Genomic DNA, 59,461 nt, shown 5'->3' with positions numbered 1-59,461 from the left:
ATACAGGCAGGAAGTTTACTTGTTGGCAACTGCAAGCAAGTGTGTGAGGAGAGGAAAATAGAAAGTTCATTTCATTTAACATTTAATTAGTATTTTTATTTCATTGGAGTGGGGTAAGAAAATCCTACATGATCCCCATTTCTGATCGTTCCGCCTTTATATGGAGCCAAAAATCCAAGGCTTTCACAGCATAGCTTGCAAACCACTTTAGGAATATTCAAAATTGCTAAAAATTCAAAATGACAGGTGGTATAGAAGCGGAAGTGATAATGACTGTTGACTGTGTGTTGCATACATTCCTCTTTACAGATTTAGTATAATCACTAATTAGCTATAATAGTTTATAATTGCATCAACAGAATGTAATGGATCTCTGTTATATAATTAATCCTACCCTTAAGGTAAGTTGTTTATATGATGTGTGCTGTTTTTCCACAAATGTTTTTCCTTCACTGACTTGTGTTCTTGTTCAGTATCTGGCCACCCAGTGCAACGGGCAAGGATATAAAGAGAGTGAGTGATCTATCTGATCTCTTGTTGCATAACGTGAGTTGTGTTTGCAAAGGTTATGTCCCCATATCATATCCAACAACAACAAGAAGACCAATATGTAAAAAATGAGTATCGTTTCATAGATAAAGTACTAGGCTTAGACATAGAAGACCAGTGTCTTTTAATTCAAGGCCCACTGAGCAGCCTTGTCTACAGAACTGTCTTTCAGGTATATCATCTGTAAAAAAAGAAAAGAAAAAAGGAATAATTACTTATTTTACAAAATTGTTGCAAGGCTGATGATTCCAAGGCATTTACTGCCCTTGAATTAGTGTTAAAACTTTTTTTTGTTCTGTTTAAATAGGCTTTTAAAAGCTTGACTTTACCAACTAGTCTTCATTGCTCTGCTTTTGATATTTTATTGCTGCTTTAAAAAACCCAAAAACCTGTCTCTGCCTCCTGATCTGCCATTGTACTTTGCATGCAGAACGTCCCAGGTTCAATCCCTAGCATTTTCAAGCAGGGCTAGAAGAGGACTCTGCCTGAAATACTGGCGATCCACTGCCAGTCATTCCTGAATACAATGGTCTCACTCATTATAAGGCAGCTTCCTATGCTCCTATAGTTTTGCGATTTCTAGTTTTACTGTGTGTTATGTTGTTTGCAGGGAGTTGCCTGGAACTTGTATGAGGAAAGCCAGTGTATCACTATTATGAATAAAATAAAATACAGTGGTACCTCGGGTTACATACGCTTCAGGTTACAGACTCCGCTAATCCAGAAATATTACCTTGGGTTAAGAACTTTGCTTCAGGATGAGAACAGAAATCGTGGTCCGGCGGCACTGCAGCAGCAGGAGGCCCCATTAGCTAAAGTGGTGCTTCAGGTTAAGAACAGTTTCAGGTGAAGAATGAACGAATTAAGTACTTAACCCGAGGTACCACTGTAATTACGTAAATAATAACTAGTGAAGACCCATGACACACTGCAGAAGGAACGAAGATAAGGCAGGAAGAGGAATCTAACAGCGAAAGAAAACACACTAGCTGATGACACTGTTGTCCAAGCGGAAAGTCACTATGGGCACCAGCATGTATATGACAGGTCAATCAAGAGGTGCCTAACTAACACTATTACGGTAAGTAAGAATGATCCATGTTGCATCTTCATCTATCAATAACATTTTGCAGGTAGTGGTGGGGTTGGCTTCAGTATGTTAAAATTTGGATTTCAGTATGTGACACAGGCTGCAATCCTTACACGGGAGCAAACTCCATTGAACACAGCGGGGTGTGTTGTTTAGTCGTTTAGTCGTGTCCAACTCTTCGTGACCCCATGGACCAGAGCACGCCAGGCTCTCCTGTCTTCCACTGCCTCCTGCAGTTTGGTCAGACTCATGTTTATAGCTTCGAGAACACTGTCCAACCATCTCGTCCTCTGTCGTCCCCTTCTCCTTGTGCCCTCCATCTTTCCCAGCATCAGGGTCTTTTCCAGGGAGTCTTCTCTTCTCATGAGGTGGCCAAAGTATTGGAGCCTCAGCTTCACGATCTGTCCTTCCAGTGAGCACTCAGGGCTGATTTCCTTAAGAATGGATACAGTGGGGTGTAGCTCAAAGTAAACATGTATAGGATTGAGCTTTAACACTAGCTTCCCACTATCCCCATAAAACCCTCCACATAAAGCTATATAATATTTAATAAACTTAAATATTAGGGACACAGAAAGCTCATAATGGAACAGAAACATTCTGTCTGGCTTTGAAAATTCAGAAGTTGCCAAAGGTAAATCATAAGAGATCTGACAAAGGAAGCTGTGGTAGGATAAGGAATTTCCAAAATGAAAAACAAACAGACTCTCATTTTCTTTTATGCAAGGAAGGGAGACAGATTTGCAAAAATGACTGCATGCACCTTTCTAAGGGTGGGATTTTCTGCTTGTGAGAAGATCTGGATGTTAGCAGTAAGATTAATTATTTGGCTCTATCATAGAATCACAGCAGAACAAAGCTTTTCAACTTGCCCCATCTTTTAAAATGATGGTGGAGTGATTAGTCATTAGGAAATCTTCTGAGCTATATGAGCAGTGGCATGATGCTTACTTAAGTGTTCCCCAGCATTTGTGTGGGAGCTGATTAATATGGAGGCAGCTATCAAAAAGTTGTGGGTTGGGGCGTTCTTTCATCTTACATATACGTGTGTTTAGAGGAAGGCTAGAAGACAATTTCTTATAAGAATAAATGTGAGAGTTATTCCAGAGTTCAAAGCTTTTGCTGAAAGTATGCAAGTTTAATTCTGGTGAGATGTTCATCTTGTCTTCAGCTGATGCATCAGCTCTCTATTTCCACACTATTTATTGTGAGAAACAGAATGTCATTATGACAAACACCTATCAATAGAAATTTTACAGGAAAGCCATTAACATGTTACCCAGTTTGTTTGTTTATTCCTAGCCAGTTACTTTTCACAATACCTGCATTTTAATTTATCTCATTTACATTGCTATTAATGAGTCCTACAGCCATCCTGTGCATTTTCCACTTGTATATCCTATTAACAAACAAGACAAGCTGCTTATGTTGCTATATAGCAATCTAGGCATTTTGCCTCTTTGTTAATAGCATGCAAAAGTCGAGAACATTGCACCCAACACCACTGGCGTACAGCCTCTGGAGGCTAACTAAATAAAGTTAGCTACCCCTGCATCCCACATTTTTTCCCTCACAGACATTTCCTGAACGATGGGGAAAGCCTCTAACCCTTGGCTAAAGTACTCATTAGAATAGACTTCTTCTTTATGGCCAGACTGTGATCCTCAGCATTTGATCAAGGCAATTACCTGATATGGCCAGTGATGTGTTTTGGAGGGTGTTATACATGTTCCAATAATATTTCCCTTAAACTACTGTTACCTTTTTTTGACAGTCTCTCTTTTAGGAATGTCAACAGCAGCAATAGTATAGCTTGCCAAGTCCAAGTGGGGACTAAGAGCTCTCTGGGTCATAAAAGTGGAATCTGAAGGTGACCCTCAAAGAGAAATAACTAGTTCTTTAAACACTATGGTGCCCCCATGTGTGTGCCTCATGCATGCATGGAAACATAAGAGAAGCCACGCTGGAGAAGACTTAGCAGTCTATTCTAAACCAATGACTTGTTCTTCATAATGGCCCACCAAATGCCTCTGGAAAGCTCATTAGGACATGAAGGGAATACTCCTGTTCTGTTTGCTGTTGCTGAAACTAGTGGTTGCATTGTGACTGGCAATCACTGATAGAACAGTTTTCCTCTGTGAATCCACAGTTCAGAATCTCCAGAATTGGTTGGACTACAATTGCCATCACCCCTAGCCATCTTAGTCAGTGGTCAAGGATGATGGGAAAATATTTGGGGGTCCAATAACACTGGCCTAATCCTGCTTTAAGATAATGGCCTTCACCACATCTTGTGGCAGTGGATTCCATAAATTAATTATGCACAATGTAAAGTTCTTTACCTATCTTATAAAGGTAAAGGACCCCTGACAGTTAAGTCCAGTTGCGAACAACTCTGGGGTTGCGGCGCTCATCTCGCTTTACTGGCCGAGGGAGCCGGTGTACAGCTTCCAGGTCATGTGGCCGGCATGACTAAGCCGCTTCTGTGTGAAACCAGAGCAGTGCACGGAAACGCCGTTTACCTTCCCGCTGGAGCGGTACCTATTTATCTACTTGCACTTTGACGTGCTTTCGAACTGCTAGGTTGGCAGGAGCTGGGACTGAGCAACAGGAGCTCACCCCCTTGCGGGGATTTGAACTGCCGACCTTCTGATCGGCAAGCCCTAGGCTCTGTGGTTTAGACCACAGCACCACCCACATCCCTTTTGCCTGTCTTATATCTCTCGCCAGTTTATTTCACTGTATGATCCCAAGTTACTGGGAATTATATGGGGGACCTTCTATTGATCTCCACAACTTGCTTAGTATTGTCACTCTCTATCACTTCTCCCCTTTGTCATACAAAAAGAAAATCACCCCTCCAAACATTCTAGAACCATTTCCCATGGTGATTTTGGCTTGACAATAGATCTATGCTGGTTTCCAAGACCTCCAGCAGATGAGGTTTATATCTCACTACCTCCCGTTTGGCTGAAAGTACCTGTCTCCATGAGAAACATTATAAGGCTGACCTTCTCCAGCCTATTTACATCATAAGAGGTGCTTTTGTTGCTAACCCCACGGATGTCAAGAGCGTCACTCTTGTGCATAACAGCTTCTGTTACTTGGTAACATTTCCAAATATCATAGGGGAGAGTCAAAATGACATAAGACTGAAATTCAACAGCATTTAAACAAACAAAAAAAGCTACATAAGGGAATTCAAAATACGGAACAGGCTGTTGTATTGCACTTGTCATCAAACCTCCCACTTCCTTTTCATAACCACTCTACACACCTGTGCATATAGAAATAACTGTGAGAAAGGGCATATTTCTTTTTCTTCAGGTGTTGTTGCACTCAACATTTCATTTTATTTGTAAAAGCTGTGCAGAAAACATGTTCTTGATTTCTTTTTTTTAAAAAAGTGGCATGGGTATTGTACAAACACTCCCAGGAAGGAAGATGCTTATAATGTTCACATCATGGGGCTTTCAATGGCAGAAGCAACTGTGTGCATTTAATGCAGCAATTAGTAACTCACAAATATAATATAATACAGTATACTCCTCTCGCAAACTGCTCTTCCACTTCTCTTTTCTGGAAAGATTACAAACTGAAACATGAACGGGTTTTTTCACCCACAACTACCACCTTGCCCAGCTGAGCATTTCACATACTTACTGGCGGCATTTGACTTCCAACAGCCCAAGCCAGCATAGCCACAGGTCAGGGAGGAGGGGAGCTGTGGTTCAGTATAACTGGGAGAGCACCACATTGGCTACCCCTGCAACCAGTGGCGGAGCTTCATGTGCCTGCGGGGGTGGAGCACCCAGCATGGGCGGGGGGTGGGCAGCTGCGATGGCACCCTGGGGATCACGCTGCCAGGGGCGGGGCGCTCTCCCCGCACTCCTCTTCCTCCCCCAGTGCCTGCAACATGCTGACACCCTCAGGCTCAGAGTTATTTGCATTCCTGTGTAGAGGAAGTACATGCAGATCTATTGACGTGCAATTGCTGCAAAGTGACACAGTTATATATAATTGAAGCCACCTTGACTGATGTCTGCAAGTTCACACTTACTTGGAGTAAATAGGGTAGGAATCAGAAATATGATTCCTCCCTCTGTGTGTATAGTCAGAAAGCTTCACAACTTGTCCTAACAACCAGACTCTGCAGTCATGGTATTCAATCCCCGCCATGATTGCCATTATTATTGTGAAGTTGGCAATAGAGATGCAGGGCTCATTGTCACAAGCTGAAACCGCACTCCCTGCCACTGAGTTGTGTTTGCATTTTCCTGTCTGCAGGCCTAGGGGAATGCAGGATATGTGGACATGCAAATTAAAATCACACTTAAGAGTGTTCTGACTATCACAGGGCACCCTGGGGAGACCCTGCCTCCCATGTATGCATGTAAATAAACAGCCCAACTCTCAATAAAAGCTCAAACAGGATTCATCTGAATTACAAGGCTACTTGAACAGAAACGGCAAAAAATATTTATTTATTTTTAGAGTAGAAGTACAAGCACTCGGGGAGTAAGTGAACTGTTTCAGGTTTCGTTTTTGGACTACTTCTCTTGCTCTAATCAAACAGAATTATATAAAGAGCCTAGTAGACTGCAAAGTTCCCGGGATACATCAGAGAGCCTCCTAAAATAGAACAGTACTAACAGGATTAGATTGCCACTTCTCAGTAGTATTTGCTCTTCTAGACCCAGGGGAAACGAATCAGTTGATCTTAACAAGTAGATTTGTCTATCTCTACATAAAATTAATATATGTCATCCCCTCAGAGTTTGCTTCACCTTCTCTAGAGCCCTCAAAGTGAGGCTCTTGCAGCTAAATTTGGTGAGGAACTTTTAGAACTACGCTGAGGAGACCTGTTCTGAGGTAGTGAACCAGGTTAAGGAATCTTGGCACTTCTTTCCACTGCATCCTTTGTAAGAAAAGGCATTATGGAACCTTCCTTCCAAATCACTTCCTCGTTGTGATCTCAGTTAATAGATCCATGTCACTTCTCTCATGTGCAACACACTGAAGCACACCAGTTCCTTGCAACATCATTTGGACTAAGGCCTAGTGTAATCGGGAATCAGAATTTAAAGAGTTTGATTGATTACATTACATGGATTAACACTACAATGGATTGGCAAATACATAAGGAATATTTAAAGGTGAATTTATATTGCCAATATGAAATTTAGCTAATGGCTGTTAGCCATTGCCAAACCCATCTTCCTTGAATATGTTTAATTTAATAAATTTCTGCAGGCCAATGCACATAATTAACCTGCAACTGTTCTTTGAGCACCCTTTGTACAATCACACATGGATAGCACACATCTGCCAACTGGAGTTTTCAAGTTGTGCATGTTTGCAAGTTCTTTATTGTCTATTTATAGATTTTAAAAATTGCAGTCACATTTTAATCATACGTACTCCACTATAATAAAGTGTCATTTGCTATTGAACAGTAGCTTATGTTAGAAGCATCTTCTTCAAGGAACTGAAGGGTTAAGACTGGTAGCCCTTCCCATTTTGTCAGTCCTAGAGACAACATGTTGCTCTCGAAGTGTTTGGGACTACAACTCCCATAAGCCCCAGGCAGCATGGCTAATAGTCAAGGATGGAGGAGTTGTAGCTCCCAACATCTGAAGGACACCACAGTGGCTATCCCAGAAGAAATTTCTGACTGCCCAAGCATAATAGTGCAGCTGCATAGAGTACATAAGGGGAACATATGCATCAGATGTGATCATAACAAGAGCTGTGCCAGAGGTCTATCTAATACAGTATTCAGTCTTCACAGTGGCAAACCAGATGCCTAATGAAAAAGGCCACAAGCAGGACATTGAGCAAACAGTACTCTCCCACTCGTATCTCCAGGAACTGATGCATAGAAGCATACTGTACTGTAATTCAGCCATCATGATTTACAGCTGCTCATAGTCGAATCCTCCATGAATTTGCCTTTTAAAACCATCCAAGTTGGCCATCACTACATCTTGTGGCAGCAGACTGAAGTTCAACTATGCAAAGTGTGAAGAAGTTCTTTTGTCTGCCCTGAATTTTCCCACGCTCGGCTTCATTGGATGACCCCAAGTTCTAATATTATGAGAAAAGGAGGAAAACTTACTTTCCTCCACAGTATGCATGATGTCATACACGTCTATCATGTTGCTTCCCCTTTGCTTGCCTACAGTCCTTAGATGATTTCCATCTTTTGACCCTCTGCTTCTTGTATGTTCTTCTACACAAATCTTAAAATAATGGAAGAGCAGATGCAAGCCAATATTATGTCATGATACAGATGCGGAAAATTTGAACGCCCTTCTTTGAGGGCTACTTTGTAAAAACAGAACAAAACACCCTTAGATCTTAAAAAAAAATACTTGATGGTGGTAAAACAAGGCAATTACCTGATCCAGTTTGCAGTGATGGTGTTATTTACATGATGTTCATTGGCCTTAGTCATGGTATTTAAAGAGAAGCAGACACTGGCCTTGAAATGAGTTATGTCTCTTGCTTGGAACAAAATCCTTGACCATTACATAAAACATCCTCCTTTTTTGATGCACTTCAATGAGCTCAGTGTTCTTTGTTGCAATAATGCATAATCAATACCGCCCACTTTAAAAGTCAGAAATTCCAGAGAACGGCAGTTAAAATAAATTAATTTTGACTGGAAATGTTAATTTAAACTCTTTAATCACGGGAAACAGTTCTATGCATGCAGAATCCATGGTCCTACAATGTAGAATCCTGCCATCCAGTCTTCTGAATCCAGTGCATCTTCTCTGGTGTTGATCAATAGCAAAGGTGGCTATTAAGCACATTGAACAGGGATAGTGCTGTGGATCTGTAATTTAGGTTCTTAAAGTTTTTGAGAGATTTGAAATGAACAAACATTTGGATCCGGAAACTATAATTGCTGCACCTATGATTTATATGAAAAAAGGGGTAGGATACCATTTCCCAGCTGTATGGCCACATTGCCTTATGGGCAAAACTCTGGGGGCTACAAGCCAGTGGTGGGTGGGGACATATGCAAAACAGTGGGTGGGCCCAGAAGCAAAACTGGGCGGAGCAACGGATGTGACTCTTATCAGTGCACAGTAGGCTACATTCCAGCCATGCAAAGGACAGTGGTATCTAGCTACCCACAACTCCATCCTCCTTTAGGGAAGGCAGTAAGTGCTATTTCAGTTCAAGGGCACATAACAGCCAGGAAAATCACTCAAGGTGGATGGATGCATTAGCTGGCACACTAAAGCCTAGAAGGTTCTAAAGTTCTATTTCCTTTTATAGTATTTCTCTCCCTCGAACACTTCATTTTGCCTTTACAGTTTGGAATTAGGCATTAACTAGGTACAATAAAATAGATTACCTACTGACTTAACCACATGAGGCAATTTACACATTCCTTTAAATCAGATGTCAGAAAACTCTCTGCAGAGGGCTGGAACCTAAGCTCTGGTCCACCTGACGCAGAACAAGTGAGAACAGACACACTTTCATTAACAAAGGCGTGACACACTTAAAATTGCTGTACAAATAGCACTTGTGGTATCCAGGCAGCAGAGGACAAAGGAAAACGCAGAAACAGTTTGATCTGCCTATGAAACTCACATACGTCTGCAGTTTTAGTCCAGGACTGGGGCTTGAATTCACTGGGTGGCCTTAAGCAAGTCTACCTAGGTAGCGAAAAATAAAAAAATAAATGGGGAATGGGGAGGGAATCAAGTATGGCTCTCTGAAGATCTTGGAGAAAGGGGTAAGGTAAAAATGCTATACATTTGTGGTTCTCAAATTTGTCTTTTTTGTGGATCATTTGAACATTGCTTGGGGGTGGGACCACTTGATGGACCACTCAAACTTCTTTTTTTAAAAAAAATCTATAGCAACTAATTCAAAATTTTAATAACCTTAGCATTTACTTTCTCACATGGTGGATGTGCTGATTTGGGGAGCCAAGTTCTGCAAAACTGATCATTCTTGCCAGGATAAATAAATAAATAAATCAGAGGGCCAAGTACAGATACGCTTAACTATTCCACAGCCTTTCCGTGGATGACAGTTCAAGAACCTCTGTTGTAAATCAAAGTTCAGATGGAGCACAGTGCTGTGACGAGCAAAAACATCTCTCCTTTGGCCTTGACAACCTTGGGATTTATAAAGTGCATTCAAGTGTTCAGAGAATTTCATGTACCTCGTTCTATTATCATTACAACAACCATGTGAGGTGGGTCAGTATTATAATCCCAGTAAATATACTGCAGGTCAGATGCTGAGACTGAAAAATAGAGCCTGGAGGTCATAATATTTCCCTTGAAATACTGTCCAAAGTACTTTGCATCCTACCTGCAGGTTTTGTATTGTAAGAAGCGACTTTCTTCCAAAGGCTGCCAGAATAAACCTTGCGAGCCAAGGCAGATCTACACCACATATTTAAAGTACACCCAAGAAACATTTCAAAAGAAAGAATTCTGCAATTTCCCCCTCACAGTGGTACAATTTCCAACACCTTTAACAAACCACAGTTCCTGGGATTCTTTGGGGGAAGTTATGCGCTTTAATTGTGCGCCAGATGAGCTGTAAATATATAGTGTGGATCTGTCCAGAGTGTGGTGTGGTGGTTACTGGCTGGACTAGTACCAGAGAAACCCAGGATCAAATTTTGCCACAAAGCTTCAATCAGACCCTGCCACTTAGCCCTTGGAGTGGGAAGTTGGTGCACTCCAGGGACTACAATTCCCATCTTTTCTGACCACTGGTCATGGTAGCCGGGGCTGATGGGAGTTGGAGTCCAACAACGTCTCAGGAAGAACAGAGATTTCCCATCCTTCTCTCACAGGGTAGTAATAATGATAAAATACCCCCCTGTGAAAAAATGTGATAATAATCAAAGACAGTTCCACCACTTCCAATGTTTCAAGTTGGGCTGTTAACCATTAATTCATCTATCCTTGGCTGAATAAAACCCTCTCTGTTCTTTAGCAACCATTTAACTATACCAAAAAGCCTGCAGGGCATTCTACACCTAAAATACTCCCATTCTTTTATGATGTCTTTGAATGCCGGACACAAACGTTTTACTGAACCGCAGAGCACACACGTTCCCAAGGGCATTGTGAGAGCACTCACCTGTTTGAATGGCGCCTTTCTCGTTGCTGCTGGAGATCTGGGCAGGGCAGGCAAGCCTGTTCCGTCAGTGAAAGCCCAAGGGAACAGATCCCACACAACATTCCATCCCCTGGTTTCATACCTTGCCATTTTACTGGCATGTTTGGTCCAGCAGGAATAATTACTGGGTTACCAGGCACCAAAATGAAACCCAGCCTAACAACCAGCTTTAGATCAGTAGTCTTGGAAGTAGACTTTGGGATGGTCCAAACCTCCATCTCTTATCTTTCTTCTGTTCCCACCCCCTCCGTTCCCCACTCTCCTGTTTCTCACCTTCTTTTTCTCCTTGCCTTTGAAAACAAACCAAGAGATAACTCAGAAATTATGTCACAGCAGAGCACCTCATCTCAGTTTCTTGATCAAGATACAGTAAGGATCTTGACCTTGCTTGGAAAATAAACGACTAAAATATTGTACAGGATCTGAGTGAATTTGAGGAATGAGAATGGGTTCAATCCTAACCATACCTACTAGAGAGTAAGTCCCATTGTATTGCATGGTGTGTAAGGACATAAGCTGCAAATCACAAATAGATGCCCCTTACATGTGAAATGCAAGTAAAAATAATGTGGAATCAAAAGGTGTTCTGTAGGAACACATATTTAATCAAAGGAAAATAGTGAGATGGAATATCCAAGGAAATTTAAAAAAAAGCAAAAACAACCTCCTGCTATTCCATTAACTGACTGCCTTTGCTCAGTTAATGGAATATTTTAATCAAATATGTGAAGGTAGAAAAAGATTTAAAATTCAGCCTCATCTTAATTTTGTAGAGAGTTTTTTATGGAAAAATCTCAGCTCTAATAACGTTGTATTGATTGTGCTGTATAAAACATATTCAGCATCTGTATTTAAAATGGAAAAACAGGATTTCAAGAGAACAATATATTCATCTCACATTAAAATATAGATGATTGCAAGATATTTGAATATTCTCTTTTTAACCTCTGAGCAAGACTGTTGTTCTGCTTGCTTTATTTTCCTTTCAAACTTCTGGTGCTTGGGAGAATATTTTCTAATATCATTGTTGCAAAGCTTGTAATCATATGCATAAAAGCAAAGTCAGGCACTTCCCAGTTAAATATTATAATACCAAATTAACTTGGTGAGCAGCAGGACAGTCTTAACTTTCAGGAGGTTTAAATACAGTTGTCAAGATTTTAGACCTAATTATATGGCTGTATCTGACATCAGGTTTTGGCAAAAGATACACAAATTCTTCTGCAAATTCATGGTGCATTAAAAATCCAGCATTTTTCTTCTGATGGCATATTTTAAATCTGCAATACAACTCTGTTGGAAAGTACCAAGCTCCACAATTTAATCAAGATTAAAAACCAACAACAAAAAAGAGCTTAATATTTTCTAAAAATGACTAAGGAGATAAAATAAAATAAGCTAACCGAACAAAGAACTGGGGCAGAGTTTAACAAAAGGCTTCCCTACGAAGTTTTAGAAACAGACTATCAGTAACAAGTAGTATGATGGATGGAAGGAATGAACTGATAATGTCAAATCCATCTCACAGATCTTTGAGAAAGAGGAATTAACGTTGCTGCACCAGACATTACAATAAACAACTTCCTGTATGAACCAGGTGGCCAAATTGCTATGATTTGGTGTGGGGCAATTGTAAGGGGGGAAACCCTGTCTTCTTTGAGCTGCACACTTCTTAAAAGTAGAATTCCCTCACACTCTTGCTCATCCTACTTTTAACTTCTCCGTCCTTCAGTTTATTTCTTGAATCTGGTTGGGGGACAACTAGGCAGGAAAGGAGGGGGACACATAGCTTTCAACAAAGACAGATTTGATGTTACACCATTCAGGCATCTTTTTAAAGTTCAGTTTTGGCTTATATATACAGTCAAATGCATGGAATACTTTACAGGAAAACTATTATGAAAGAAATCTGCGAATGTTCTCTGGTGAGATTTTTTTCCACATGTTTTTGCTGTTTGCATGTAAATAGCTTTTTAATGTCCTATGAGTTGTGTGTATGTGGTGAGTGACTTAGGAAGAGAGGCTTCTAAATGGGATCTTTGATCTCAAGCATTTATTTTATCTCTGTAACAAATAAAACTAAATGGAGTTGGTGGCTGAACCAAGTCCTCTTTTTCATCTGTACTGCAGCTGCTGCCTACATCTAGGATGATATCTGAGCCTCTCTCTCTTAGCTACCGCCCACATCTCCAGATGCTGTAATAAGCTGTGAATACCAGGCCTTTTAGCTCTTCTTGAAATTAAATCTTCACATGACTGAAACCTTCACAGCCATTTTCTTTTGTGCTATGCGTAATCTTTCTTTTCTGTAAAACTAAGTCCACCATGTAAGTGGCCATCATAAATAATGGGAACAGAAAACCTAGCCGTCCATCTGCTTCAGTTTATTATTTAGAAGGGCAAACAGTATCTTACTATGAGAGAATTCCTTAAATTAACAGTGCAAATATGGATTACACTATAGGACACTTCATTATGTTCAGAAGTATTGGGAGACATTGAAACCGGATGGGAAACTGTGGTTTCCTGCTACATGAGCAACGAGCCTCAGATTCTCTCACTCTCTACTCCTCTTTTGTGTTCAAGAGATTGGAGACAACCATATTTCATTATTATATTACATTTCTAACCCACCACTCCTCCTCCATGTTGTATCCTCATGCTGGGTAGTGATGGGCCCAAGTGAGCTTCATGGATGAGTGGGGATTTGAACCCTAGTCTCTGAGGTCCTGGTCCAACACCCTACACCCTATTGACAACACCATGCCCTCCCAATGTGGGAATCCCTATCAAGCTCTGGACATTGGTCAAGAATTATGGGAGTTGTAGTCCAACAACTGGAGGGTCACAATCCCAATTTTTGGTTTAAACAAACCACAGTTATTTGCACATTACAGGGAGCTAAGGCTTCTTTGAAGTGGCAGTGCTTAATCTTCTCTAACGCACAAAAGAGAAGGAAGCACAGAATCCCAAGGCTTGTTCTCAGAATGGGAACTATTTTCTTGTTATGGCTGAACCATCCCAATAAGTCACAGCATTCATTTGCTAGATACATCTACAACAAAGTGTTATGGAATTTTATTTGTTTTTAGTAATAATGAGAAAGTTAACTTGTAGGGGGGATGTTGCAGCCCGAGGCTGCACATCTAAGCATAAATACTTGGAAGTGAGTTACAACTGAAATCTATTGTTCTTAATTCATTCAAGTCATAATAAGCCTGGAATGCAGGGCTGTCAAATACTGTTTTATCTCTAGAGCAGGGAAGCCGGAAAGTCTCCAAATCTACCCAAGGAGATGACCCAATGGCTTGGTCGAAAAGCCTGCAATATGTTTTGAACAGCTTGCATTCTTGGTTGTCAGAGAATCATTAATTATTTCTTTAGTTTTATGGAACAGCAGCACAATCCTATTTGCATTGTTGGCAAATAAGCAGCTAAAACAGGTGGCACAACTCCTGGCCCAGCAGAAGTGAGTTGTCACCATATCACTATGACAGTTTGGTGGCCAGGGCCTTTTTAGTACCAAATGGACATGGCAAGACCACTAGAGGTAGTTTTAAATCCAAACGACCTCACCCCATAGGCTCACCAAGTTTCAAAGGCATGATCTGCCAGAAAACAAACCAAGCTTTGGAGAAGCAAGCCATGATGTGTATTTTTGTGGGGACAACTTCTGATTCACTCATGGTTTGCTATGTATGAACTGGTCAGAAACTAGAATTTTCCCATTCTTTTGGGAGTTTCCTGTAGTCACCTGGAAACATGTAACAGCTCTCTTATAAGTTATAAGACAGAAATTGCTCTTATTCTCCTGGGTACCTTCAAGTGGTTTCCATTACAATTCCAAGATACCCAGTTAACACTGTTTACAGAATGGAGACGAAGCACTGCAGCACTTATTCAAATACAATTCTGTTGCTATATACTCTATCATGCTAACCTAGGACAGCGTATCTGCATCGGAATGTGTCTTGGCATGGCTCAATTACAGTTGTGGGTAATAATCACCACCACCATAGCAGCCACATTTGCACTCAACTGCTCTAGAATGCAAAACTGAGTGGAATTAAAGAGCGTTAATGGTGGAACCTAGAGAGGCCAACTCACTCAAGTAACACTCTGTGACAGGGATGGGAAACCCTTTTCAGCCAGAGGGCTGCATTTCCTCAAGGACAACCTTCCAGAGGCCAGTAGTGGCTGTGACCACAAGCAAAAGGAGGTGTAGCCAGGGCCAGGTGCAGCAACAGACGTGAGATACATTTTAGCTATGCAAAGACCAGAGGTTTCTACGCACCCACAGCTTCCAGTCTAGGTAAGAAAGAGGTATTATCACTGTTCAGGTGCCAGGCAACAGCACTCAAGGAGGACACAGAGCAAGGCCAAAGAGGGCATGGCTTGGGGAGAGTCCCATGGACCAGACAGAGAAGTCTGGAAGTCTGGATTTGGCTTCCAGGCTTGAGGTTCCCCACCCTTGTTCTATGACATTAGGCCATCAGAGTGGCAGTGACATTGGTATAACTAATCTTTTATGCCTGTGCGTGTTTATGCATGTTGCCAAACCAATTCTACTCTCAGGGTAGCCAGTTTGTTTGCTGTAGGCTCCGTTTCTGTAGGATGAAGTGTAATTCCACCCAGCCTCACTGGTAGCAAGAGCTGGGTATTGGGTTGCAACCATATTGCGTTGGAAACAAACAGTAACAGAGGTGAGATAACCCAAGATACCCCTCCACAAAAGAAAAGGTTATTATGTCATCACATACACTTAAAAAAACCTCTTTATAGACTTTATAGACTTTACTTTTATAGAATGTTTTAGATTTAAGCAGAAAATGGGTCAAAACAACTGCATGCATATAAAATCATTCCAGAGAACAAATGATGGCTCTGCTTTGCACATGACCTTGGGGAGAGCCATAGTTCAGTGGAAGTTTAGTGCCAGAAGCTCCCAGTTCCTGGAATCTCTTGATCCAGGATCTCAGGAAGTTGGGCTTCCAATCCCTTGGAATACATGACCTTGCTACAATCTGTATTGTGCCTACCCACTTCTGAAGTTTAGTGATTATTTTGAAAAGTTCCACCTTGAACCAAAAAGTCAGATACACTTGATGAAAGAGTTGAACCATCTTTTAATTCACAATAAAAGCACTGCATGGAAGAGTACAAAGAATTTGAACACACACGTGTTTTACACAGGGATTTTCAGGTCTCAGGTGAAACGAAACTCTCTCCATGTCAAGATCATGATATATTCTCCACCTTGAGTACTGGGTCCTAAGAACAAAGACGTGTTGAGCATCCCCATAATTTTTAATCAAGTGCAGGCCTGTCAAGGAGTTTACCAGCTCTTCCAAGACTTAGAGCCTTTTGAAGACTCATTTATAGCCTGGCGAATATAATTATTTCCATTTTTGCCAACTTGTGATTGAACATTTCTCTCCCTTGCCATCCCATACTTCCTCCCCTAAACCCTTCTACTCACAGTGACAGATCCCTAGGGACAAATCTAGTTTTAGCCCTCAGATGCATGCAGATAGAGAAACACATAAAAGAATGATCAGACATGAGATAATGCCAAAGAATGTTTTCTGAGATACACATTTTACCTTCATGGATGTTTCCCTGCTCTTTATTATGGTTCTTCAAAGCTTTCTTAGATGCTTTCTTTGCAGTTATTCATAGAGTATATCTGAATTATATGGTCCCTTTACCTTTGCTGTAGTCACTAAATTACAAAAGGTGACAGGCAGACCACATAAACACACAATACACTAAGAAAGCTCCTAAGAAAGCTCAACTGAAATCAGTAGAAGCCACACAAGAGAATGATGTAGCTTGAAACTGCATGCTCCATGTTCCATTTCTCATGTAAACATTCAGACTGATTTCCATCTCCTTCACTTATAAGGTTCCATTGGCTTCTATGTTGCCAACAGACTGACCATCAAAGACTCTGTAGTCTATCCTTATTTGCACATCAAGGTAAACCATAGTTAATATGTCTATCATGCCTGTTTCGTTCCTCTCTGTTAACATGCAGAAACGCAAACTGAGATCCTTGGTTCAGTGCTGTGCCCAAATCAGGCACAATGGTTTGTTTTGGTGAAACAAACCATTATCACTAAGCTATGAACAATCCTTTCTGCAGATTGTGGTTTGTCTGGAAAATCATAATTGACCATTTCATAGGTTTATCTTGAGCTATAAATAGCTTATTTCTTGTGTTAAGATTCTGTTTTAAAATCCTTTCCAAAAATCTATAAGAAGATTCTTTTTCAAGGGAAATAAAGTGATTTGTAATGTTTATGTCAGAGCAAATTATTTATGCCAAAATATAATAAGAGACAGCCGTACCTTGGTTTTTGAACAGAATACATTTCAGAAGTCTGTTCGACTTCCTAAATGTGAAACAACAGCGGAAGCCACATTGAACGTTCGGCTTCCAAAAAAACGTTCAAAAACCAGAACACTCACTTTCAGGTTTTGATCGTTTGGGAGCCGAAACGTACGAGTACCAAGGCGTTCAACAACCAAGGTATGACTGTACTCACCAAACTGTCATTTAGCTGAGATTTACCAATCTCACAGGCTCCTCTAAACAAATGTAAATGTAGAAATAATTTACATTGCAGAGGAATTGTCAGTTGCAGAACAACTGCCCCAAAGCCCCTCCCACTTGTCACTGCTACAGAACACCTCCAATATGTTACAACACTCCAGTACCCAATTGTTAATAATTGGGACTCATTAGCCCAATAAAGATCTGCTGCAGGAACAGTTTAATAGTATAGATTTATTTCATTTTATTAACACCTGCCCCAACAAAGAAATACACTCCAGTGTAGCTCACAACAAGCAACACAATAAAAAAGACAATCAAAATATTAACACAAATACCTTCATTGTAACACTTTTGTGTGTTTTATTGGAGCCCCAATAAAAATATATACTGTGAAACTTACTTCGATGTAAATTATTTCAGGAATCGTAAAATAATCATACAATAAAAAAGAAATGCCAAATATAAAAGTATGTCCTGCAGCCTGCCTTTTATTTAATGCAAAGTATTTTGAAATATTAGCTTATGTTTCATACTGTACGTTACATCTAATTTTAAGTATATTTTAGATTATACTGCAAAGTAGTTTTTAACAGAGTAAAATGGGACAACAGTAGTGGCAATATTGCTTTTGGACTAGTGAAAATATAATGGCTAATGTCAAATAAAGAACAAAAACGAACAGTACAACATACAACCTAGATGATCAGGGATTGAGAGCCCCTTGCCATCAAATTTGCAAGAGACATAAATTCTAACAGCCTCATTTAAACTGTTTATTCCTTCCTCTAGAAATAATTATTCATATCCTCGAATATGATCACAATCTAGTTCTTCTGCTGATATGCATGCAACATCATACAGAATTTAGTGCAAATTAGATTTTCTAAGCTATCACTCAAGTTAATTAATAGAAAGTCATCTCTCATTTACCATTAAATAAATCTCTAATTCATTAAAAACAATGTCTGGTCCCTTCTGTGACATCTGATTAAACACGGCTACAGAACTGAACATGCAAGGACACTATTTTCCAGTTTCAAAAGGAATATCACATTTAATTAGCTTTTATTGCACACATTCAAATATACAGCACACCTAGATCTGTCAAACTTTATAACATAGTTTTCTCAAGAAAAAAAACACATAGACATTAAGGAAACATTTAACATTTGTTACTGTAACACAAAAGCAAAGCAGTGGATCCAGAATAAGTTCCCCTAACGTCAATGGAACCTAAGGCATGACTAGCATCCCAGTGAATTTGATGGGAGTTAAGTGTATCTAATGTAATCTCGAAGATTCATCCCACAGAGGAACTTTCCCCAGCCTGATAACCTCCAGACAGCAAGGCTGAAAGTCAGGGCTGATACGAATTGTAGTCAAAACCACCTGGGTGGTACTAGGTTGGGGAAGGCAGTCACAGAATATTAATTTTAAAAATGTGTCTCATGTTTTTAAATAACCATGTTGCACATTCCTTTTGAAATACTTGCTTTTGGCACAGAACAAATGCATCCTCTTCCACTCAATCCCTGGTAAAAAGAAAATAAATGAACCCTGCACACAATAATTATTCATATACACTACAATAGTGAGCACAGGGAAGTTCAGCTAAACTTTAGTAGCAATAAGACCTGTGAATTGAATATGTGGGTCAGAGGATACCTCATATAGTTAAACATGTAACTATTTGATCTTTTCCAACACTGCAACCCATCAATTTTACATTTGACCCATATAAATTATAGGATCAGTGGTAAACTTGTGTGTGTGTGTGTGTGTGTGTGTGCGCGCGCGCGCGCGCATAAACACATATCCAGATTTCACTCTCTAGTGGGTACAGAGGTTTGCAATGGAAAAGCTGATCAAGATATAAACCAGAAACATATGTGCCGGTGAAAACAAACAGCAAATGAAAAACTGCTGAGTCCCAAGGAAATATAGTATGAAAACCCCAAAAACTACACCAGCAGCCCATTCTGAGCTGTGGATGCAGACAATTCTGTATTTCATAAAAGGGGTAAAATAGAATCTGGCACAGTTCAACGTTTCTACAAAGTTGTGCCTAATGTTCGAGAACTTAAAGGCTGTTCTCCCAAAATGAGCCAGTTTATTCACCATCATGTACTTCTTACCTGTTTATTAAATCAAAGTGCTCTTGTAATATGCAGTGTCTCCCTTTGAAAAGGCAAGCCCTGAACTAATGTCAACACCTGGATAGCTTATCTGGAATTAAAAGGAACTCTGCTCGAGGAGTTCAAGCTGTAGATTATAACGGAATTGCCAGGTTTCGCACAGGTACTTTCAAACTTTGTAAGGGACATCACAGAGGATGGAAAATGTCAATGCTTAACCAGACAATGACTCAGATTGTGTCACAAAGTAGTTGAGCTACGTAGCACACAACACCTCGGTATTTTACATCAAGTGATCAAGGTACATTTGATTCAACAACTACGATTCGCACAGCACAGAATTTTCAAGCGTAAAATCGTACCAAAACCTTGTTAGGTTGTCATTGACATCATAGGAGAGCAACGGTCTGGGGAAGTCATTGCATGCGTCTTGCGCTGCCAGAACATGTGGTGCAAGCGTGAAAGGTACATCACTGAGAAGTTCCAACATAGAAGGCTGGCTTTCCATGTTCTGGTTTTTCTCTGTCCCCACCTCAGGCAACTTTGGTTGATTCTCTGAATTTGTCTAAGGAAACAGAAGAGAGAAAAAGAGAGAAAATGGATATTATGAACGCTGCACTTGCTCACAGTGGCCTTCTTGCGCGCCGTCGTTGTGAACTGGCTTGAATAAAATTGAAACAGTCAATTCATGCCATGATGTGGCCCCAAGCAAAGCTGAAGCCGTAATTGCAGGTGACAAACGAAGTGCCTCCTGTGAATTTTGTGCTCTGGGAAGACAGGGAACATTTGTGTGCGAGGATGGTAACACAGTGTCTACGTCGGCACTGCTGTTAAATGAGCATCTCTCTTTAAAAACGCAGCTGCACAAAGCCATTACTTTAACCAGATAGTGATCTAAAGAGACAAGCGTTATTCTAGAGGTTCCAGTATTCATTTACATGACTCAATCCTGTATCAGCAACTCTTAAATCAGATTACAGGGGCCTTTCCACACAAGCAGCTTACTAGACTATAAATGTGTGTGTTTGTTTCTCTTTGGTGTACGTTGCCTACACGCAAGATTGTCCTCCGGTCACATGGAATACTGCGTTTTTCAAGAGCAAAAAACAATAACATTTTGCAGCTGGATAATCTGATGCTTTCCCCAGACAGTGCATTTATTGCTATTGTGATTAATAAGCAGGGGGAAAGTGGCCTGAAGGAGGAAAGGTCACAAGGCCTCTGTTGTTAGTAGTTTCCCCTGAACAATAAGAGCAACTGTGCATGCTGGATCAGAGCACCGGTCTACTTTCCCCTGTAAGAGAAAACATGCTGTCAGGCATGATGTCCTTGTTTAACGGCATAAAAGAGAATTAAAATCCCTAGAGTCTTGTTTTGTTTGCTAAAACTACACTAGGGAACACCTGCTTGCAGTTTAATTGTTGCACAAATGTAGGACTTCAAATAATGACCCATATTAATATAGCATGTGAGGGAAAATATGTTTAAAGTTAACTGCACTCATTTGAAAAAAAAAAGCTGGAGAAAGGAAGGTAACTTCATATGTTGTCCTGTCCCATTTGTTCCTCTTTCTTACAAGTGGAATGAAATGGATTTGGAAGAAATGCCATGCTGACAACAATAGAAGTTATTCTTTTATACAGCAGCGCTGCAAGCAGTAATGAATGATTTACAAAAATGCTGTTCTGAATCTTTAGACAAAAGAGAGGTTAAGCTCTTGCTTTCAAATGGCTAAACACCCTAATTATGACAATTTGCAATGTATTGTTTCATTCCATCTTGCTTTTACAGGCACCCTGCTTCTCCTCTTCTGGTGTTGGGTTCCACACCTAGTTCATTTGGCTAAAGAAGGATTAACATTTCAGTCCTGTGGGCCATGTATGCAAGAACCACAGCTAACATTTCTGAAAGCCATGGCGTTTGAGAAACACAACACTTTTATAAAAGCAGGAAATGAACTTACCAGAAAATTCTATCGTTACCAAGTTAAGGCTCTGTGCTCCTACATCTCAAACAGAAGAAAATGTAAGCTAAACTTAAGTAGGGGAAAACATCTGCTTCTATGTGCATCTTCTCAATCCATTAGGTTTTCTGGGGGGCCTTGTTTGGTAGACCACCACTATCAGAAGTAAGGCTGGCCATGTCTGTGAAAAGGATAGCAGGACCGAATCTTTTCCCCTTAATCACTCAGTAGCATCATGAAAGCAGCAAAGACTGTGTTTCATAAACACTTATGGAGCAGTATTTAAATGTATCAATGTGCTGGGTTTTATGAATTTATAAACATTTTAATGTCATTTTACTGTGCTTAGTTGTATTTTGTAGTGAATGAGGCCCATCCTAGGACCATCCACTATGGAGAGACATAAAGAAACACTCTCGCCTACACATATGCAATCTAGCCTGAATATGATGTAAAATGCATTAACTATAAGATTCAGATGCGGGAGGTAGTGGAGGACAGAGGTGCCTGGCGTGCTCTGGTCCATGGGGTCACGAAGAGTCGGACACGACTAAACGACTAAACAACAACAAAAATAAGATTCAGAAGCCTGAAATTGCCATGACCTAGAATTGTATATAGGGACGCGGGTGGCGCTGTGGGTTAAAGCCTCAGCGCCTAGGACTTGCCGATCGAAAGGTCGGTGGTTCGAATCCCCGCGGCGGGGTGCGCTCCCGTCGTTCGGTCCCAGCGCCTGCCAACCTAGCAGTTCGAAAGCACCTTCGGGTGCAAGTAGATAAATAGGGACCGCTTACCAGCGGGAAGGTAAACGGCGTTCCGTGTGCTGCGCTGGCTCGCCAGATGCAGCTTGTCACGCTGGCCACGTGACCCGGAAGTGTCTGCAGACAGCGCTGGCTCCCGGCCTATAGAGTGAGATGAGCGCACAACCCTAGAGTCTGTCAAGACTGGCCCGTACGGGCAGGGGTACCTTTACCTTTACCTTTAGAATTGTATATACACCTCCACTACCAATTCTGCATTGTAAGGCACTCATTTTTTCCGTATCTCAATTTCCTTCTGTTTTGCTTTCGAATTTGGTCCTTTTCTGACATCTTTTTAAATCACCCCATTAAAGGAAAATTGCTTCTCTCCTTTTTAATAACAAATCCCTCTTCATTCTCTCAACTGCATTGCTGCAATACGAGGAAATGGTAAGGCAACAGCAACAACCCAGTTGCGTGAACTTCTTTTCCTCCTTGCAAGAGTTTGCTTTATAAAACCATCAAGAAGCAAAGCTCATTGGAAAGTAGGGGAGGGGGGAGGGTCTCAAAACCCACTGACTTGCTTCCTTGGTTTTCAAACATCAGATGGCTCTAATTAACTGTTTCCGCTTCAGTCTGTGCAAACCTTGCACATTCTAGGAAGAAGCATATTGCTTTTCCCCATCTCTTAATAAGCACATGAGCTGTCATGTGCAATCAAAAGTACATCACCAAATATATCTTCTTCCCATATTATGCTATGTTTTCCCTATGAGAGTAACCTGCAGAAACCATGTCATGAAATAAAACCATAAAGCAGAAAATGGCTCTTAAGAGATGGGCAATAAAAATTTCAGAAGGAGTTCTGTAGTTGAAAATTAACAGCTTCAAATGATAAATAAACAACAAACAAACAAACAAACAAACAAATAATAAAAGAGATATGGAGACTTTGTGAAGTTTATGCTACTTCTATTTGGTCTTTTAGTTTATCTCTCTTCAGATTACATTATTCTATTTAAATTTGAACAGTTATGAATGCTCAATCAAATATATTCTAAAAGAAATATTGTGTAGGAAGTTCCGTGTAAATAAAGGATTTTAGGTATACAATTCCATTAAAAAAATATTTTTAATGCATATTGTATGGTAAACATGTGTGGATTCTTATGTAGGGCAAAGAAGCTGTGTTAACTGCCCCAACGAGATTTAAAACCATGGGTTGTATCCAATCACGCTCCTCCAAATATAGAAGGCTCTTTGAACTAGCAGATTTTTCTGTGAATAGAAAGGGGGGTGATTTCCACAAGTTCTCCTTCTTTCCTGAAGCCCACACCACCCCAGCTGTCAGGAGCAGACTGTGGGGTGGTGGAAGCAAGAGGGGACTACAGAAGGAAGAGGGGAACAAACAAAAATCATTTCCCCTCTTTCCCCTCAGGGAAGTCTCTGCCAGATCAGGGAGTCTTCTGTGAATAAAGGGACACAACTGGATGCATGTATCATTTAGAGACTGCTACCTAGCACACTGTTTCATGTACTTAACTCTCAAAGAAGTTAACAAGTCTGAAAAAGTTGTGTGGATAACCTTAGGGGACTTCATGCTGGCATTGGGATGGGCCAAAGGCAAAAATGAGTGGAGCAATTAATGTCATTACACACACACACCTCCCTCTGCTATCCAGGTAAGCAAAAAGCATTATGACAGCTCAAGCACACATGCCAGCCAGGCAAAACCATTCAAAGAGGGTTGTCGATCAGGAAAAGTTCGGGAGTGGCCTAGGAAAAGTCCCAAGGGCCTGATATGAGTGTCCAGGAAGCCACATTTTGCTCCCAGCCTGAGGTTCCCCATCCCCATCCTAGAGATATCCTGGAAGCTTGGGCCTTTCTGGAGAGTTCTGCACCCATTGCAGCTGTCTGAAAGCCAGTGCTATCTTTCTAGAAAAAGAGGTTCCAGAACTCACCATGAACGCCTCCCTTGTTCTCTTATAATGGCAATGGCGCCCACCTGGGAGGTGCAGGAACTCAGTTCCGGTGAGTTCCAGTTGAAAAAAAAAACCCCTGCTGCAAACCCTAATCCTCCAAATACTTCATAAAGATCTAGGTAAACTGCAGGTAAACAATGAACTCTACCAATGGTTAAAGAAGAAACAAGAACAACAAAGCACTTGAGCAGGCTTCCAAATCCTGGCCAATTAAGTTTGCCACGGGGGTACCGAATTACACACATTTAAAAAAACCATGGACAAAATGTGTTATAACTGGATAGTTTAAAACCAGATTTCTTTTTAAACAAAATGTGGCACCTACACATCAGTACTAGGCTGACTAAAAAGGTATTGTTTTGTATATAAGATCTTATCAAGTTAGGTTAACCTTTACTTCTCAACCATAGCAATTAACTAAGCTTTTCCATGCCTAGCTTCGGACAAACAACATTGGTGACAAGAGCAAGGGCGGTATCTGTCAATCCCAAGATGTTATGCCAACTCTAACAGTACTAAGTATGGAAGCATGGGACAGCACCTTATCAATCCTGTTAACTTGCCAAGCTGGTTTCAACAGGCATATCACAACAAAACAGTGCTGCGCAAAGTGAAGGTTATAAAAATGGCTTATGCTTCCATGCTTGTCTCTTTCCAGCACATACAGTAATTTACAGCAGTGTGTTTGGAGGATTTGATATTCTACCTTAGACATGCTGATTCTGCTTAACATTCACCTTTACCCAGCTTGTCCCATTGAGAAGTTGGGGTATTCAAAACATATTCTTCAGCAGTTGGCTACACAAAATGCTGTCAGGTATACCATCATCACAATTTCCAAGTAAAGTGGACTGTCAATTCAAATAATTTTGAAGAGCGTCTTTAATATTTTACATTAGAAATTCAGGGACCATAGATAGGCTGCAATGACAGCTGACGGTAAACATTTATTTGCAAAAATAGGCACTTTTCTTGTTCAGCAATGTTCTCTCAGCACCCATTATCTAAATGCTGTATGTTCACAATTCAAAGAGATGAGTAATAGTACAATATCCTACAATGGAAAGCTTGAGCTTGCAGACAGAACTTCAGTGGCAAATGTTAATAATGCAGGACACATCAGCCGAAATTCCATTATTTCTGAGTTTTAACAAATTATATTTGGAGAGGGCAGTCAGCAGAACAAAGCAGCTACAGCAGAGGGTTTAGATCATGGGTAGGCAAACTAAGGCCCAGGGGCCGGATCCAGCCCAATCGCCTTCTAAATCCGGCCCACGGACGGTCCGGGAATCAGTGTGTTTTTACATGAAGAGAATGTGTGCTTTTATTTAAAATGCATCTCTGGGTTATTTGTGGGGCATAGGAATTCATTCATTTCCCCCCAAAAATATAGTCCAGCCCCCCACAAGGTCTGAGGAACAGTGGACCAGCCCCCTGCTGAAAAAGTTTGCTGGCCCCTGGTTTAGATGGAAAACCCAGGTTCAAATCCTTTCCAGTCACCAAAGCCCACTGGATCAGGGCTGGTGCGGTGGGTGACTGTACTCTGAACTAGACTGCCGTGAATGTTCCCCAAACTCATGATTCCTGCAATCAGTTTCAAGAGCTGAAGGCAGACCTTGATCAGCAGCTAGGAAATATAACTTTGCTGACAAAGCCAGGGCAGAAGGAGTATCCCTCCCTAGCCAATCAGGAAGTCTCATAATGTCAACCAATCATGGGGGGAAATAATGCATTGTGGCATAACACACACAATCCTGGCCCTAGCCTCAATTGTCCTTAGTACAAATCTCTGTTCATCTAACATCCCCTGGTCTGGTTCACCCGTCACAATAAGCTGCATGATGGCTTACAATGAGCAAGCATGTTGGTACCTCCCTTGTTTCCTGAGAGTAAATGAACCAGAGCACTGATTTAGTATCACATGCAAACCAATGCTTATGGTTTCTTTCTATCCAAGCAAACCAGAAGAGGAAGCCAAATCAGCACGCTCTGGCACGCTTGCTCAATCATGGTAAGCCATAGTTCAGCTGACCATTATGCACAATCCTAGTCACACACATCTTCAGCTGAAATCACAGAGAGATTTCAGAGCTTGCTAGAATGACCTTGCTCCCCACCCCCACCCCCACCCCCACACATCCAGTGAATGTATGAGGTTAATGTGAACAAGGTTAGCAGCATGCATGGATCTACTTGGGTTAAGTACAGCATCTTGTTTCCACGGCAGCGAACCAGATTGTCCTTGGAAGCCTACAATAGCCTCATCCTATTGTCGAACCCAGAGGTAGCCACTGACAGCCTGAACCACTTGCAGTCACTGATAGACTTGTCCTACTTCTGGGTGGATAAAGATGACCACTTTACCATATATTCTACCACACACCTGCACCTTACTGACTAACAAGGAGGAGCAATTTTTATAGATGTTCCTTTTTGAAAGAAGAGAAGGAACAGTTAAAAATAAAATGTGGATGTCCTTGAGAAGATTTAATTTGAATTGAGATGAATCATGAGAATGGCTGTTCTTTTGGGAATTATGAAGTACAGTCAGCATCCTGTGGGGATGTACAAGGTGTTCCTATAGAGTATAGAGGGACATCAATGCCAGGCTGAGGGAGAAATTCTGCATTGGTCTGTAGTAGTTTTCCTTTATTTTCTCAAATCAGACACAAAGGCTGCGAATACTAAATTGCCTGAGAAATTTGGGGCTAAATGCATGAGTATTCTTCAGAACAACTCATTAAACAGCTGAGGTGAGAAGCCACTACTATGAAAAGGTACTGGTTTTTGGCTGTTCCTCATTTTCAGATTTTGCACAAATGTCTTAACAGGGTTTGCAAAATGAAGCTTATAGGAACATGACGCTAAACAACAACATACTTGGGGGGGGGGGACATGAAACCTCTCTCAAAGTTATCTCAAGACAAAAGCATATATAAGAACTCATCTACATCTATTGTACAACTCTGAATTGCCCTTCTAATCTCTTTTAAAGAGTTCAGGTAGAGACTTCCTGCATTTTTATAAAAACAGGATCCTCTTCAGTAGCAATTTCTCTGAATTGTAGCAAAGAACAACTCATTCAGCTTTGGCATGACTTCTGCTCCCAAACTATCACTGCTCAGTTCTATTTAGGAACTGGAAAAATCAAAATGAAGCTGAAGCTATCATCCTGTTACCAAATATTTGCAAGGTGTGTTGCAAAAATGGAAAGACATTGTGATGATAGAAATACAAAGTGCTGGAGGAAGAGTGCATGCTCAATAATTCCTTTGCATCAGCTTAATTATTACGAGAAAGGGCAAAAGAGCAAGCATCAGGGATTGATTATAAATGATAGCAACTTTTTCTGCACTCTCTGGATCTTTTAACATTGCTGTACTACAGCTGTTGCCAAGATTTCTTTCAGCTCTGCTCGACCTCATGAACCAAGCATCCAGTTCAAAGATGCAGAAGGCTTTCCATTCTCCTCTGTCTGCCTTGACCAGCCTGAAGTGCATCTTTCTGAAGAGCTTAGTATGCAGGACATATACATGTATGTATGTATGTAATTCTTCTGTGCTGTGCCACAACACAGACACACCAAAGTCTGGTACTGATCACAGAATCCAACATCTTGAGAAGCTCAGCTTTCAATATTTTAAAAGCAAATTTGCAGGACTTACAACTGTGAAGTTGGCCTTCAAAGTGCATGGGCAATTGCTGAAACCCCAGAGGGAGTTCAGCAGGATTTCTAATGGGCTGAGCTCTTTCTACAAGTAGAAGATAATGCAAAATTTGCACACAGGCAAATTTGCTAAAGTTGCATGATTTATATAACTTTTTTTCTGCCTTAGCACACATTTTGTTGGTGGGAGAGTGTTAAAAAAATATCTGCGTGTTTCCAGTTCCAACCCACTGCCTCTTCAGAAACAAGCTGACCTCAAACCTTTGGCTCTTTGTGTCAAACTGAGTATGCAAGTCTACTTTGAGATGAACACACTACAAGTTGAGCCACACCTTCTGGTTTTCCCCAGATAGCTTTGGACCAAAGCCAGCTCCCAAGCAGAGGAGATGTGAAGCTTGTGCCTTTCATATGAAGTATAAAGCACAAAGAAGGGTCAATAAAAGACAACATTTGACCACTTGCCTATAATGATCACTGGTTCCTTTTGAACAGTAAACCTGAAACTACAAGACTAAAGCCAAGTGTCTGTTTTGAAGATCAAATAGCAAGACAATAAACTGACCACTTGTTAATTTCTTTGCTGGTATAGTACTGGGTAACATATTTATTTTGACCACTAGAAATATAAGTCACCCAATAAAGCAGGAAAAGAGTATAGTGAAGAATCACAATGAAAAATAAGGTTGGAGGGCAAATATGTGAATTTGTGATCAGCTTCACAAAACAATATTTGGATGCTTTTTTTATAAATAACTGACAGGAAGCACCAATACATTTGGCATCTGTTGAAGAAAAGCACATCTAGCCATCAGTGCAAAATGCAATGTCAAAGAAGCAAGCATAAGTTACTTTTACAAGGTGACAGTAGACAAATACAAACCACAGCAGTTATTTCTACAACTACCTTCTTTGTTTCTTGCACCAGTCTATTCCCCAGGGCACTCAAACACAGATGTTTGATAAGCTTTATAAATCCTAATTCATGATCATGCCATCTGTCAGAATCAGATGAGGTTTTATTTATTGTTACAGGTATTACATACTATGCTGTTGGTTGCTGCAAAACAAAACAAAGCAACAATTATTCTCTTAATTTTCTTAATGAGTCAAAGAGAGAATTAAAGGGGGATAGGTGAAATGATAGCTGTGGACTCTGGCACTGCAACTCAGTATTCATTCTTAAGGGCAGAACTCTGTATTTTGAAAATAAGATTGGAGCAACCAAAAGACATTTAGACAAGGACTATGATAGCAAAGAACAAAAGGAGGAAATGGCAAGACTATGAGGACTGCACATAGGTGAGCAGTAAATGAAGCAGGAGGGGGTGGGGAGTCAAGAGTATAAGCCAGAGATTCAAGGCCGAACAATTCAGTCAAGTAGCGTTTGGAAAATCATCAACATAAATTATTGTTAATGAAAATTCCTATGGTAGTTTTCCATGCACAAAGTCATTGACAATCTTTACAGCAATTATGTGAAACAAAGTTAAACTATAATCCAGCAAGCTGACCAAGGCAACCCAGCAAACCTGATGACTGACTGGGGCTTGGAACTTGAGTCTCCCAGTCCTAAAAACCACCTTGGCATACAACCACCCTAATGCAGTACATTTGTCAACCTACAATAACCATATTAGTGATCATAAAAAGTTGACAGTCTCATGATTTAAGAGCAAAGATCAGCATTAGGAGAACAGATGGATTTCTCAGTCCTCTCCCATCATCTTCAAAGGTTAATTTCAAAAGAGGCTAATGTTAAAAGGAAATAAACTATGTATATTGCCTCTGCAGACAGGAATGTTTTCCTTTTTTAACCTGAGCTTTTTTTGCAATATAATTTAATTAAAATTATTTTTTTGTTAAGCAAGGAGAATGGAACCAAATGACAAAGGCCATCATCTCTAATAAGCCATACAACTCTGACAGTGAGCTAATTGTAGAATTGTATAGTTTCTTGTTTAACCTTCTTGCCACTCTCCTCTAGGAAGTCTTAGTTCTGGTTCAGCAAACTGCTTTCAGCAGCACATTACTAAAAAGTCAACTTTGCTCCATTACTGGAAATTACAATTCAGAAGACCTTGTCCACTGTCACCCCTTTTAGATGAGCAATACCATCACCATGGATGCCCCTAAACCCAGGAAAATTACTGTGACCAAGGTTTCAGTGCTCATAAATGTCAGCACTGCCTAAAAGCAGTAGAACAGAGTTGAAGTCCAAGGCGGAATTTGAAGCACTTGTGTTCAAGGAAGGCATATACAAAAAGAGAACATTTCTTGGGGATACACAATATATTTAATACAATTGTGATTATGTAAGATAGGTTCCTTCATATGAAGCAAACCTTCATATATTTATTATTGGGGGGGGGGGTTTGGAAATGTTTGCTGTATATCCTTGTGCAATGTTTTCCAAAGAACTTCTTGACATGCAAATACATGAAATATGACTCACTAGTAGCTATGCCCTTCTTGTTTATTCATAACCACACAAGCATTTCTGTCTCCATTTCAATGCATAGCTTAGAACACAAACATCTATCAACTTTACAGTTTGTTCTTTGTAATGCACAGGCATGGAAATAAAGGTTTAAACATCAGTCAATGTCTGCAAACTTCCTAGGAAAAGTGATCTATTTGTTTTATTTTATTCAGCCTGTTTAGAAGCTTGCCTATACACAGCAACTAGAGATGTGAAGACTTAGAAAACATAAAAATGGGGGAGAGCTGTGAAAAAAAATTGTTTTCCCCTCCATGACATTACATCTCTAACAGCAACCCATAAAAAGATAGAAATAAACAATAAAAGTGGTATCAATAAATGTTTTAAGTTGACAAAAACAGATAGTTTGATCTTAAATATTTCTATGTGAACACCAATTACATCTTCCTAGGATTTCTGTGAGGCAATACATGTTAAAATTACTGCTTCATGGCACCATTTTGCATTTTTCTCCTTGCTAATTTTCCTCACATTTTTTTCTGTCCTTGTAAGGCAGGTGTGGGGAATATTCGGTCCTCCAGATATTGGTGAGCTACAACTCCCATCATCCCTGGCCATTGGTCATGTTTGTTGGGGCTGATGGAAGCTGTAGTTCAAAAACATGCTGCAGAGCCAAAGTATGAAAGCAGTCAATTACTTGCTCCTGGAATCCTACCATTCTACCTCTACTATAAGGCTTGAAGCATCTTCAGAACAAGCCACACAGACAATCAGGATTCTTGGGATAAGAAAAATGCTACCCAAAGCAGTTTTGGTATATACGTAGTGTGATTGCACAATAAAGAATAAACACAGTCTTCAGACATAGCCTTATTCTTTTGGTCCCTTGAGAACAAATTCAGGGATCTACCATATTCAAACATGAAAAAGTGATGTGCGTGACTAGTCCCAGTATTACGGTATATTTTTCACCGATTCACTTACCTGTGAATAATCTCAAAAGCACTAGCGAAGAGGGCAAATGATATACCAAAAGCTGTTTTCAGAAAGGACTGCAGTGATCAACTAGACTTCCCTCATTCATTGCTGCATTTCATATTTCAATATTTCTCCCTAAGCTCCCCAAATAAAAAATAAAGTGGTAGCAGGCAACAAGGTGGCGACAGCTGTCACTCCTTGTGCCATTTAAATAGGTACAGTGGGGGAAAAACAGCAGCAAGAGTATGGGTAGCAGCAGTCTTGTGATGGGGTTCACAGACAGATCAGCTTTTTTGCCTGTACTTCCTGCTATCCCCAATCACCTATAATTCACTTGAGGTGTTTGTCTTCCTCACTTTTATTATGCTTGAAAACATATTTTATACAAAGAATCATTCTTCCATGCTTCTAATGCCAATGAGGTTCCTGAATTCTTCTAATCAGCAATGAAATATTTGTTCCTTCTAATTTTCCTAGTTTGTATAATTTGTCCGAGTACACAGTACTGTATTGTGTTAGCATTGGCATTTCCCAAGATAACTTTCAGAAATGAACAGCTTTTCTGACTCCATCTTAATTTGAAAACTATTTCACAGTTTTTTCTCTCATTTTCTTTTCTTACTACCTAATGGTACTTTACTAAAAATTAAGGCCATTATCTTTTGTCTACTATTTTCAGTACCATTCTTTTCTTAGAAACATGATGTCAAACATTTCGTTATCACTTTCTCCCTAGGTACCTATTCTGTCCATGTTCTCTAATTCCTCCCTACTGTGCAAACTAGGTCTAAAATAAGGACTCCTTATTGCTCGGCGAACCTTATGTAAGCAATTAATCTTTTGTAAAAACTTTCTGAAGTGTGATGGACAACACAGTTTGCCATATTTTTGGAACACTTCCTTAGGGTACATCTTATGTAGGTAATTATTTATTTTGTTTTTTATTTATTTTTCAGAGGGAACTGCGACAAAATGTTGCAGTGTACATCACTCCCTGCTTGGAATTCCAGATTCCCTTTAAATCCCTTCCCCCCAAGGTTTCCCTGGCAACAGTCATTAGGCATTTCATGCCCACTGGGCATGCTCAGTTCTTTCTAACTGATGAGTTTTTTGCTCCATTTGGGTTTCCCCACTTCATTTTTGAGGGGGGCGGGTTGGACGGGGGGTTGCATAAACTCATGTCCAATTAAATTCTCCATGGGTTCTATGGGCAGCTCTTTCTTTCTTCCATCTCTGGGGACATTTACAAATAGTTCCTCAGGGTGCAACAGGAAGTGACCTAGCCAAACAATGAGATGGTCCTTTCTACAAAACACACATACATATGTCCCAGGATATGGTCTGAAAGCACAGGAGGCCATCACCTTGCTGAAGCTATGCAGGTCTAGGTCTGACCAGTACTCTTCCATCTCTCTCACCAGCCTTTCAATTCTCCCTGTCTGCCCAACATGGTAAGATTCTGGCCCCTGGTAAATGCAGCAGCAGCCTGTGCCACCAAATTATTATGGGGCTGTTTCCACCTCTCCCAGCAATAGGTAATTTCTGCTATAAATTTCTGATATCTCTCATAAGTATCTATAATGAGGTTTTGGTTACAAAAGCATGGGAAGATTTGAATCAGTATTAGTATATAGATGACTTGTTTGTTTATTTAAACCAATCATCTCCCATCCATGAGTGTTTCTACTCTGAGGATAGCTTACATTATTAAATCAACAAAGTAAGAAATTTAAAGACACAGGGTTGTATCCAATGAAGTCATCCCATTATGCAAGTTGTTTTAGTTTTAAGTTGCTTTAACCATGGGTTGCCTCCAACCTGAAACAATTAAAATAGTAAATATAAACATAGAACACCTTTCAGCATACATTAAACACAAATCATTTAAAAAAGAACTATTAAAAGACATCAGAGCAGGTGTTAGAAAAGCCTACCTGGAGAGAGTTTCAGAAGAAAGTAGGTTCTATGTGTGACCAAAATCTGCTACCTGGAGACAAATTTCACTATACCATAAGCCACAGCTGCTACAGTAGCATTTCATCTGTGCTATAAATGTATGTATAAATATATTTATAAATGTATGCCACCTGAATCTTTATATTCTAATATTTTTCATTGACTATGTCATTATACTTAGCTAAAAGAGACAATATAGTGGCCACAATACAAATGAAGACATATATTATGTTTACAGATATGAATGGGAATTAAAGGACATACACAACTTAGTCATATTCAGAGCAGACCCACTGAGAAGAAAAAACAGCCACACCAATGATTTAAGTAACTTAAATCTATGGATTTCAATGGGTTTATTATGGATGGAACTAACACTGGATACCATCCAAAATGTGCAACCACAATTTTCTTTCATATTTTTACTACAGCAATTAGTAATGAAGAAACAAGCCATTTTCAAAGTCACTAGCAGCTTGCCTCTTTGGCAGCGAGTGCTACTGCAATGAACTAAAAAGTAAAGTGTTTGCAACACACACAGTTCCTTTTTCTGAACTCATTACAGTGGTACCTTGGGTTACATATGCTTCAGGTTACATACGCTTTAGCTTACTGACTCCGCTAACCCAGAAATAGTACCTCGGGTTAAAAACTTTGCTTCAGGATGAGAACAGAAATTGTGCTCTGGCGGTACGGCAGCAGTGGGAGGCCCCATTAGCTAAAGTGGTGCTTCAGGTTAAGAACAGTTTCAGGTTAAGAATGGACCTCCGGAACAAATTAAGTACTTAACCCGAGGTACCACTGTAGTTATATTAATTAGTACTACAAATCTGAATAACATAACTTTTTACTGAACCAGATCTATTATAGGGATATACTGATTACAAGCAATGGACATCATATGTCCATAAAAGTAGATTAGCAACAGCTAGGAAGCAAAGAAAGAAGCACCTCTAATCCAATGGTATGCTCCACTATCCTGCAAAATGACTTACGGTTTTGGCCAGTGAAACTGTCTTGACACCATAAAATCTAGTCGTTAACAGTACTACTCTTGCATATTTGTGTGCCTCCCATGAACACACACTTTCATATAAATGCTAGTTTAAAAGGGTTGTCTCCAACTAAGTATACCCAAAGTAGACCTACTAAAATGAATGAAGCTAAGTATGTCATGCCCATTGGATGACTAAGCAAGTTGTGCTCAGTGAATCTATTCTGAGTAGGACTAACATTGGCTACAACATTAAGTAGTTAAATAAAGCAATTATCTAAAAACTAAATCAAGTATACTGGCTTGCATATAGCACTTGTAGCATTTATTCTTTTACACATTAATTTTCAATGCTTTGTGTACTTTAAATCTTCTAGAAGTCTTTTATGTTTGAGCCTGGTAAGGCTATGTTTCCAGTTTATTCTCATCAGCAGTAAATGTTTAATAGATCACTGCAAGTAAGGGAAGAAGTCTGGCAAGATGAAGTAGGAGGGTATATACCATGTAACTTCATCCACCTAACAGAAAGCGATGATGTGAAGTTATGATGTGGGCTGGACTACAGAAACATAGGAACCTCCTCCCTTTCATAATAAAGTCCTGCCTCACTCCACAATATTGACAGAACTATGGTTGGGCTCCATCCTGAGTGTGGCCAGATTTGCAACTTGTGCCAGATGCTTTTGCTGCTCATAGAAAAAGTCAGCCTCCTCTGCATGCCTTACAGTGCTTGAGAAAAAAGAATTACATTTTTGAAATCTTATCTAAATACAGAAAACCACAGCTGATGTTTAGTAACTCCTGCTAACACCAACCATATCCTTTTATCAGACAGAGTTAAAAGAGGGATTTCTGACCTGTGTAGTCTGGTCACCCTCAGGTCCTGAAGACTCATTGCTTTCTTCATTCACTGTATTGCCTAGAAGACACAATGCAAGAGATTTGTGTTATTGGTCCCTTTCGTGAATGCAACATCACTTACAATGTAAAAGTTTGCAGTTTGCTTCCCCACCAAAACCCAGCCCAAATCAAGACATCTAACACTGAAATTAACAGGCAGTAAAATGTTCAAGAAACAGCTGAAAAAATGAGACGTGTTCCATGTGCTTCAGCAAACTTCTTATTCTGCAAAATGTTTCTCATAAATAGTTTCCTCATCACAAACTACTTCCCTCTCTTCTTATTGGAAACATTTTAAAAATCGGTTATAAAATACAAACTTGTTTATAAAAACATAGGTATTGTTCAACAAAAGGGCACATCATGTCACACTGCATTTCAGTAGAGAGCTGTCGTGTTTGCAAATTTTAACATCAAAGATGTTCTGCATTATAATGAAGATACTTCTGATGCACTGAGAAATTCACTGAAAAGGAGAGATCAAGCATTTTCAAATTTTCTGGTCTACTATGTTGAACCATGTTTACGTAATTATTAGTAGAGGTAGCATAGTTGTGGCCGACTGAGACCTCTGAATGGGTTCCTATTTCCTTCCTACTGTGAAATCTCATTTGTACTGTTTCGCTTGTGATCTTGCTATGCTGCCAAACTAGATATCCTTCACAACAACTTCTAAAATTAGGACTCACACAAAGCTAGAAGAAAGAGACACCACAACGATAACCAGCAACTGTTTTTGAATGCGGTTATCATTACTTTCAACCTTCTCATGCTGCCTGAAAAAAACGTAGGGTTGAATGCTTGTTAATACAGAAGTCACACCTCTTGGGACACTGAAAACATGAAGCCCAAGCTCATCGTGATGATGGCCTTACCTGTTGTACATATACTTGAGGACACACAATGTGGTTAAGATGACACCATCCTTGTAGCTTCAAGTGGAACAGAGGGCTAGCACACATTCTATCTTTGATTCTGACAAAAGATGCTTTTGGTGTGATAAAAGCAAGCCAGATGAACATCTGCAGGAGACTATACTAAACAGGGTGTTCTGAAAAACTGTGTCACCATGAGCCTCCTGAAGGGCAACAGAAACATTTGTTTTCCTGACAAGGGCAGCGAATGCAGGCTATTCTATTGGCCACTTCTTTAGAAGCAAGGCTAGCCAATTAAAGGAAAGGAGTAGGTGCAAAGACATAAAAAGCCCACCAGAGGCGGCCACAGGGAAACCAAAAGCTCAAAAATGTTGCAACTATTTGTCTAATGACCGCCCCCCTGACCCAAAGTGACATCTCATGATTAGAGATAACCACCCACCCAGAGTCTTCTCCAGACTTGGAGCTGTATTGTTATGTGTACATGGCAGATTTAGCAAAATATTAAAATTCAAGATATGCATGAAGCTTAACAGAGTCAGAATGCTTAGTACTAGCAGGTTCAGGCCTATTTTCTCTCCTTCCTCGCCTGCCCCTAAGTTATCATGTTGTTCTGCAACATATGCTTGGGAGAGCACTCCAGGCTTTATGTGGAAAACAGGCAAGTCTCATAAAATAACACAAAAGTACTACATTATCAAGCTGTTTCAAAATCTAGCCATTTGCTCTGTGCAATCCACACACAAGGTTATTTTGACATCAAAACTCCCAAGGAACTCTACATCTAGAGATCTACCCAACAGTCTCTCCCCAAACTGAAGACAAAAGTCTGGAGCCCAGCGGAATCAAACTAGGGCATGTTTCTCATTAGAATTCCATGTTTCAGTAGGTGAGAAGAGCACAGACACATTGGTCCAAAGCATTCCATTAAAAAGTACAAATGACATTTTTGCTAATGGACCCATATCCTCAAATGGATCAAAGCAAAACAAAAATAAAATAACATTGATCTTCCAGTTCCATTCCAAAAGCCCTGAAAGGCCTGTCTACTGATATAGTGCTATGAGTTAAGAACAGATGGAAGTGAAGATAAAAGCATTTTAAATATTTCAGATTGTGGTGGCAACCAATCTAAGTATATTTTTAAAGCTGAGTTTGCACCTGGCACCACTGGCAAAAAAAATTGAACATGTGGAACAGGCAGCATGATGGCAGCCCAAGGCAGTCCAACAGTTGTGCATATACAAAGAATGCGAAGTTAAGGCCCTGGGCAAGAAGAGGAGACACTCGAGTCAAAAACATTTGTGTTCCAAATCTGAGAGTCAAAAGATACTGCTCCTCATGCAAAAGTGTTCATTTGCAAAGAACAATTCTGGAGGGCAGCTTGTCATGTAAAACAAAAGTTTTTATTTTTAGCCTGATGAAAGCTAAGCTTAGAAAGATGCCAGACTCCTCCTGCACACACATAAAAGAGAGAGAGAACCTGAACTGTCAATTTATACATGCTTTCTGATATTTGCCAAGTTATTATTCTACAGTACTGGGCAACCTTAATTTCATTACTGAATCCTGTAAAACATAAGAGCCCCAAGTCCAAACAAATTGCAGATACAAAGACCCAGGAGCTTGAGGAGAAACTGTCAAGTGCATGCTCCTTTCATGCCCTTCAAACCCATGTGCTGAGTGGCGACAGCCCAGTTACATAGTTGTTTCCTGTGGGGGAAGCACCTGCAGGGCTGTGCTTTCTTCTGGTATGAAAGCACCCGTTTTGCGTCAGTTATAAGACTCACTCCGGGCCGTTAGAGAGCAGGGGAGCTTGTGTAAGCTTCCATCCCTAATGGGAAGTGGGAAGGAACTGGGGTGCAAGTGTGCTTGTGTGTGTGTGTAAAGCGGGCCATCAAAAAGCACTGCACCCAGCACTTCCCATTTCCTATCAGTCCCTTTCACCTCCTTCCTTCCTGTTATCCCTCTCCCCTCTTTCCTTCCTTGCCTGGCAACTTTCCATACTACAACCTTGCTCTCTTTAACCAACTCCTGCTCTTGCAGGTGCTTGTGGGCAGCTGCTGCTGATAGCTGAAAGGCAACAGCGTGGCCGGGAGACAGACAGAGGCCCACCTGAAAGCCATTCCCAGCCCACAGCTTGATAATTCATACGGGTTTCTGCAATCCCAGTTGTAAAGACTTCCGAGCACCAGGAAGAAGCTGGTTTTCTGAAGCAGTGGTTCCCAAACTTTTTCAAGCCACTGCCCCCTTAGTTCTATAATCTCATCTCCAGTGTCCCCTAGAATCGTGGTTTGCACAACCCACTAAGGAAGACAGTAACACAGTAACAAAATTTGATAGTGATTTGCACCTGCCTGCCTCTTAGCGCCTCCCCTAGGTAATCCCACTGCCCCCCTCATGGTGCCCACTTTGGGAACCCACTGTATTGAAGTCTAGCAATACATAAACAAATTGAGAAAAGTGTATCTTTCTCAGATCTTTTTATGCTATTGCATAGGCATCAATTATTTTGCCATAAGACTTCAAACCAATATATTCTCATCTACATATCTATCCTTTCAAGTTCTGGTTGAGCTTAAAAAGAAGTGTTAAAACCTCCATTCTGCAGCAGAGAATACTTAGCAGCACCCTTTTTTTGAAAACAAACAAACAAGGTTTTCATTCTGCCATCTGAATTTGGTTTAGCAACATTAAGGTTGGGCAACATTAAGGGACTACTTCACTTCTCAGAAGTTCCATATTATTATTATTATTTTAATTTTGCTTTCATGTACATGTTGAATTATGCTGCAGCTGCCTCGCTACTGACCACTTCTGTCCTGAAAAACTGTAGTAGAGGACTGTGAAGGTCTTGATTAAAAAGCAAAATGTTAATGTGAGACAGGACAAACCGGGTGCAGCTGCTCCATTTCACTGAACAAGCACCTCTTCTCCATTCAGCTGTGAAGAATGGCACCGACTGTAAATTGTTCTCTGCTGATAGGTTCCACAGGAAACGCAAAACTACACTACTTTCAACTTTTCAAAGCCATTGATATTTTAAAAGAGGGTCCTCAATATACAGGGGATCGGGGTATGTGTGTGTGCTATGCTTTGTTGGTCTTCAGCCTTCAGTTTTGATCTTAAAATTTCCCCCTCTGCATGCAAAGCCACATCCACACAGAGAGCAACAGTTTGTGATAATTTGCCAGATGTGTTAGACAGGCAGAATCATTCTAATTTCAAGCAGAAAATACCCTTCACCGGTTTAAGTCAAGAGACAGACTAGATGCACACCACAAGATTTGTCTTTCCCGAAACGCAACAGGCGAAACCCCCAACTTTAAATAATTTAACCATATGTAATCCTGCTGACTGCTATAGTGCAACTCAATCGTAAGTCATCACTGGATTATCCTTAAAAGAGAAGATACCCACACCCACTGTAATCATCTGATAAGATTAGGTCCACCTTTTCTGGACATTTGTGCAGGTGGAACTGTGGCATTTGTGATCATGTACACATTTGTGATCACATAAACAGAATCATTTCAAGGGCAGGAAGGGATAATAAGTCAAAAGGGGCCCTATTTTGCTTGGGCTGGCAAAAGGGAGAGGCTGTAGCTTGGTGGTGGAGTATCTGCTTTGCATGCATAAGATCCCATGTTCAATTCCCTGCATCTTCAGGTAGAGCTGGGCGATATCCTTTTCTACTGCTGCCAGTCAGCTAGGTTGTCCAATGGCCTGCATATAAAGCAGCTTCCTATATTCCTATACTGGTCCATCGTTGAACTGTGGACATACATTCTATGCTGGTAAATTTATCTGGTTTCTGGCATTTCACTGACAATCTTCACTGAACACACTGCATTTTTTATGCTTGCTGATATCACAAGACTCCAGCGATACTTGTAGTTTTTGTTCAGGGCACATTTGGGAAAGGCAGAGGAAGCCCAGGTCAGGACAACACAAGCTTTGCTGTGGATCTGTGAAAGCTGTGAGGCTATCCAGAATATGTTTACATTACTAGTGAGGGTGGAGCGGAAAAAACAGAAGGAAATCTACTGCAGGGTTCAAGATTATTGTTACATAGTTGAGAGCAAGATAGTTCCTCACTGTATCATTGTTTTTTATTGTTGATGTTTAAGTGTGTTTTTAATATTTTGTTCTGAGCCGCCCAGAGTGGCTGGGGCAATCCAGTCAGATGGGCAGCTTATAAATAATAAAATTATTAATATTCTCATCAATAACCATTATACTGGGGGGGGAGTTTCCTTCCCCGCTGCCCTAAAACTCCCCACACCCCCCAATAACAAATGAGATCAGCATTCTGTCTCCCTCTTCACTTATGAAATACTTATTCAGTGATCCATTTGAGTGTTCTTAATCTGCAGCAGTGGATTGTTCAAGGTCACCTACCTTTTGCTTTACGGAGGAGAGAAAATCCTGCCCCTATACCAGATCACAATCTCAATTTTGTGCATTCCAGAAATACTTAGCAGAGAGAGAGGGTGTCATGCACAGCATTACCAAGACCCATTGGGGTGGAGTGGTAGAAGGAGACAAACATTAACAAACCAATGTTAAAGTATTGTTTTTTCCTACTATGGGCCTTTTTTTGGTGGTGGGGGGGTTCCCACATTGCTTATCTACTTCAGCCTCCCTTTATCATCACTTCTTTAGCTCTTAATCATGCTCAGCAACAATGCCAGTCCCCTTGTCAGACACATTGGCTGTGATTCAAAGAGCTACATTAGGTGCGCCCGAGGGCTCAGACGAGACCAGTATAATTTTGCAGGACTTTTTTTCTCGTTGAAGAGCTGACCATCATGCTGTATCAGAAATGGCTTTTTAGAATAGCACTTGAGTTTCAGAAGTGGTTTGCCCCATGGTGTGGGGTGAGGCACTGTCTCAGAAAATGCCCAAAGACCCCCTGGAGATACAGAACTGGGGATGCCCTGCTTTGGATCCCAGGCATTATGTACGGAAAGGAACAGATTACTAACCCATTCTTTCCAGGGTTCTGTAATTTCAAAGAGGTCAAAAATAAAGTAAAACCCCTAAGAGTTTTAGGTTATCTTTGAGCTTTGCAAGTACTTAGTTTTGGGTTCTATCCTAGTTTTACCCCTGCACATTGATCCAGTAGAGGCTTACAGCACTGAAACTGGGAGAGAGGTGGGTTTTGGCAATTCACCTTCCAAATCTGCACTAGAGGGCTGGGGGGCATTCTAAATAGCTTGGGAATTGATGCAGGAGGACAAATGGCTTAAAATCATCCCTGTTCCAGTTGCACCAACAGAAGCTTCTACTGAACCAGAGAGCTTCCATCAACAGAAGGACCTTTTGTATACAGCTGGGATAGCCAACGTGGGGCCCTCTACACATGTTGTTGGACCCCTTACCATTAGAAATGTTGGCTGGGGCTGGTAGGTGTTGTAGTCCAACAACATCTGGAAGGCACAGCGTTGGCTTAGAGACTAAGAATCATGCTTGATCTCATGGAACTATCTTGACAAATATCAGCAAAGAAAAATGAATCATCTGGCTGTCAGATGCATCAGCAAGAAAAAACACACACCAGAATTGGGAAGCAAATGTGGCTTGTTTGCTATGATCTTGAAAGCCAACCAGAATTTGGAATGGTGCGTTTTCCATTCAGGTGGCATTCAGGCTTCTACACTCAAAGGGAGCGGGATATGGAAAGAGATGGGAGATGTTTTTATGTTGCATTTTTATGTTGTGAACTGCCCTGAGATCTGCAGATAAAGGGTGGTAGACAAATAAAATAAAATAAAATAAATATTCAGCTCACACCCGGCAGATCCAGCTATTTGCATAGAGACCAAAGTGGTTTACAAGTGCTGGGAACCCTAACTGACCACAGTTCAATAATGTTGCTTATTTGAGATATACACCAAAACATTGAGAAATTCTTAACAAAGCCCTTTAGACTTTCAGTTGACACAGTCAGCAGAGATGCAAGGTCATGTCACATAAGGTCTTAGCATGTAGGTCATATGCATGATGAAGCAAGAACAGAGCTTTGGACTTGCATGCCGTTTCTCTACACATACAGAGCTTACAATGGGAACAAAAATCCATGAAGCTCAGTGCTTACAAACCTGGACATCACACATGCAATCCACCCTACCACTGTTGTGTGAGTTGGCCTACCCATGCAGGAATTTCCACTTGTGGCTCCCACTTCACATGCAAGTTTTTCTATTTGGTGAATGAAGACATGCAACCTTAGCATTTCTCCCGGGTGTAACTGCACTTCTTACACACTAGAACCACGTGTGAAACCAGCACTTAAAATAGTTAGGTATAAATATAAACCGACAAATGGCTGAAATCCATAAACAGCCTAAGGGCTTGTGCTCACCCAGTGGCTTTTTAATTTTTACTTCTCGAGTGGCAGATCCCCATCAACAGTCATAAACAGCTTTTGCAGCGCTGAGAACCCACTGTTCAAAAATAATTAAAAGTCCAAAGTGCCCTTGCATATGAGCATGGGTGGTATTCCTTTGGATCCTGGCCTAAATAAACACAAGATGTCAATGATACATGTACATGGCTCATGGAAACGGTACACAGCAGTTCTGACATCTTCACAAGGCCATTGCTCCATTTTCTTTTTCACCAAGCCTTGAACTCTTTCCTGAGTACTTAACAGAACTAAAAAAACAACAACTTACTGAAAGCCATTTTGGGTGGAGAAACGAGGTTTGTATGTGTGGTTATTTCAACTGATATTACCAGTCTCTTCATTTCAAGGACTGATACGAAGCTTTAAACAAAGCAAAAGCAAACCAACTTCAGAGGAACTAGTAAATGGCAGACATGCCAACATCTAATACAGAAGTCACCAACCTTTTTGGACCAGTGGGCATATTTCAAATCTTAAGAGTCCTGTGGGTGCTAGTCACAAAATGGCCACTATGGCATATCACAAAGTTAGACAGCCCAGTCATGGTGAAGCTTTTCACATAATTGTATTTCCATGCTAGAAAAGGATGGACCTGTTGAATGTCTGCCTACCATACAGCTGTTGAAGACACAAGAAATGCCAACCCTAAACCAAAGCCAAAGCTGCTCCATTAAACACAAATAGAACTTTCTTTCTGGGATGGCTAGAGCCTTTTTAAAACAAGCTCAGAGTTGGGGGTTCCTGCCCCAGGGAACCAATGAAGCTTTTCGGAGGCATCATGGAGCCTGCTGGGCTGCCTCCAATATAATATATATTGTCTCATGCATTGCTTCAGTATAAGATGCAAAAATACCACCTGCATTTTGTTGAACAATGCTGTGCTGTTTCCCCATCTCAGAAATTTACAGTTACCCTAGAAAACAAATTGCACCTCTACTGTCCTTTTCTAATTATGCAGCGCTTCTGTTTTAACTTAACCTTTCACACGTTTCCCATTCCTTTGTATTTCATGGCAACCTATTTGAATGAACAAGCATTTGTGTCTAATATTAATTTGCCCTATAGAACAGATCCAACTGCCCTGTTTCCAAGCGAATTATTTGCATAACCAACACATGTACAAAATTAAATATAGAGGACTTCTGTTGAAAAGCATTTGGAAACACCAATTATTCCAACATGCAATAGCCAGGATTTTTAAATCAGAAGACTCTGCTGATATTCCATCTGCACTGGCTCCCATTTTGCTTTTGAGCTCAGTTCAAAATGTTGGTTATTACTTCTAAAGCCATAAATGCCTTAGGACTAAGTCGCTTGATGTATCTTCTACGATCCTGCCTGCCCACTGATCTATGACGGTATCGTCTGAACTGTTGTTCCTTGTCTCATCACCATCAGAAGTGGTGAAAGGGTCTTCTCAGTTGTGGCTTCGAGGCTTTGAAAGCCCGGCACTGAGAGATCAAATCGGCCTTTAAATACCAGATCAAAAGATTTCTGTTTCGGTAGAACTGGCTGCCTCTTAAATTCTGCTGCTACTTATTTGTTCTAATACTGGAATATCTGTGCTGTTCTTAAGTTTCTTGTAGAATGCCTTGCCATCTCTCTGTTGTTAGCTACCCTGCGGGTCTCATTCTTGAGCTCGAAAAGGAGGGTTTAAATATTTTAATAATAAATTAAAGAAGGCTTCAGGGATCAACTGTAGGGTGGCGTGTAAAACTGGTATTTTTGGAATATATATCTTAAAACTGGTATTTAAAGCATATCGCAATTCACTTGCAGGTTTTTGTTTTTCTGAAAAATATATAAGATAGATCAAATTACACCAAGTTATTGAGGTGAAGTGCCTTGGGTTTTTAAATTTTAATTCTATCAATATTTAATTGTTTTTTAATTTTTCTGTGTTTTTAGCGATTCTTGTTTTTCTCTATAAGCTGCCGAGTCCCAACAGGGAAAAAGGTGGGGTATAAATAAATACATAACAATAATAATAATTTAAAAGAAATGAGCAACAAATCTGTAGGCCTGCAAACCAAATGGTTGCTTTCTTTCCTCACCTGCCCTTTGAATCAGCTTAACTTGACAACTGTTCATCAAGACTTCTGTCCACAAGTAAAACAGGAATCTAGGAAAGGTTTATATGCTTGCTTCCTCGGGAACTAGATAACCACCAACCAATTCCAAAGGCCAAATATTATAGAAGGGAGGGTCTCTCCCCCCCCCCCCCCCACAATCCACATCCAACACTCTTCTCTTGGTGAACCTGATGTCTTAAAAGAGTTGGCAGTAAAGTGCTGCAGTCAGATTAATGCTGTGATCACAAGCCAAATCCATAGAACATCATGTGATAAACCGAAAAACAATCTAGAATCCTAGATGAAAGTGCTCACCCTTCAGTCAGATGCACTATATACTGATCTTTCCAACCTTATGATTGTATTCATGATTTGAGGGAACAGTAAATAAAATCCTCAATATGGGAAGTATTCCTGATACACTATTTATGTTTTGTTATCTATAAGAGTAATGAGGTAAGCCAGAAGTCATTTGCTAGCACATAGTCAATAAACAAAGGATTTTTCTTTTTTGAGTATTCCCACAAAGTGGTTTTCAACATCAACTTCAGCATTCTTGGATCCTTCCCAATATATACTTGCCCTTCACAACTCCTGAAGCAGTCTACGGCCAGTAGTCTTTCACTCTGCAAAAAATCTGAACTGTACAGGTCAAACACCAACACTGTGCAAGCCCGAACAAGAACAAACTAGTGACTGCAGATGGTTAGAATCCAATTCTGTACCTGACAATGCAGTATTTGGCCAAGGTCATAACTCTTGAAGTTACTGTACACTAGGCAAAGCAATGCTTGCAATGTTAATCCAGGAAGTCTTCAACATTGGTAGTTGCTGCTAGACAGGGATCCAAAACCAGGTGTCTGTGTAGATTGCAGAGACCCCAATGGCTTGAACTTATAGACCCTCAGTGCTGTTATTATTAACCTATGTGAAACCAAAGCTCAGCTGCCATTTAGCATTGGGGGGAAGGACTGAACTGTCAGAATAGCTTTAAGTTTTGGTGACTTTCAAACAGAAGGTGAGTGAGACCCTCTTAAAATAAAATTCAAGAAAATTGGCCAACGTATACAGAACTATTAACAGAGGTGGAAAAAGGGTTAAAGTTGAAAGAATATGAGGAAGACTCATTTTGCAGCACAGTTTAAACACCAATTCTCCATCTAAATAAACTACAGCACGATTATCAACAGAGTTCAAATAGTCAACCTTTGCCAAATTTACCATTGACCGGGGCCCACAGATTTTGGGTGGCCTTGGTAGCCAACCCAAATGCATAGTCATCAGGACTATTATCTGATGTCGTGCTGAACTCCAGAGCCTCTGAAGCTCCTGCCCAATTCCAATCTCAGAAGAACGCTTCAGAGGGCAAGTCAGCTTGAGCCTCCTGAACTTGAAACTAAGAAGAGGCCACTTATTAGTTTTTCTCTCCCGTCTCCATCCGTCCCTCTTTGTGGCTGTCGTGGCAGCTATCACTTCCTTCCTCTTCTCACCCACCAACCAGAAGCAAGCTTCTTCCTTGCCTCTGAAACTTCTGAATTCTAGGAAGCACTCAGTGCTTGGCCTGCCTCTGCTGTCCATCCTGGACTAAACATGTACAGTGCAAGGCTGCACTGCTGCCAGGCAGCAGAAGCTCTCCACCAAGAGCTCTCCTTAGCACAGATGTGCAGAGAAACAGGGAGAAGGAGGCGTGCATACTTAGCAGTGGTTGGTGCTGAGAAGGGAAGGACTGCTCAGTGTACATCCAGCTAAATAAGTGGATGGCGACTTGTCACATTTTCCAGAGTGGGTGAGGTGTTGTTGCCAGGACTATGTGCAACAAAGTAGATTAGTTGACTCCTGTCTTTTTGCATCCATGCATGCACACGCATACACACACACACACACACACACACACACACACACACACACGTTTGCTTATCCCAAGCCACAATGTGTCAAAACAGGAAGGGGCACTTTGCTCAAAGGGTCCCAACCTCAAAGCCTCAGATAATTTGGAGTCCTATTACTAAGTTTTGCATTAGCCCATCAAAACACACTTTAAGCACTTGTAACTGTGTTTGTTGGACCAAAGAGTGGTGCAGGTTTACAAGCACAACTGGATTTATGTACCATCAGCAACTTTAAAAACTTCGTGTTCTCAACAACCAGAATAGGAACACCTTGCAAATGACTACAACAACATTATCAACCAAATGTGCCAGATGTTCTTTCATAAAGGCTACACCCACTGTATTTACAGAATTGTAAACTATATGATAAGCTGGACCCATGGACGAAACAGCCAGGGGACAGGCAATTGTGCTTCTGAATGGCGATGCCAACATTCAGATATGGTAATATACAAAGTCCAGAGAAAGCTGTACTTAGCATATTCTACTCTTAAGAAACACACCTGCTTATACTACAAAGCATTATGAAGGTCCATTGTTTGGTAACCTAATTCTGTTAATCTGCATAGGAGATGTTGATTGAGCTCATTCAAGCAAAACTCAACTGTACTCTTAAGTTAGCCAACTCTCTCTGTTTCTTTTATAGTATTAATAAAGCATGAAGCTGATAGTTACTCATGTTGTTGCATTCAGTTATTTTCCTCTTGTAAAAATATGCAAATTCACTCCTTTGTGTTTTGGGGCTCTCGTGTGACCCTTCAGACTGTACTAATCAGCTCTAGGGGTTTTGGTCCCATTATTTCAAATTTGCTCTTTGGCTGAAAACATCATTCCATTTATGCTTTATATTAAACTTCATACATACAGATTCTTAAAACACACACACACACACACACACAAACCATAGTAGGAGAAAGAGCTAGCTTGGCAATTAATGCTGTATTCAATTTACTTGAGAAGTGCATGAAGCAAGATGCCACCTAATGATGCAAAAGCAATACTGCACTTTGTTTTTGTGTAAAACCAGAACCCAAGAGGATTAGTTTGACTCCACACTGAATGAAGGGGTAGCAATTATCTCCTTATGCGACTAGAAATCAGTGACACTGGAGAGGGTTGTTTTTCAGGTCTCCCTCATCTTCCTTGCCCAGTGAACTCAAACTACAGTAATCAGACACATGGAGCTTTTAACCCTGTTATTCACAGAACAGGCAAGAGCAAGATAGCCAAAGAAACTCACACTTCAAAATATAGCTGTTATTATAAAGAAGTGACAATCGGTAGACAAAAAGTCCCAATCGACTTTTGCATAGAGCAGTTGATTAAGGTGGGATGCTTATTAAAAATCTCTTTCCCCCCCCCAGCACTTTTGCAACAAATGCATACTGAGCAGAAACCTGTTGAACAGCATTTGAAATGCTACAAGGAATGAATGCAAGGTTGCCAGAAAGACAAATCAATAAGAATTACCAATAAATAAAACAGTATACACCAGAGGCAACCAACATGGTGTCCTCCAATTGTTGTGGACTACAATTCCCATCAACTTCAGTCAACTTGGCCAATGCTCAGGGATGGTGGGAGTCGTAGTTTTCAACACCTAGCAGACGATACCCCATTGGCTACCACTTGTTTACATAATTCCTACCACTTCATTCTTAGAAAGCCACAACCATCTCTAAAAGCCATTCTAACCCCATATGTTCTATACTGCTTACCAAGACTCTGAGGACAACATACGTGACCCCAGTTTATTACATCTTTACACAGCAATCCTTTAAGCCCAGCTAGCAGTGCTTATAGTGGACTCAGGCCATGGTCGTAAGGCATATGATACTGTAACTTTGCGAAATCTAATCCAAGTCTTGATGTGATTAGCAGCAGGGAACACTCTGTGTTGTTGCCTTGAGTGCCATAAGGAAATAAAGGCAGAATATCAATCAATCAATAACCAGAATTCTTCTCAACTAGAGTTTGCTAACTAACCTCAAATCTTGGTAAGCAGGAAACACTGATGAACACCAGTGCAATCATTAAGAATGGGTATTTTTTATTATTTGTTATTATTATTTTTAAGATTTCCTAACGACTCTTCATCATAAAGTCCCAGGGCTGGTTACAACAACAAAACATACAACTATAAAAACCAACAAAACCATTACAATGATAAAACACATGAAACCGTTCCAAATGGAAAAGGGCAGTCAGGGCAGAGCCATTGCAAGTATTTCGTACACAAAACAGAAGCAGCAGTTACCTATGTGGGGTAGCTGTTATTATGCTGCGAGTACGAACAGCATAATAACAGCATAATAACCTGGAGACCCAAGTTCAAATTCCTTCTTAGTCCCAAAGCTCAATGGGTAACCTTGGTCCAGCCTCAGCCTTACCTTCCTCACCTGCACATAGGGTTGTTTTGCAAATAAAGTCTAAGTAGGGAGCAAATTTATGTATGCTGCTCTGAGTACTTTGCAGGAAGGACAGAATGATTATTACTAATTATTAATATTGTTATTTACGCATTTTTGAATCACCACCTACATGAGCATCAAGGTGATTTAGAAACATATAATAAAAGCAGCTAAAAGTAATAATAATGAAGCTTGTTGATGTGTTTTTAATTCTTACTTGTAAACCACCCAGAGGACTTTTGTCATTAGGTGGCATATAGATATTGGAAATAAATAAACAGTGTCACAAAGACGAACCCTGATTCTTCCAGTTTCTATGAAATTAAATATTATATTTGGGACACTTCTCAGGAAAACAAAAGGAGAGAAAGATGGGCTCAAGTCAATCTGTTTGAAGCTTCATTGAATCAGAAAACCCAGAAGTTCAAAATACTATCACAAATGTTCAGCAAGCAAAGTTGAACACAGGCAATCAATGAAAAACAGCAAGTGTTTCATGTATTTAATTTCATTTATATGGGAAGCAATACTGTTTTCCTCCTTTCTCAGCAAGCTAATAGATCTGAAAAGTTTCTTCTCCAAGACCATAAACTATTCTGCACACCACCCAGCAGGGTACACATGAGCATATACCCTTGAGCACACATGCTCTGGTACTAAGCAACTCCTACTGAAAAACAACATGCAGCCAAGAAATATTACTACTTAATTCCCCCAGGCAAATGATTGGAATAAATTCCACTTGCGCACTCTCAAGAACAAAAAATCCACAGAGAATTTGGGGCATGCATGACGCAGCGCACAAACCCTTGTGGGAAAGAATTCTTAGAACTTCTTAAGTTACTAGCTGACAAGTCTCACATCTAGGATATTTATGAAGAAGGTTGTCATTCCCCCAGAGAGATAATGTAATGCACAAACTAAGAGGCAGAAACAACAGAGGAGCTGTTATCCACCCAGGAATGGAAAGACTCACTATCCTGTATCGGTTCCCAATTGCTCCTGATTCTCCTGTGTCCATGACTCAGTTGTCATTCAGGGCTATTGATTAGTCATTTCTATGTCACAAAATCTTTATCGAACTCGGTGTACATTTCCCCACGCACACTATATTTAGGCCTCAAAATAGGATCAAGTAAGCTGAAGAACACCACAGAAAGACAATAGTCTCATCACAGTAATCCCCCTATGCAAACACAGGCTCTGCAAGAATCTTATGTCACTCTATTTCTCTTAAGGAGTCAACATTACAGGGATTACACATCCTCCCCCTGACCAGCTGCCCTCTAGGTGTTTTGGACTCTAATTCCCATCACCACCAGCCAAAATGGCCAATGGTTGAGGATGATGAGAGCTGAAGACCAAAAGATCTGGAAGGCACCAAGCTGAAGGAGGCTGCTAACATAACTAGGTCACTCACTAAATGCTGCCTCAGAATAAAGGTCACACACACTCCATACATTTAAAGCACATGGTTTCCCCTGAAGAATCTTTAAAACTCTAGTTTACCCCTCCCAGAGCTATGATACCCAATACTCTTAGCAAACTACATTTCCCAAAATTCTTTGGGGAAAGCCATGTGCTTTAAATGCCACAGCAAACTGTATATTAATGCTGGTTCTAAATGTGTTTTGATGAATATTAACTATTGTTTTTAAGCTTGTTTGGTTGCATTTTATAATGGTATTTTTAAATGTTGTTAGCCACTTTGAATCCCAGCTTGGAAGAAAGGTGAAATAGAAATAGAAAATAAATGCATTCCATGGCGTAGGTGTGATCAAAGACACCTTAAAAAGTGAATATTTTAAAACCAGCGATTGTACCTTACCCTTAAAAACATTTTAATTCTTTAACTGTTACAACCACAGGAAATAGACCTACGACTAAGCTCTTTGTTACTTGTGAGCAGGGAGGGTGGTGCCAAAAGTTATGCAAAGGGCCCAAGAGAAATAATGGCAAGGCAGAAACAACATCTGTGCCAAGTCTACAGTTTATATTTTCAGCTCATACATGACCACTCCGGGGGGGGGGGAATCCCTGCATGGTTCAAGATGAACTTCTTAGTGAACTGAAAGTACTTTACAAAGAAAATGGTAACAACCTGTGAAATACCCAGAAAATTATGTTCAAAATATATGATTTTTTCTAAACTCTTAGAATCACTTACCGAGAAAAACAAATCCATCTGCTTCTTTTTCTGTCACCAATACCTTCTTGTTATCTTGGTTTTTTCGGAAGAAGTTGAACATCTTTTTGAAATACAAGTCTAGTAACAAAAAGGCGAGAAATGGGTCAAGTGATGTGGGGGGGGGGGAACTTACACAATTCTGGGATTATCAAAATAAACATTACGAAATGATCTTTACATCAAGTTCTAAGATTAGAGACTTGAACTGGGGGAGGATCTTGCAGGACCAAACAGAGAACACCAGAGAGATACAAGTCAGTTGTTCACTATTGCTCAGTTCAAGAAATATGAGTTTCTGTACACCCAAGCAGTGTTGGCTGAGTCTCAACTTCTGACACCTGGAAAAAATAACCCAAGCACTGGAAAAAGTTACTCAAGATAATATTATATTTTCCACCATAAAAATATTTTAATCAGTATACCATCTGATTATGAGAAGAGCATTTTTACTGTCAAGTAAAATAATTGTGTGTGTTACAGAGAAATCAATACTGTGTGATTCCCCAGAGTCAGGACCAGCAGGGCATAGCTGACTTTCCATGCTAAACCTAAGGTTGTCTGTGGGGTGGGGTATGGAAGCAAGCAGCAGCAGCAGCAATGACTGCACTCTTCTCTTTTTGTCTTATGCCACCCACCCCATGGCAGGCATTTTGTGGCTGGGGCCCACAGCACCCTCTCAAAAAAGGTTGGCAACCCCTGATGTAACAGGATGGCATATTCTAAACTAAGTTAAGTCATGAAATGACCTGTTTTAATTATTTGTTTATTTAAAATCAATCCAACATTATTATTATTATTATTAAAATTTCAGTACTCCCCTTCATCCAAGGACCTGAGGATGTTTTACAATATAAAGACACAAAAATAGCATAGTAAGAAACAAAACAATATCTCCCCCCCCCCCCAGTTTAAAAGGCCATAGATCATTTAATTAGCCAAAGGCCTGGGAGGAGAGAAATGTTTCTGCCAGGCAAATGCCTTGATAGGACATTCTATAAGTGGGGGGGGGGGGGGGGGGGGCCACCACAGAAAAGGTCTGTTCTCATATTGCCGCCCTCTGGACCTCTTGTGGAGGAGGCTTACAAAGAACCACCTCAGTTGATGATTGCAGGGTCCAGGATGGTTCATATCAAGCCAAAGCCTTTCCTCCATATGTTACACACTAGTTCTTTTATAAGTAAGGTGATCCTTAACCTAATGGCTTTCATTCCATGTAGCAGTAAGTACGCCTCCTATCACTGCAAGGATTTCCACTTGCACAATGAAGCTTCCCCACCCCCTTCATCCCCGTGTGCCACCAAAATCTGTTCAGTGGGTTCTCACAACCCTCCAGAGCAGATTTTGAGGGGGTGCACAGGACGAGCGCATGGGGAAAGTCTTGTTGCACAAACACAAATCCTTGAGCTGATGGAATGAGGGAGTTGGAAACTGCCCCACGACCTTTCACTTCCTATCAGTTCCCAATCCGTTGTGCAGATATGTCTTTCTCTCTTCCTAAATCCTGCAGTACTTGCCTTTTCACTTTCAGCAGCTCCAAGCATTGACTTCCTTCCAAATGCTTGACTATGAAGTACTCTTCTTGAACTGCAAAGATGTCCTTCCTTTATACACTAGGCTAAAAGGGAGGAAAACACAGAGTTACTAACGCTCACATGCTAGTATCAGGATTTCAAAACTTCATCTGCAATCACAAAATTTAGATTATATTTAAGAATGAAAGAAAGAGTTCACACTTTCATTTTGATAAACCAGGCTACTAGAGTTCTACAAAGCTGCAATAAAGCACACTAAAAGTCCTACCAAAACTCATAAACTGCAATATTTAGATCGCAAAGCTTTTTGTTATAGGTCTAGGTGCGTTCCAATGCCCAATGGAAATACTCTGGCTTCTGCCCTTTTAAAACAACGCTGAAAATTATTAACAGTCTACATGCCTGTCCTGGGCCCGTTGTTGTTCAACATCTTGAATGAAGGTATGGGGGGGGGTGCTCAATCTTGATGGTTTTTTCCAATGGGTCTACCCTGAGTAGGAGTAATATTGGATACAACTCATACACACATATATAGGAACAGTAATACTGAACCTAACTTGTAGGGGCTCTTTTAGGGAATAGTGGACTTATGCACATGAAGGTCTTTGAATCCTGAAGGCTGCTTACTGAAACCAGTAATTCCTCTAACTTTTGTAGAAGTGTCTTCCTTATCTAGTTAGCAAAAGTTTCCTTCAACACTGCACAAAGGGATACAGGTATCTTTACCTTTGGCAAATAAAAATTGCTTGTAGCCAATCAGCACTGAAGGTTTACAAAAATTGGTTCTTTCTATGACAAATACAAATGTCTTAGGTAATGGGCATTTTGAGGGCAAATAATTTTTCATAGTAGTTCTTTCAGGTGAACAGTTCATTTACAGGAGCTAACCAGATGTAATAATGTATGACCACCTCCGATACATGACTGAACCTGGCCAATCCCATAACTCACAGTGATCTACCCACATAAACAATGTAATGTTTCAAGACAGAGCACACAGTTGTCTCCACAGCCTACTTTTGCTGCATCCCCCCCCCCCCAGATGCATATTTCTTGGGATGCAACGTTTTCGTTGATTTGCAGATTATATTAAAATTAACAAGCAGCAGCTTTGGAAAACCAAACTTTTTTTTATATACAAGAACTTACAAAAACCACAGATAGCACATGCCATCTTATGATGAGCATTTCCACCCTTGCCTGCCGTGATAAATGAATAAATACTCTAGAAACAGAGACTCCATTTCCTGCTTGTTTTGACGTATTTGAATTTAACGAATTAATCAATCAACTAAGTCGCAAACTACTAATCAACTAAGTTTCTCTGAATGGGATGCCAATCCTTGTTTTCTTCTTGACACCACTCTATTCTATGGGTCACCAGTTCAGACGTTAATTTATACACAGAAGACCAGACAGGTAGGCGGTCAAAATTCAACGTCATCCCATGGCTCTCCGTCACTATCTATGGGTAGGACGACCCACCAGCCCCACCTCAAGGAGGACCCAGAAAAGCTCTGCCCCATAAGGTGGGGAAAGAAGTGAAGCCAATTTGCCGGCGCGGGTAGCTCCGCCCACCAGACGAGAGCAGCTAACGTAACAGCACCACAACACCCTTCCCCAACTGGCGACGCGCATGCGCGTGTTCCAAACCCGCACGTACATTCTGAATGTTAACGGATATAACCGTCGAAGCGCAAAAAAAACAACACCGCCGCCGTTATTCGACGACTGCCCCCGCGCGCCACAAGCGAAGGACGAAATAACCCTCGGCCTCGACTCCCTGTTTTCGCCACGGGCGAGGCCTCTCTGACAGCCGACCCTACCTGCCTGTCTTGAATACGCACCTCCGGCAGCCTTTTCCCCACAACAACCTCCGCTTCCGGGTTCACGAGGGACACCTCCCGGCGAATGAACTGAAGTAACCTCGTCGGCTTTGGAAAAACACAGTCTAAATTAGCTGGCGCGCGCATGCGCAAATACTCCCTAACGCGCGCTCCGCTACACGGAAATGACGTAAGTCCGCCTGCGTATGGAACGTTCTGCGAGCGCATTGGAAGGTTTTCGCAGGGACCGTCGAACTCTGCGCGCTTCGCCCGTTGCCGTGGTGACCCGCGCGGCGAGCGGAAGTCGAAGTTTCCCGCCAATGTAGCCTGGATAAAGGCAGAGGGCGGGGGGAGGCGGCCTTGGTTCAGACGCCCAGTTCCGAAATGGCGGACGTGCTGGAAGGACCCCGGGTGCGCGTAGCCACAAATCAGTTGGCGCAGTACATTGGGAAGCCCGTTTGTTTCGTGGGGCGCCTGGAAAAGGTAAGAGTGGTGCGGGGTGGCTCCTTTACTCCTCTTCGTCCGCCGGGGGATTTGCCTTGCAGGGCATCGCAGGCCTCTTGGGGTGGTGTATCCTTAATACCCATGATATCCCTCGCTTAGCTCCAGACAAACTTTCGCCAAAGGCGCCTGCTCTTTAATGTTGCCGTTTGTGAGACAGCTGAAATTTGTTATCCTTTATTTAAAAACAAAACATTTATCTCTTGTTTGGCTTGCAGTATGAACACAATAAATATTGTATATATATTGTTAGTTTTACATGGTGATTGTTGATTATACACAACAAACATAACAATTCCAATAAAAAAGAAAGCTTCTCTCGAAGCTTCTGACCTCCCTTCCTGAGTTCCATTTCTAAAATTTTGCTCCTGCATCTTTTACCGTAATGTAATCTATCTATGGCGGGGTGCGCTCCCGTCGTTCGGTCCCAGCGCCTGCCAACCTAGCAGTTCGAAAGCACCCCCGGGTGCAAGTAGATAAATAGGGACCGCTTTCTAGCGGGAAGGTAAACGGCGTTTCCGTGTGCGGCTCTGGCTCGCCAGATGCAGCTTCGTCACACTGGCCATGTGACCCGGAAGTGTCTCCGGACAGCGCTGGCCCCCGGCCTCTAGAGTGAGATGAGCGCACAACCCCAGAGTCTGTCAAGACTGGCCCGTACGGGCAGGGGTACCTTTACCTTTACCTTTTTAATCTATCTATTATAAATCCATAGTATCCAAAGTTCGTGGTACTTTACAAGTGTTAATGTATTCCTGCTAGTGATTTCAACTGTTTACAGTGGGGACACATTAAATATACACAGGAGGGGTGGTATAGAAAATTATTCATAAGATATCTAGCAAATGAAGTTTATTATATTGGTACCCTGCTTTGGATAACGGCAAAAACTCAAGGCAATTACACCCCAATCCCCCAAAAAATTATAAATGAGAGGAAGCAACAGGAGGAGAGATGATATATTTGTATATATTCCCTTGAACGTGTTTGGTTTTTAGGCTTGCTTGATGTTGCCATTTATTTTCTCCCTCTTAATATTGTTATTGCAGATGTAGCTCCCATGTTGCTTTTTTTTTTTTTGCTTTTCCTTCCTGGAATGTGACTTGCATTTTTACAGACTGCCATGTAGTTTTCAAGCATGCAGTTATACCCACATATAGATGGAGTATTACCTGAGTGCTTCAGTATTTCCGACAAAAGACTGACATAGTGGAGTTGATAGCAAGTGCAGCAGGTTAAAAGTGCCTTGAAAATGAGTGTTTTGAAATTTTATTTAGATTCATCCATCTGGGAAATTTTTCTTCCTATCTGATGGAGAAGGAAAAAATGCAACCGTAGAACTGGACACACCTGTAAGTATGTCTTGTCTTTTGGAAGATTTCATAATTCTTACACTTAACAGTTTTTGCTGGTGATGAGCATACAGTGGCTTTAATTGTAGAAGCGGAATTGACCTGAACAGTCTTTGTGTTGCTGGTATAGCAGTTCCATATATGAGGGCTTCAAGTTCTAAACCTCAGCTAGATAAAGGAACTTACGTGGTTCTGGTATTGGCCCAGTAACAAGAATAAGCACTACTGCATTTACAACTGCCCTATCAAGTTAAGTACCTGAAGACTATAGAAGCATCTTCTTAGACTGAACAGTGTGCTGATTATATTTTTATATTCTTAACTTTTCCGCTCTGCATAGCTCCTCTGTCCCATAGGTTTGTCTGGGATTGTTTGTTGCTCACTCCTAAGCTATATATAAGGTTAGAATCAAATGCAATAGCCTACTAGTGCTACAGATATTCAGCTAACATAACCTCTGCCTTTCTGTGCTGTACGGTACTGATGCTTCTGCTTGGTGTAACAAAAATAACTTCCACACCAACAAACCCTTTGTCTTATGTTTGATCTTGCCTATTCTTTACAGTCATCTGTGTATCATTTTTATAGGGTTATCAGTGTGTGTGTGTGTGTGCACGTGTGTGCATGCATGCTCACATGCACAGCAAAATTCAGGTGAATTTACTGGGGTGGGTCAGGCAAGACCAAAGGCTTGAATGGGCCGTATGTTTGTCACAGATTCCCAAAATATGTGATGTAGTTAAGCTAGGTGGATGTTTGAGAGAATAGATAACCTCACCTTTACTTGGAATGAACTTCACTTTCTTGAACATTCTTAAGTAATACTTAAAAGTGTTTTATGGTAAGGTGTAAATGTAAAATAGAGAGCCAAGTTCGGTGAGTTGTAATTTCAATTCCTAAGTGCTATGTTGGAACATAAAGTGAACTCCCAGAAACATGGTGGGTAGGGGAAGTGTAAAATTGATAGTTGGTAAAATTCTTAAGAAAGACATTTGTTCGTCTGCTATTGTAGCTTGAAGAAGAGATCTCTGGGGTCATTGAAGTAGCAGGAAGAGTTACAAATCAAGTAAACATCATGTGTGCATCATATACCCAGTTCAGAGAAGATAAAAACGCATTTGGTAAGTGAATTATTTCCTCCCTCATTGCAAATTGCAGTTTTTCAATACTTTTGAATAAGCTTCTGGCACTCTTGATTAACAAGTTTCTTTCAATAATGGTCAGTTCTTATCTACTATTTTCCCCCATGGAAGTTATGTTTGGCATGATTCCCAAAGAAGTAGATACACAAAATACATTGTCAGAAATTAAAATCCCATGTGGATACTGTGGTACCTCGGGTTAAGAACTTAATTCATTTTGGAGGTCCATTCTTAACCTGAAACTGTTCTTAACTTGAAGCACCACTTTAGCTAATGGGGCCTCCTGCTGCCACACAATTTCTGTTCTCATCCTGAAGCAAAGTTCTTAACCTGAGGTACTATTTCTGAGTTAGTGGAGTCTGTAACCTGAAGCATCTGTAACCCGAGGTACCACTATTTCATTTTGAATATTTTGTTTGCCAAGTGCAGGCACTGCAGTTACAAAAAAAATATTGGTGGGAAGGATTCACTTGCGGTGACAGCTTCATAGTCATTGATCAAGTTGTCATTCCTGTCTGTTCAAAACACTGAACTTGGTATATATCTAGCCAAATAGGATAATTCTGTTGTTGATGTATTAAATCTGTTATATGGCCTCTTCTATCCAATATAGTTATTGCTCTTACAGAGGGAGAGCAATTAATCCCTGTTCACACTCAGGCAAGATACTGGTTAAAGCAACCCCTTGAAATATTTTTAACTGTCCTGACTTTGGAATTGAGTATGTTTCTTTAAGAATGAGATGCACATTATAGTTAGCGTTGTCTCTTAGGTAGTATTGTATAAATAGGATAGTTCACCTGCACTAATGTTTTTTAATGTTATATTCTTGTTTCTTTCAGATTTAGCACTATATAATGAAGCTCTGAAAATTCTCCATGAATTTCCTGACTACTACCCTTTTAGTACTACTGCATGATTGGTACTTTTTGTTACAACTTAAGAGTGGACAATTTGGTGATGCTTACTGAACAGAACTGTGAAGAATCTCAGTATGAAATAATCTTGCTTAAAGTGTACTAGGGACTGTCTGCTATGCCAGCAATATAGTACATAATCTAGAAGTTCATGCATTTGTATCCTAAATGGCGATGCTGTCCTGAGGACAAAAAACCTGTGTCTGGTGAGAGACAGTATTTCGCAATAGATAAGCATTTTAATGTTAAGCTGTCACTCAGGTAACCATCTTAGGTAAATACATAACACAGTGCTTATTATTTTATTTTATTTTTAGGTGATCTTTTGTACATGAAAAGTATCAGAGAAATCAGTGTATTAAATAAAAAGCAAACTATCATAATATTGATGACATCTAAAGTAAAACGTGTTTGGTTTTATTCTAAGACTTAATTGGCGCTTTAGTCTCCTTACCTAACCAGCATGTTATAGCAGTTCAACAATAAACACCATTTATGTAGTAGTTCTTGTCTGACGAATGATTCATACCAAATATCTGTTCTTTACAAGGTAGTTGGAATATTTTTGTAAAGCAGGACTCCTGGGGGTTTTTTGGAGGGGGGGCACCATAAATCAAAGCCTAATTTTTCAATGGAGATTTACTATAAAGGTAAGCACTTTGAATGTTGGAGCTTCCCTGTTTACTTTAACACCCAATACTGCCCGGTGCTGAAATCAGAACACAATACTACAAAATCTGGTACTAGTATCTACCTGGACTATTGCAGCATCACCTGTATGAAGGTCATGAAGCATGCAGCTTAATCAAAATGGGAAGTTAAATCAAGCTTTTATTTTACAATGTCAAAAGGAGAAGCAACTGTATTAACAGAAGTGGTTAAAAACCCTCGGTCTGCAGAAATACATGCCTGAGAACTGACTTCAAGTCAGAACTACTCTATGCAGTACAGCCCCTGCATCATTGAGCACTGAGTGTTAAGATATTCATACAGAACTTTCATGTACACAAAAGACTTTGTGCCCTCTCAAAGTCAGCAAATACAGCTGCTTTCATTTTACAAAATACTGTTAAGACAACTGGGTAACACATTAATAGCAGTTCCTATTTACATACTCAGTATAATTTTTTACAGAAGGGAAGGAGACACCATATTAATATCAGAGCTCTTTTAATACTTTGAATATAAGGGCACAAAAATAAAGTCTATAAGTTGCTCTTAATGGCTTA

General features: G+C 40.5%; 2 protein-coding genes across 6 annotated transcripts; one reads left to right on the top strand and one right to left on the bottom strand.

Moving 5' to 3' along the window:
* Nucleotides 1-17,574: 17,574 nt before the first annotated feature.
* Nucleotides 17,575-54,489, bottom strand: UMAD1 (UBAP1-MVB12-associated (UMA) domain containing 1). 5 transcript variants are annotated; one of them, XM_028751408.2, is made up of 5 exons: nucleotides 54,345-54,489; nucleotides 52,480-52,580; nucleotides 50,945-51,043; nucleotides 35,076-35,137; nucleotides 17,575-20,063 (listed from the first exon to the last, which is right to left on the bottom strand). In XM_028751408.2, the coding sequence occupies exons 3-5, from the start codon at nucleotides 51,024-51,026 to the stop codon at nucleotides 19,818-19,820; spliced, it is 390 nt and encodes a 129-aa protein (XP_028607241.2). In that variant the 5' UTR covers nucleotides 51,027-51,043; nucleotides 52,480-52,580; nucleotides 54,345-54,489; the 3' UTR covers nucleotides 17,575-19,817. The 5 variants fall into 5 exon arrangements, with proteins under 5 accessions (XP_028607241.2, XP_028607242.2, XP_028607243.2 ...); XM_028751409.2 differs by having other exon boundaries at nucleotides 54,324-54,451; XM_028751410.2 differs by having other exon boundaries at nucleotides 54,161-54,364.
* A 69-nt stretch (nucleotides 54,490-54,558) lies between these two features.
* RPA3 (replication protein A3) lies at nucleotides 54,559-58,735 on the top strand. Its single transcript, XM_028751414.2, has 4 exons — nucleotides 54,559-54,806; nucleotides 56,099-56,173; nucleotides 57,186-57,294; nucleotides 58,158-58,735. The coding sequence occupies exons 1-4, from the start codon at nucleotides 54,708-54,710 to the stop codon at nucleotides 58,232-58,234; spliced, it is 360 nt and encodes a 119-aa protein (XP_028607247.2). The 5' UTR covers nucleotides 54,559-54,707; the 3' UTR covers nucleotides 58,235-58,735.
* Nucleotides 58,736-59,461: the final 726 nt, after the last annotated feature.

This window comes from Podarcis muralis, chromosome 12, assembly GCF_964188315.1.
Source record: "Podarcis muralis chromosome 12, rPodMur119.hap1.1, whole genome shotgun sequence".
Taxonomy (NCBI): domain Eukaryota; kingdom Metazoa; phylum Chordata; class Lepidosauria; order Squamata; family Lacertidae; genus Podarcis; species Podarcis muralis.
This window is presented reverse-complemented; position numbering and strand designations above follow the sequence as displayed.

Excerpts from the sequence above, each read along its gene's own strand:
- RPA3 (XM_028751414.2), top strand. The coding sequence starts at position 54,708 with ATGGCGGACGTGCTGGAAGGACCCCGGGTGCGCGTAGCCACAAATCAG. Across the intron at positions 54,807-56,098 it reads TCGTGGGGCGCCTGGAAAAG|ATTCATCCATCTGGGAAATT; the intron begins GTAAGAGTGGTG and ends AATTTTATTTAG. Across the intron at positions 56,174-57,185 it reads CCGTAGAACTGGACACACCT|CTTGAAGAAGAGATCTCTGG; the intron begins GTAAGTATGTCT and ends CTGCTATTGTAG.
- UMAD1 (XM_028751408.2), bottom strand. The coding sequence starts at position 51,026 with ATGTTCAACTTCTTCCGAAAAAACCAAGATAACAAGAAGGTATTGGTG. Across the intron at positions 35,138-50,944 it reads AGATGGATTTGTTTTTCTCG|GCAATACAGTGAATGAAGAA; the intron begins GTAAGTGATTCT and ends TGTGTCTTCTAG. Across the intron at positions 20,064-35,075 it reads AGGGTGACCAGACTACACAG|ACAAATTCAGAGAATCAACC; the intron begins GTCAGAAATCCC and ends CTGTTTCCTTAG.